Source organism: Dasypus novemcinctus, chromosome 14 (genome assembly GCF_030445035.2).
Source record: "Dasypus novemcinctus isolate mDasNov1 chromosome 14, mDasNov1.1.hap2, whole genome shotgun sequence".
NCBI lineage: Eukaryota > Metazoa > Chordata > Mammalia > Cingulata > Dasypodidae > Dasypus > Dasypus novemcinctus.
The window spans coordinates 57144868-57215904 of NC_080686.1; the positions used below are offsets into that span (position 1 = coordinate 57144868).

At 38.5% G+C, this 71037-nt stretch overlaps 1 protein-coding gene across 5 annotated transcripts; it reads left to right on the forward strand.

The window, feature by feature from the left end:
- Positions 1–4951: 4951 nt before the first annotated feature.
- On the forward strand, positions 4952–60175 carry ESRP1 (epithelial splicing regulatory protein 1). Of its 5 annotated transcripts, none has more exons than XM_004474707.5 (16): positions 4952–5459; positions 5981–6109; positions 7394–7507; positions 10039–10153; positions 19885–19983; positions 20124–20178; positions 21540–21650; positions 21773–21905; positions 22010–22052; positions 24437–24738; positions 27010–27228; positions 29468–29666; positions 32538–32706; positions 52354–52504; positions 55733–55842; positions 59661–60175. In XM_004474707.5, the coding sequence occupies exons 1-15, from the start codon at positions 5328–5330 to the stop codon at positions 55805–55807; spliced, it is 2046 nt and encodes a 681-aa protein (XP_004474764.1). In that variant the 5' UTR covers positions 4952–5327; the 3' UTR covers positions 55808–55842; positions 59661–60175. The 5 variants fall into 5 exon arrangements, with proteins under 5 accessions (XP_004474764.1, XP_004474760.1, XP_004474761.1 ...); XM_004474703.5 differs by having other exon boundaries at positions 5217–5459; positions 29468–29654; positions 59661–59783; XM_004474704.5 differs by lacking the exon at positions 55733–55842 and having other exon boundaries at positions 5217–5459; positions 59661–59799.
- The last annotated feature ends 10862 nt before the right edge of the window (positions 60176–71037 follow it).

Consider the following 71037-nt stretch of genomic DNA (forward strand, 5'->3'; position numbering starts at 1 on the left):
ATTAATATATAGTTTGCTTTGGTTGTATTTTTGCCTGATATTAACACCTTGTACTATTAACATACATTTGTTCAGTTTCAAAGAAAAGTCTTATATATGCAATATTACCCATATTCATATTTCACGAGGTTTCACTATGCTATAGTAAAGTCTTGTTTAAATATTTAAATGTTTAAGCCTGCCCTGATGGTCCAGGTTAAAATCAAAGAGTTAAGGGCCTTTGGGATTGGTGTCTTGGGACCCCTCTCCATTACTTGGATGTTTCTCTCTGTGTAGTAATATTCCTGGTTCTCAAGTTTGTTTTCTTTGTTTTAGGAAGATACTTCTTCACACACTCCCTCTTCCCTTACAAGCTATGAAGTATGCATTATCACTATCTCCATTTTTTTTATAGGTGAGAAACACTGTGAGGTTAAGGAACATGCCCAAGGTTACAGGGAAGCAAATGGCAGGACTATTAAACCCATATTTTTTTTCACAGACAATCTATAATAATTGTTATAATTAGGTTCAGACTGGTAATTTATTTAAATGTGTAATGCACAGAAAAAAATCACAGAAAATTATAATGTATTTAGTTATTTTAACCATCACTTCCCCCTACCTCTTTACTTCAGAGAGGGTGAACCTGTTCAGGGAGTATAAAATGCGGGCTCTTTTACAACTGCATCTAGTAAGAATAAGAAATATCAATGGCTTGTGGTAGCCTCAGACCACAGGCTTTTACTTTGATTTGCATTTTTAAAAAATTAAGATAATTCACATACCATAACATTTACCCTTTTAAAGTATACAATTCAGCAGTTTTTAGTATATTCACCAGGTCGTGCAACCAGCACCATTATCTGATTCCAGAATATTTTCATACTTTGATTCACTTTTGAAGTTTCTTTTCTTATAGATACAAGAGAACTAGGTATGTGCAACTGAGAACTCCAAGAAAGATCTAGAGATCTCAAATGAAAGAGGACTCAGCAAAACTGATGTTGCTACTGTAGCCTCAAAAAGGAAACTGCGTTACAAGTAATAAGGACATGATATGCCATCAGTCAGACCCCAACACTCATTCATATTTTGTCCAGTTCAAGAACTGGTCTCTAGAAATGACAGAGGAAAAGGTTAGAGGAGGGTAATGAAGGGAATTAAAGAACAAGAAAATAAGATTCATCATGATAGCTTTAAAGAGCATGAAAGTTATTTAGTCTAGGAAAGGTTATATAATAACGACCTTAAAGTATATGAAATGATTCCTATACAGAAAATAGTGGCCTTTTCTTTCTTTTCCACTTAAGAAAAGACAAAGGAAGTGGAAGGAAAATTCTACAGCAAGAAGGATTAGGTTAATGTAGAAGAAAGATCAGAGCCTTCTTAAATACCAGAATGGCAAAGGCAACAGAAGTTCTCTGATGTGTTTTCAAAAACTTTTATTTATTTTTTTAATTTTTAAATGTTTAAAAGAAGCTTGATAGCTCACCTAGCCCAAGCTTGCTGTTAGGAGGAGGAGTCTTGGTTGAGCCAGGATGCCTGGTAACTTGTCGAGAGGAGTTTCCCGGTAAAAAATATTCCACAACTCTGTGTCAAAGGGGCCTGCCTCCCCAGGCTGGGGATGCACTCTAGTCTCTTCCATCACAACACTCAAAGAACCTTTAGATTGCATAAATGTTACGTAAAAAAATAGGTGATTCCCATATACCTCACCCCCTCCCCCCCAAAACATTTATTTTTTAAATGTTTGCAAAAGTTGCAAAACTACCAGAAAAAAAATAGTATAAAGTCCCTTACCAGATTCCCCAGTGTTAACATTTTACCACATTTGATTTATCATTTATCATTTTCTATATATTTTCTCTGAATCTTTTGAGCATAAACTACAGCCATAATGCCCCTTTATTACCACTAAATATTTCAGGGTGTATTTCCTATAAACAGAACATTCTCCTAAGAAATGACAGTAAAATTACAAAAATTGGGAAATTAACATATACAATTATTATTTAACCTACAGACCTTCAAATTTTCCCAGATGTTCCTAATTGTCCCTTATATTAAAAACAAATTATATATATAATTTTTTTTCTGATCCAGGACCCATGTTACATTTAGTTGCCATGATCCTTAATCTCCTTTAATCTGGAACAGTTCTTCAGTTTTTCTGTCTTTCAAGACCTTGATATTTTTAAGAGCATAGGACAGTTATTTTGTAGCCTCTCACTCAACTGAGGTCTCTGCTGCTTTTTAAAAAGTCCATTCTTATTTGTTCTGGCAGTTTTAGGTGTAGTCTTGAGGCAAAATCATAGATAGAATGAACTTCCCTCATAAGGGTTCCTCCAGCTGTTTCATACCGATTATTCTTACTATGCTAGAATTTAAAGATGGTGAGATAGACAGTATTCAGAACTGATTCGACTATACCATATACCTTTGTCTTCTCAACATTTCTGCATCCTACAAGTTTAATTTCTTTGGTAAAAGTAAGTTTGCCCAATAATTAGCATCTTTTTTTTTTTTTTTAACACATTGATACAAATGATCTGCATAGTCCCATTTTCAGAATTTCACATTTGCAGCCATGAACTATGCCCTGGATTCAAAAGACAAAGAGCTGGAAAGCTGGATGGGTATTTCTTGTTAAAATCATTCAACAAATATTTGTTGAGTGCCCAGTATATGCCACGTTCAGTTCCAAGCCCTGGGAATACAGTAAAGAACAAAACAAAACAATCTGTCCTTTTAAACCTAAATGGACAAATTAAAACGTAACAATCAGAACCTGGGATCCGACTTCCTTAACAGGAAGAAGGCAAATCTCTAAAAAGGGGCAGCTAAGACTCATAATTCCAATCTGGGTAAGGCGGCTGAACCCCAGGTAAACGAGTTAACAATGTTCTCGGTTTATCCAAACGCGCTGTACAAATGATTAATCCGAACACCAAAAAGTAAGAAAGGACCGGCCGGGCCGGGCTTCCCGGGCTGTTCCACACACTTTCTCACAGTCGCCCGCCTGACGTCGGGCTTCCGGCCGCGGTCACACGCCGGGTCCCGCGCCCTAGCGCGTGTCTTCCCCGGGCTCCCACAGTGCCAAGCCAACACAGCGCACCGAGAAAGCCCTGCGGGAAGGCGGCTCTGGGGAACCGGCTCCTCCCGGAGGCCTCGCCCACTGCAATGCTATCTGGGTGGTTTTTCCAGCTCCCTCCCTGCCTTCTTTTTGCGCCCAGTCCTGGCCCCTGCGGCGCCCGAGGGCGCCGGAAAGGTGGCTCAGAAATATTAAAGGTTGGTCGGGGCGAGGCTGCCTCAGCTAGCCAGCCGGAGGGACGGCGGGGCCTCTTTTCTGACTCCCCACTCTGAAATGCAGGAGGGGGAAGCACGCTCTCCGGGAAGACGAGCCGCAGACGACCGTGCTCCCGCGCCGCCCTCGCGGTCTCTGGGATCCCCGCCCCGGCGACGCCCGGCTTCCGCCCGCTCTCGGGGGACGCAGGCTGCTACCTGCGCCACTGGCGGCCCCGCCTCCGCCCGCGCCCTCTGCTAGCTGGAAGCGCGGCCTATGGTTCCTCTCCCCTCGCGGGAGCTCCAGCCCCCACCCCACTCCGGCCGTCTCCAGCCTCGTCAGAAACGCGCCTGGAAAGGTTACCCGATTTGTACCCAGAGTGGGTTACCGCAGCGATAAGTGTGTGGTTGCCTGACTTCACATCATAAATACGAAGGGCTGGTCACCTGGAGCCGAATTAATAATACTTCAGACGAATTCTGTTCCCTCGAGATAGGATTTTAAGTACTTAAAACCGGGGCATCTTCTCCTTTAGCGTTTTTCTCCTTAAAATGTCAACAGCACTCGGCACAAGGAAGTCAGATTTGGCTGAAGGGTGATGATGGGAGACGATTCTCTGGGGAGACCAAGCTGAGCTAGAACAGGGAGGTTGTTTGGGAACCTGGTGCAATCGACACACTCCAAGTACAAAGGCAAAGGCTTGAGTGGAGAGCGAGGGGCAGAGAAGAAAACGGAAAAGAAATGCTTGCTTTGGCCTAATTTAGGAAAACATTAGGAACGCGGGGTAGACACATTTTATTTGGGACCTGGGGCAAATCAAAGGAAGTGGGTCCGTTCTGGAAGAGTCTCGAACTAGAAGCTACGACTAAATACGGTGGAGCAATTATCCAGGTAGTTTAGAGAAAAGGGAGTGGGGTCCACTGGGCCGGACTTTCCTCACCGGGGTCACGCTCCTGCTTGGAGCACTGTGCGTAGCTGCGTCTTTGGACCCGACTTGGTGACTGGCTCTTTCCGGGAGAGTCTTCTCTGGAAAGTGGGCAACACCCCCGGTTTAGGGGAACGTGCGCCGGGACTCCCGCCCGCAGCGGGGTGGGGGTGGCGTTGCCGGTTTCGCCAGCTGTTTGCACTGGAAGGTGTGTTGGACTCTCGAGCGGCTTTTCCGGTGCGCGGCAATCGTCGCCGCCACCTCCCGGCTGCAGTTGGCGGGTCCCTCCCTCGCGGGTTAGCGCTCCGTGGTTACCCCTCCCGAGTCGCCGCGCGCAGGCCAGCTCCTCGTTCCAGGTCTCACCTTTGGCCTCCCAGCGCCTGGCCTTTTCGCTTGACCCTTCAGAAGCTCGGGCTTCGTTCCCCCCTAGCCGGCCTTCCTCTGAGCTGCCCCTCATTCCAACCACACCTCTCGGTGAGCTCCAAAAACCACCACGCTCCCCTCCGCGCCCCTTCTACCCCTCACTCCTCTACGGTCCGGCCTCCTCACCCCTGTGGGTGGCAACCGCCAATTCCCCGCCCCTCCCGTATCCCCCTGCTCCTCTCTCGCCCTCCCCTCTCCATTCATCCAGCCATTGTCTCCCGCCCCCTCTCCCCGCCGCCCCCACCCCGGGCGGCCTCCTCCCCCACCGCTGCCACGTCGAAGTTTGAAGGAGCCAATGGGCCGGCGCCGCCAGGTGTCGGTCTCTTACCTGCACCACGTGGGAGAGGGGGAGGGGCGGGGGCGGGCAGGTAGAGCCACATCCCAAAACAGAAAAGCTTTCAGCCATTGCGCGCGCCTCTCGGGGTGCAGTCCTGCCTCTGGCTTTTTGCATAGATCGCACGGGCAATAGAACACCAAAAGGGCAGGCCTCCTGCGCACTTCTTCCCACCCCCCCTTCCTGCCCTGGGTGTGGAGCACGGGCCAGGTGTGGGCTTGGGTGGTTGGTTACCGCCTTTTGCACCGGCGGCGGCGAGGAGGGGGGGTGGGCGCTCTTTCTTTTTCTCCTAGAAGAGGTTTCAGCGCAGGTTTTCCGTTCTCACTTGCACCCCACCTCACCGCCTTCCGACTCCCCCCTCCCCCTTCCCACCTATCGTCATGACGGCTTCTCCGGATTACTTGGTGGTGCTTTTTGGGATCACTGCTGGGGCCACCGGGGCCAAGCTAGGCTCGGATGAGAAGGAGCTGATTCTGCTGTTATGGAAAGTGGTGGATCTGGCCAACAAGAAGGTATTTCTCCACGTTTTTATCCAAATGCAAAGAGTAAAAACAATAAGTTCTGTAGAAAAAAAAAAATTGGGGGGTTTGGTAAACAAGTGCTGTTGTTTGTTCTCTTGTGAGACTGGACCCGAGGCCTCGGGAATCCACAGTAAAACAAAACTTGTTGGCCAACCGCCTAGGAGCGGTTTCAGGTCCTCCGAAATCTGGCTCAGGTGGGGAGGCCCGGCGCCGCGGGCCAGCTTCTCTGTGGTTCTCGGGACGCCCCGCGGAGCGGGGACGGGGTCCCTGGGGTCCCTGCACCCACTTCCGGGACCCTTCCGTACTGATCCGGCTGGCGGTGGTGCGGGGGAGCCAAGGACGCTCCGACTCTTGGGCCCCCGGAGCCACTCGCGATAGGTAAGCTTTGATTCTGCGCGCCGACCGGCCGTGGAGGCGCGGGCGGCCCCAGCAGGGGAGCGAGCGAGGAGGGTGAAGAAAGACGCTTGCGAGTTGAGGGAGGGGGAAACTGACCCCTGCTTTTCTCCCCGGAGGTGGGACAGTTGCACGAAGTACTAGTTAGACCCGAGCAGTTGGAACTGACCGAGGACTGCAAAGAAGAAACCAAGATCGACGCCGAAAGCCTGTCCTCGGCCCCGCAGTTGGACCAAGCCCTGCGACAGGTGACAGACCCCGGCCGCGCCGTCCACGCCGCCAGCTGGGCCCCGGGCGTCCCCCCAGCCACGCCGGGCCCGACGCCTTCTCGGGCCCGTCCACGCGCGGATCCCGAGTCCCTCGGTCGCGTGGGTGGGAGCCGGGCCTCGAGGGCCGCCACGGCCAAGCCTGGAGGCCAGGGTCGGCGGTTTGGGCGGGGGTCGCTGCTGCTCCTCGCATCCCAGGCGCCGAGGACTTGGGTCGGAACTCGCTAGGTTTCGAGGCGCTACCTGAGTCATTCCTGGGGCTAAAGAGGGTCTTACCAATCTGCTCTGTAACGAGGGCGACGAGAACGGCCCCTGAATCCTGGTGCCCTCGCCCCCTGACCCAGACCCGGGTCGCGCCAGTCCCCTGCCGAGATTGGGGTCTGCCGCTCGGCTCGGCGCAGGGGGCGCTGTGGCGCAGGGGTGCGCGCGCCCGGCGGCCCAGCGGGGTCGCAGCCTGAAGGTGTCTGCCTGCCCTTGGGATTTCAGGCTTCCGACTCCCTCAACCTCGCTTCCGTCCCTTCTCACTACTCTTAGCTGCCTTGTTCCTAGCGCTGGGGGTGGTTTGCCTGTCCGAACTTGTAGTCTGCTCGTTGGGTCACCGTGGAACTAGTAGAACCCCCTTTTTGCAACTGAGGTGACCTAAAAACTGGCTGCTCCGAGGTGCTGACCGGTACCGGATCGAGGATAGGGCGAGGCTCTGGACACCTGTGCGCGGATGAGTGCTCTGCTCCGCGCTCGCCGCCCCTGCCCTAGCACACGAGTTGCGAATTACAGGAGAAAATTATTTCTGGGATTGTATTTCAGGAAATGAGTTACCAGACTTTATAGACGTTGGTCTCTATACCCACATTTGTTTATCAGGACTGGCATTTTAAGCCTGGTACATCCAAACATAAAGTAACACCGAGGAATGATGTAATCGGAAGGCAATCTGATGATGAAACGAGACCTCTGACTTAAAGTTCTTGATTAGATTTATCGGAAAAATAGAATGGTGGGACGGATATTGAGGATGCGTTTACTAGCTTCTAGGTGTAAACTGCCGATTGTTTGGAAAACTTCCCTGTCTGCCTAAAGAAAGCATTGTCAGATTTGTAGGAATGGAGTCTCTTTTTTCCTAATGTTGCTCCCAGCACCGATGATCCCCTTTGCTTCTGCAGTTAGCACGTTTTTTTCTGGCAATCACCAAGTGGACCACTTTGCAGAGTTTGCAAATCCCTGCATTAATTGCATCCCTTGTGTGTGTATGTTTTGTTTGTTTTCCAGTTTAACCAGTCAGTGAGCAATGAATTGAATATTGGGGTAGGGACTTCCTTCTGTCTCTGTACTGATGGGCAGCTTCACGTCAGGCAAATCCTACATCCCGAGGCTTCAAAGAAGGTAAGATAGTTGGCTTCTGGGGAAAAGGTTGGCACTTTGGGGTAATTGGAGGTATTGTTTACTTGGCTTTTTGTTTTGTTTTCATTCGGTTTATCTAAGTTTCTTTATTTTAAAAATATGTATGGCACTTGCATAGAGTTTTTTTAATTTTTATTTTTTACGTAGAGTGTTTGGAAATTTAGATACCCTTTGGTGTCTTAGTAAAATGGTGTTTCTACCTCTCTTTGTTTTTTAAGACAAGTATTTGAGGTGCTTGACGTTCTCCCTTTTTCAAAGCTAATATGGAATCTGATTTTTGGGCATTTAAAATATCAGGAAGGAAAAGAATGATTTTCATACTTTGTAATATCCCACCACCTGTGTTGAAAATGCTAGAAAGGAAGGAGAAAAATGGTTAAACCATTTAAATTGTAATTCTAATCATTTCATCAAAAAGCTTTGTACTGCTTGAATTAGGACTTAACACGGAACTAGTGAATGTTAATTATAGGACACTGCTCTTTGACTTTAAATGTTCAAAACTGATTTAATCAAAATAATAAAATGTTAGCCCCATCTTTTACCTTTGTTAATTTTTCTGATATGGAAAGATGAAGGAGTGAGAAAATAACAATCTTACTGTAGGTATGATTTCTCTGCCTGGGAAGATTCCCGAGGAGCTGTGGAGAAATAGAGAACAGACCACTCCAGAGCCAGTGTAGCCAATCATTGTTAATAGAGTTGCTCTTATCAACTTAAATTAGTTTGAGCTGTAACTTTTTATTGTGGTAAGCAGGTACTGAGCTAAAAAAAAAAAAAAAAAAAAAAAAGGAAGTGTTTTTATGTAACTCTGAGGCAAGTCTTGAAATAAAAGGCTTAGACTGAGAAACAATTTATGGTATAGAGGAGTGGTGAGTGTAGATTTTCTTTTCTTTTTTTACTCAAGCAGGGGAAAAAGGGGAAATGGGTTAAATGTATATTGAGGGAATATCTCAAATTTCTGTCTTGAGATTTCAGAGAAATCACTCCTTTTATAGGAAGCCTTGTAATTATTTGGGAAAAGAGGGGAGTTGTTATTATTACTAGAATGAGTTCCATATCCATATATATATCCATATATATCCTAATTAACAGTATCTACTTTGTCCTTCCTCAGAATTTTATTGCCTAAATGCTTCTATTCTTGATTCTTGAAAAGAGTTCAAGAAGTATTGCCCTGGTTCACCTGATATCCACGATATCTATATCTATATATTTTTCTGCAAGCTCATCTGAGGAGGAGTAACACTTGATCCTTTCCCTATTAGGCTGGAGAAAAATAGCTGTTTCTGTTATTTGATGGACAGCTTTGGATGTTGGGAAAAGCTTTGGAGAAAAATTAAGACATTTTCCTAAGCCACTTCTATTATGATTTTGATTAAATGCAGGAAACTGAAACAATTGAATATAATGAAAGTAATTCTGCCCCTTAAAGAAAAGTAGGCAAAATGTTAAAATATTAAAAAAAATCCTGCCACACAGAAAGAATAAAGAATTTTTTTCCTCTAAAGAACATTTTCAGATTATTCAAGATTTTTGTCGAAAAGGATGCCTTTTTACAAAGAGGTTTCATACTGCACAAATCTTTGTAGCTTTTAATATAACATCAACATTTAAAAGCATAATTAAAATATGCAGTACTTTAAATGGATACAGCTGTTTAAACCAATCTTGTACGACCAACAAACCAATGTTGTAGGACATTTGAGTTACTGTGTCATTACAAATCACTTTTAAATGAGCATTTTTTGTCGGCAATATACTTGAGGATCAGTGATTTTTTTTTTTTTAATTTAAAATTTTTTTTTGTAATTACCTCTTTTGAAAGTTGTGGTCATGATGCAGTACTAATTTCAGATATACCAAAAGCTGTTTATTATTAGCCCAGACAGTTGAGCTTTGTTTAATAACCAGAGCCAGTGGTGTTAGTAGCTCAGAAAGCAAGTTAACCATTTCTCCTTTGCCCTTGGGTTCAGCAGAAATAATGGTCAGGAAAAGCTAACGTGGGACTATAATTTGGCACCAAAATAACCTTTTCAGGTAATCAGGAGTTTGTCTTAATTTTATTTTAGTACTAAAATTATCCTTTGTCAGTACCTAAGAGAAGTACCAGGTTCAACTTAATCCTACAGTCTAGGTATGCATTGTAAACTTAAGCATCTGTATGAGAACTGAGAGGGCTAATGTTGCTGCCTGAAAATAGAGGGTCTAAAACTAATTATGGCTAGAAAAGGGATGTAGTATTAACACTGAGAAAATAAAGAGCATAACAACCCAAATGTATTACAGCTTCAGAAATGTTTTGAATAGAATAAAAAGGAACACAAACGTAATTCATTGTCTTAATTTTTGGGGGTGGCAGGCAGACTCTTGTCTACAGAATCTAATACTGTAACAAGGATGTGTTGAGCTTTTTAAAATAAAGCCAATCTTCTATTCAAGGTTCTTAAATTATTTGGGAATCACTGAAGCAATTTCACTTAGTTAACAGGAACTACCTTGTCCTTCCTCAGAATGTGTTATTGCCGGAATGCTTCTATTCCTTTTTTGATCTTCGAAAAGAATTCAGGAAGTGTTGCCCTGGTTCACCTGATATTGACAAACTGGATGTTGCTGCAATGACAGAGTGTATCCTTTTAATGATTAGCCAAGACCATTCAAAAACAGCTCCAGAAAAATGGTATTTCAAGAAACTAAAATATTCTTTACTTAGCATGGATGAAATTCAAAATTTATGCTAGGAGGAAATAATGGCACAATTTTAGGCATATTTCAACAGTTAAAATTTAATCAACCTGAATTGTGATCGTTAGATTAAAATTTTGTTTTTGTGAAGAGAGTGCATCTAAAATAAAATAGAATTCTATTTCAGATTAGTATTTTGGGGGCAGTGAGAACAATTTGAAGACTTTACTTTCTGGTGCAGATCCGAAGGCCGCTTAGTTTGATTTTAGGGTTTAGTTTGGCTTCTTTGGAGTGGATGTTTTTTTTGTTGTTTTTTTTTTTAAGAAATAGGTCTATATATTCCTTAAAAAATTCTGTTCACTGACACCTCTTTTACCCAATCCTGGGCCTCAAATCCATATAAGAACACCATTACTCCAAAGCCAGCTTTGGAGATGATAAAATAAGGTTGGGAATTTCCTCCCAAATTCTTCTAATTACTAATAGATTATTTGCATTATATATTGTAAAAATTAAAGTTTATAATAGCAAATCTTGTGATCATGAATGCACATGATCTTCCATCCAGAAAGTCTTCAAAGGGTTAACTTATAACCGGGTATGTGCTAATATATCATACGTGAAATTGAGTAATAGAAGGGCTAGGCAACTTGCCCACAGCCACCATGGAAATCCTCATGAAGTAGAATCTAAGATACTTTCAGAAAGGAACTGTGTGTTATAGATGTTCTTAAATTTTCAAATTCCTTTTCAGAAACTAAAGCCTGATTTTTGTCTTGTTTCCATTGTTCTTTTTCTGATTCTTCAAGGAACTTCTTAAAAGTTGTTTTCCCTAACTATTTGTAAGGAGGTCAGATTCCTTTTTATTTAACTACTGGAAGCAGTTAACTGGAATTTTGATTTAGCATCACCAGTTGTGTTGGAAGGAGGGTGGAATAAACTGATTTTGAGGAAATTTTCACAAGAATTTCATTAAAACATTGCAACAGCAAAAAAAATCCTTTTTAAAAAAATGGTTAAACTTAATTTTCTGGAAGCCAATGTGGCTCAGTGGTTGAGCACTGGCTTCCCATGTATGAAGTCCTGGGTTCAATTCCTTGTACCTCCTTAAAAAAAAAAAGTAAATTTTAATATTAGATGTTTCGATTCACGTTATGTTTGCATGTTTCTTTCCCACTTAAAAGGCCAAACTGGCAGTGGTTTTTATTTTACAGTGTTGCTGTGATGAATTATTTTATGATTCCATTATTTTCCTGACTAGGCCACCAAACTAATTCCTCTGGTCACAAGCAATCATATCAAATTAGAATACCCTTATCTATGCAAATTATTCCTTAATGCCTGCATTTGAACAGCTGTTCTGTTCTTTGGAACCACTAAACATTTTCCTTTCTACTATTGAAATACCACTGTGGGATTTGGAAATTTAAGGATGGTTGTTAAACATCCTTGGTGGCTTTGCCAAGTAAATGGAGGATCATATGCTGCTGAGGATTATTACCTGCCCCACCAGGCAAACCAGGGAGGGGAGGGAAAGACGCTCCTGCCAACTTGAGGAAAGGGACAAGTGAGGGAATATGCAAATTGACTCGCTTGTTTTGTTTTTCTTGCTGTGAAATAAATGAGGTACTGTGAACACAGACACATACTGATTTTGTTTGGTACCTCATTGACCTCACAGAATTTCTTAACTATAGCCAATTAAATTTTATTTCACTACAATTTTGTATGTCTCTTTCCCCTTGTGGTAAGGGAAATTTGTGTCTTTTTTTGTTTGGTTGTTTTTAATTGTAGAACTTGAATAATGTACAGTATGTCAAAGCATTTATCAAAGAAATGCAAATGTTGCTATTTAGTAATGGTAGAGGCTAATGAGTCACAGAACCAGGGCTTACATGGAGCCTGCCATTCGGCAGCTTTTCTTTCCTGGGAAGTCACTTGGCTTCTCCAAGCTGTACTTTTATCTCAGGTATTCCCAAATGAAAGCTTTGTAAACCACCAGGTACTATGTAAATGCAAAGCATGACTGCGTGGATGAAAAGAAAGTGTTTAGGAATTTCTTGAATGCAGTTCTGTTTCTTATTTTAGCACTTAGTTCCCTCTTTTGTTTTTGAATTGGTTTTAAAACCACTTCTGGTAGTGGAATTGGGCCTCTCTGAGTTGCTGCAGTTGCAGTTTTGCCTGCTTTTGAATTATGCAGTCCCATCAGGAGAGAAGACTTTATCTAGCGGGGGAACCATGGGTGGCTTTTTCTTTTTTTCATTAATCAGTTGAGGTGGTGATGAGAAGAATAGTGGCTTCTGTGATTTTCTTTCTTTTTTTTTTTTTTAATGAAGAAATCATCTTAGATCCCTTGGGGGAAATTTATACTAATTTTTTAAAAATTTGAAACCTATACTAATTGTATCCTGCTGAAAGGACATTTTGATTATGGGGGCTGATTATATAAATGAATTTTATCTAGTTTTTAGAAAAAGGCTAAACACTGTGGATCTCCCCTACCCCCAGTATTGGATAGAACTATTCCCTTCTGGTTTCTTAACCTTTTTGTTAGCTTTGTCTTTTCAGGAACTGATTTATTTTCATTATTCTTATTCTCTGCTATTGTGTTTATGTCACTTTGCCAAGCTTTTATTAAGAATGAATTTTTAATAAAATATGGCCTTGTAAGGAGTATAAGCAAAAGAAGAGGGGAACCAAGTGAGTGCTTGTTATATATCCCATCAATAGCCTCACAACAACCCCATGGGGGAAGTATCCACCTTCATCTTAGGGCTGGAGAAACAAGCTTAGAGGTTTTTTTCTGTGTTATCACTTGAGTTAGTTAAATGTTCTACCTTTTGAGCCTGAAAATATCAAGTGCAAAAATCCTGCATAATCTAGAGTATTTTCTAGAATGTATAAAGATTATATGATCTCATATTTAAATAGATTATCTCCTTTTTAATTTATATTATATCCTGTGCTTCTTGAACTACTAATTCAACAGTAAAAGGAGGTCAACTTGAGGTGGTAGAATTTCTTTGCATTTTTATGGTATTGCATCCATAATGTGCTTTGATATGATTAGCAAGTGCCATTTTACTAGGGCAGCCTTCCTTTTATCCAGTTTTTTAAAAAATCACAAAACCACTCTTGGTTGCCCATACATCCACGTACATGTGTGTATTTTGTCAACTCTTGCCTGGGAGTGAAGGACGGGTGTGTGTATGTGATACTAGCAGAGTGAAATAAATGGTTCTCCCATTTATTAAAAATGGTGATAGTTTTAATAGCATAGTAGTTTTTAAAAAAAGCTCTGGAGTTAGATTTATTGGTGTCAGAGCCAATTTACTGTGCTGCTCAGCCTCAGTTTCCCCATCTTAAAATGGGTATGACTGTTGTACGGAATAATACGGTAGTGTATGCAGTCCCTTAGCCAATGCCTGGCCTGCTGCACAACTTCCAATATTAATGTCTACCTCTTAGCTCATAGGGTTGTTGGGTGTCTCAAAAACTGCTGCCAAAGTGTTCTGAAAAGGACTTCCATGTTGGTTTAAGACCTTATTTAAACTGTTTTAAGATTTTTCATCCTCATGGGACTAGATATAGACCTTACAAAGCATCAGCTGCATATTTGTACAGGTCAACTTCAAAGTTAATTCTCCATTTGTTAAATAGTATGTGTGAATGTGGTCTATTCCATATGTGCTTATGATGATTGCCCATAAGCAATTATCATTGCCCTGCTTAAAAAGTAGAGGCCAGCACAAAATCCTCCTCAGTACTTTTCTGTATATGAAAGGGCTTTTAAATTTCACCAAATTTACAGTTAAACTGGGATAGTAGTTTAAATTGTTGGCTGTAGAGGGGAAGGAATTGTCTTTGGCATCTCATCTGCTTGATGGATCCAAATCAGAATATACTTGGGTTTATGGTCTATGATAAGTTAAATGACTAGAAATACTGTATATTCTTTGCCAGCATTCAGTCGAAGTAAGAACTGCTTCATTAATTTTGTGTGGTTTATTTTAATTATAGAATAATTCATTTTACTCTTAAAATGTGAATTTAGGAATTAATTTCAAGATAATTTTCATATCTTTTGCTGCCTTGACCTTTACTTCTTACTTCTTTTAGGGTGAAATTGACTTGTCAATTTAGTTAGAAATTCTTTCAGATGGCCCTTCACTACAGTAATACTTCCTGAGGTAATATAGTTACGGATCTCACTTTTTCCCCTTGGAAACAGTAAGCTGAGGAATAGAGTTAAAACTATGGCTTTTCCTGCCACTTTATTATTGGTATAAAAATGGTTTTGTTGCCTTGGCTCCTAGGTATATTCTTGTCTTTTGCAGTGGTATCCTTGATTTGCTTCTTTCAAAGGTTACTTTAAGATATAACATTGTTTTTTAACTTATTTTTATGCTCATGTAACTCATTTAAGGGTAATTTATTGCTTTTTTTCTCTTTTTTTCCTTCACATAATTGTAGAAAATTCACTTTAATTGGAAACACTAATTCAACCCTTCTCTGTGATGTTTTATCTGTTTGCTTAGCATAGGTGTTTTATGGCAACATGTGTGGTTGTGTTATAGTAGAAATAGGAGTAAACAAGAGTAGAAGAATTAACAAGCTTGTCTTCTGAGGGGTCTATAGCAGGGGAAAAAAAGACTTTAAATTGAAATTTTGAATTGGAATTGTACAGGAAACCTCCATCACCATATTTCTACCCCACAAAGAATTAGAGTAATTTAAATTTACTTATTCCACAGTTAACATTTGTATATTATATGTATAGTTCTTTTTAGACATAAACTAAAAATTTAGTTTAAAATTGATGGCATTTCCAAGTAAAAATTGGGTGTTCTGTAAGCAAAATTGTCACATTTTTAGTTAGGTGGAAAGAGATCAAAGGATGTTAACCTTTTTATTAGATAGATAACCCAATTCTGAATTACTTTGTAAAATGTCTTTGTCTTTGAGTTCCACATTCAGCTTAAGCAAGCGTGGATTAAATCCTCAAACCTGTTTCACTAAAAGGTGTAAAGAAAATGTTCCTCCCGTTAAAATATCAAGCATGTCTTTGGACTTCTCTAAGCTCAATAAATTGTAGCACTTTGCTTGATAGTAACCCGAATGTTAGTTTTGTTCTCACTATGTCTGATTTCACCCTTCCTCATTTCCTCATGGCATTTCTCATTTGTAAAGCTTGCTAAGCCTGTTTGTTCTGTTGTGACTGCCGGAAGGGCAAAATGAGTAAGTTGTATGACTAGCCATAAATGGAGTGGTAGACTCATCTTTGCTTCCCTCAAGATTAGACGTGCAGCAAGTAATTTAATATACAATTGTAAACAGACAGGCAAAAGAATTGGTAATAACACTTTTTTCTTCACTCCCCTTCATTCGTTATTCATGTCATGTTAATTTATTTTTGGTAAGGTTATGGATTGAATGAACCTTCCTAAGAGGGGTGCGTGTGAATAAGGGGGTGGTTTGGGCATGTAGGAGGTTGGGTGACTTTTCAAAGTTGTTAGCAGCTTAGAACTGCTGATCATCTTGTTGTGTGATGGCTTGAAGGGAAACAAGTTTGTACATGTTATATTAGTTATGTGGAACTAAGTAGACAAGTCAAGAACATATTCTTAATTAGAAAAAAGAATTGAGTGAAAAAGCTCTAGCTACAAACGTAATTCTGCGCAAACAGGTTACTTTACATTTTTACTTTAGGGTTTTCATCTCCTGCAATTGACTTTTGAGTGTGTATGTGTGTATTTTTTTCCCCTCTTTTTCTTGAGGTACTAGGGCCAGGGATTGAACCCGGAACCTTGTATGTGGGGAGCCATTGCTCAGTCACTGAGCTACATCATCTCCCCATCATATATATTTTTTAAAGCTTCTTACAAAGTATTGCTCAAAACAAACAAACGAAAAAACCTAAGTAAGGCTTCTTTTCTTGACTCAGGAAATTATGTACGCATAGCCAAATCAGAGCTATATTATATAATTCCAATTCCATTACCTACCAGCTGGGTGACTAAGTTACCGAACTTTCTAAATCCTAGTTTCTTCATCTGTTTGGTTTTACTATTGTCTATCCAGCAGAGTGATTGTGAAATTTCTAAGAGATGAATGGTGATTGTCACCAGATTGTGTTTACTAAATGTCATCACTTATGTCATCAGATTCTTAAAGGCTGTAAGGGACTGTGATAGGTGAAGACTAGAGGAAAGTAGGGGCCTACTCAAAGAAACTTAGAGTTGAAGAGAGAGTAATATATTGTCAGAATAATATCTATTCAGCTCTTTAACTTGACAGTTGTGGCCTATTAGAATTAGGAAAGGCTTTGGGTGCTGGATTATCAAGGTCTAATTTGACTAGGTGAGAAAGCTAGATACCTTTGTCATATATAGAAAAGAAAAAATGATTTGAATGGAATAGACTTCCGTACACTTAATCTTCCAAAGCTCAATTCTACCCTATACTCTGGGAATAGAAAGTTATAGTACAGGAAACATTCAAGTGATTTCTCCCCTATATTTGGCCATCTTTTGGCAAATTTCATTCCTCTTTAAGTCAGGGATCAGCAGTCTCTTCTTATAAAGAGCTAAATAAGTAAATATTTTAGGTTTTTGGGCTATGTACATTTTTTTTTTCTTTTTCACTATGTTTTTAAAATGTGAAAGCCATTCTTTGCTCTAGGTCACACAAAAACAGGCCAAGGGCTGACCCCTGCTCAAAGCAAACAGTTTTCTCTAGCCTTCTCATATATATGTGTGAGTATTACCTCTCCAGTTTGATAGAGCATCAGGTTGATCTTTACACAGTATTTTCTTGGCCAAGTTTCTTCAGAATCTCTGTCCAGTAACAGTCCTACATGTAAGAGCTTTCCCTGAGTGATTGCACATCAGATGGTAAAGGATCACATTGGCTTTGTTGGAACTGTTAGTTTACACCAGTGGGACAGACTGAAAATGTCCCTACTGGGATGGATGGTCAGCAGGAGAGGCTGGGGATGCTGCTAAACATACCAGGGTGCACCAGAATTCCTCCTTCCCCAAAGCATTATGTCAAAAGTGTCAAAGTTTAGACGGCCTGACTTTTATACAATTGGGTTGGATTCCATCCTTGGATACTTTTTGCTCTGTTATTTGTTAGGCACCCTGCAAGATTGAAGGTGTTACTAGAATTGTGGGGTTCTGGATAATCATTTGGTAGCAGAAGTTGCATGATAAACTATGGCTAGTTTTCCTTAGTTCTATAAGGGTCCTGACAGTTCTCCTAAAGTCACTGTCCTGTCACCATATTATTTGCAAATGGCACTGAATTAATAATTTCTAGAGCAGCCTTCTGCACATAATCATTTTAATGACTCCAGTCAGTTGTCATTGGTCTTTTGCTTGACTATCTCCTGGGATGGGTTTTCTAATCCCTCAGTGGGCAACACATTTATTTCATCACTAGATGATTTAAAGTAGAGGTTGTAGAAATTATCTATTTCAGCTTGATGTTTAACCTATGAGAGTATATAAAGAGGCATCTGGTGAGTTCAGATGTTAGCCATAAATGAGGCCCTCAGAAAAGTCTGATCATCGTGGGTTATGAAAGTGGTCACTCAAGGGTTCTAGGAAGAAGGGAGAAGATATCACTTATTAAATGCCTGCTGTGCACTGTGGGCTTGCTTTGTCTCGTTTAATCGTAACAAAAAGCCTTGGAGGTAAAGATTTTCATAGCTTTGGCTTTAAAGGTAAGCTGAAATTCATTGGTGGTAAGTAATTTGCCAAGGAGCATATGGCTATATTTCTGTGTGTAGTATATTCAACTGTGGAGAAATGGAGCTAGTTGAGGACAATAAGAAAATTAGTCTGCTTAGCTTAGTGGAAAAGCAATGTATTTTTACTAGAACAAGAAAGGGAGAAATTGGGGGATGAAATGGGATGGGATTTTGAATTGAGAGTGGAAAGGATATTGCTCATTAACTCTTCAGGTGAATGGTGGTTTTATCTTTGGGAGGGAGCTCTGCATTTTAAAAATGTTGAATCCTCTTAATATGCACTAAAATAGTCCATATGGACTTTTTCTTAATGCTTCAGTTTTTAACCTTATAAAATACCAGTCAGAAAAACATGAAAGAAGACAAATATTCTGGCAATCACCAACCCAACATCCAGATAGCTGTTTTCATTTTAAACCAAGAGAATAGAGTTGTATAGTATAGTATACTGATCTGCATTATCCTACATTACAAAGACTATGCTTTTAAATGTGACTATAATATTGCACTTAAACATAAATGTACCAATGACTTAAATTTCTAAGGTATCTATTACTGAAGGAGATACATGCTTGTTTTAGAGATCATTCTTTTCTTTTTTTCCCCTGTCTGATTGCATCATTTGTCTTTTTTTGGTGTGTTGCTTTGCTGTGTGGAGTCCTACGCCTCCGTACTACACATGTCTGGAACAACTTCTTTCTTTTTTTGACCAGAAGGTCCTGGGATCAAAATGGGAGCTCAGTTGCTTGAGCCACACCTGCTTCCTGAGATCATTAATTCTCTAACCCAATTTGAACCATACATTACCTGGATTACCCAAACAGTGTGAACAGGTATCCCATTAGCCATTGTTGCCTCTGAATGTTTAAATTGTATCTTAAGATTTACCCTCAAAGAAAAAGCATTTGCTACATCAAAGATGGTATAACCTATGGGGCTCTGTGGTGGGCTTGGTGTTATGTACCCCAGAAAAACCTGTTCTTATTCATAATCCATTCTGCTGGGTATGATTCCATTGCAAATAGAAACCTTTGATGAAGTACTTCAGTTAAGGTGTGGCTCAGCTTAATCAGATGGGTCTTAATTCTATTACTAGAGGCCTTACAGGGAAGGCCACAGAGAGAGAAGCCACAGGGAGCAACCAGAAGCTCAAAGTCAATGGAACCCGACCTTGAAAGGAGATGGTGTCACCATCTGTGTGCATTGCCATTTGAAGGAAAAGTCAAGGAACCTGAAAGACTGCAGACTAGCCCGAAGATTCTGACCCCGGGAGGAAGCAAGCTTTCTAGCCTCTAAAATCATGAGCCAATAAATTCCTGTTGATAACCCGACCTACTGTGTGGTACTTGTTGTAGCAGCTAGGAAACCAAATCAGGCTCTGAAAGTATTCTAGAAGGAATATTTTGAGTATAAGTGGCATCATGGAAATAGTGTAATCAGTATTCTGTCTATAAGGCCCCCAATCATCTTTGATGCAGCAAATGTTCTTTCTGTAGCATTAGGGAAAAAAAAGTCATTTTTGCCCTCAGGTCATGACTGACAAGGTTGACATGGTCGTTGCCTTGTGCGTGCTGTAGAGGTACAGTGAAGGAGTCTAACTTTGTTGTGTGCTTTTTGGTTTGATAAGTGAAAGTGCTCTGTATTCATGTATTTGCTGTTAATAAGTTTTATTGCTGATAACACCTCAGGACAGGATTGATCTTGCCATTTTACTCGAGAATAATTGGAGACCTCAGGGAATGAAGGTGAAATCTAGACAATGGGGAAATAGTCATTCTGAGATTAGAAATCTGAGATTTCTAAGGAATCATCTATTATAGATGCATTTTACTTGGCTTCTTTGCTCTGTATGAGTTTAATTTTGATGTAGAAGTAACCTAATTTTGCCTCCCCAAAATATTTCCTTAACTTAATCACACAGGTTTGAATTTTGACGAGAATAGTTCAGACTCCCGATATGGAGCCTCTCAAGTTGAAGATATGGGGAATATAATTTTAGCGATGATTTCAGAACCTTATAGTAAGTATTGCTGTTGAAACAATGGGAACCTAGAATTTCACCTCACCACCTTTCCCTTACCTATCTATGCCTTTGAAGTTCCTTCTACAGCTTTGTCTCCCTAATAGCTAAAATGATGGCTTATATGTTCTCATTTTTAGATCACAGGTTTTCAGATCCAGAGAGAGTAAATTACAAATTTGAAAGTGGCACTTGGTAAGTACTTGAGTTACTATTCCCATTTGAGCCTTTTGTTTTGTTTTTATTCATATCATCATTTAACTTTTTCATTTTAGTAAGTTTACTAAATCTTTTGGTGTTATGGGAGAGAAAAGTGAGTTTTCCAAACAACCACTTCAAATAAGGGGGGAAGTCTCCGTTTCCTACTAATCCATTGTTCCAACATTGCAAATACAATAATTGAAAAGGGTCCTTAGATCCTAGCAAGCCCAAAGCCATCATAAGTGATAAACTCAGGTGGAGACTAGGAACCAAGATCATCTGACTCCATCTGGTGCCTCCCTAATCCCACACTATCATGTTTCCTTTTTAATGGCCAGTGATGTTTCTCATTGTCTTTAACTGAGTTACTGAGGGAACATGCCTTACACATTTGATGCTCGACACCAAAATAATCCCAAGCAGCAGAATGGGGTATGAAGAATACATTTCTATTCTTTGTAGGAATGATGATAGGTTTTATGACAGTTAGAGAAGCAAACCATGTCGTGTTCATACTATATAGCAAGTCTCTAATTCTTGGCAGGTCATTTATAAAAGAAGGTTGTCTTCATTAAAGGAAGCTTGGATGGTATGATTACAATCTTATGAAATCTTTGTATCTTTAGTCACTATGACCTTAGTTTATCCTCCTCTTGTTAGCTCAAAGTAAACCATATGCTCATGTCTATGATTTTTATTTTAGCTTCTTAGACCATCCTTTCACTGGATAACTTCCCAAGGTGGAGAAATCATAGGCTCTATATACAGGGTTTCTACTAATTTTAAGCTAAATACCCTCTCTAATGGTTTCCCCTCTCTAATGGTTTGCATCCTGGCTTGATAAGGGGGATACTTTGATGGCATATTCCTGACATGTGTGCATTCCTGAATTGGGTTACTTGATGGTTCTATGCTGATCCTAAATTTTGCCTGCAAATTGGATTTAAAATACACTCATGTACAGGCTAGATCTGAGTATGAATTCATGGTTCTTGGTTCTAGGAGCATTCAGGCAAGGAGGGTATTGGGAGAACTTTGCTTCTCTTGAGTTGGTCCTAGATGCTTTTTTCCATTTAAGGCAATAAGTAGCTCCTCAGTTGCTCTATGGTTTATCTGGTGAGCTATCTGGACCTGTGTGGGCAGCCATCTTTTTGTAGTGAACTGCCTAAAGATAACTTTGAACTGTGTTCATTAGAGTTTTTGAGGTCATAAAGTAAATCTGTCACTATTGCAAGTGTGTCTAAACCTCAAATATCTAATACCTGGGCATTTAACCAGGCACCTTGCCTTGTAAAGGGTAGTAAGTCACATTTTTAACATTAATCATGCAACCTAAAGTTTTGCTTGATCTACAGCAGCAAGATGGAACTTATTGATGATAACACCGTAGTCAGGGCACGGGGTTTACCGTGGCAGTCTTCGGATCAAGATATTGCAAGATTCTTCAAAGGACTCAATATTGCCAAGTTGGTTTTCTTTAATCTCTACTTTACTTAATAATTCCAAAGGGGTATAGGTTTCTCATTATTACCACCACTCCCCACCTTATTTTCTTTTCTGCCTGCCATCTGTTTTATTATTTTCAAAGGGGAGGTGCTGCACTTTGTCTGAATGCTCAGGGTCGAAGGAATGGAGAAGCTCTGGTTAGGTTTGTAAGTGAGGAGCACAGAGACCTAGCACTACAGAGGCACAAACATCACATGGGGACCCGGTACATTGAGGTATGTCATCACAACCTGAAATCCATGCCATTTTGAATGAGTATTGACTGTGGGACAGAGACGGTTCAGAATGTGTGTATTTAATTTCCCTTTTTCCCCCTTAGGTTTACAAAGCAACAGGTGAAGATTTTCTTAAAATTGCTGGTGGTAAGTGTCTTTTATGTAATGTGGCTATAGTAATAAGAATCCAGAATTTTACATATACACTGAAAGTAGCTAAATAGTATCACAGATAGTTATTTCCCAATAAAATATGGAAATTTATTTATTTTTAATAGGAGGAAGAAAATTCCAATAGTATCTGCAAAGGTAGTAATGTCTAACGCTTGCTTAGGGTTTGGATTAACCTACTATTGTTAAATAGCTATATAAATAGTACTGTGCAAAGGTGAAAGGGTCATATAAAGTAGTATAAAATTGGTAAAAGTAGTTCTTGAACTAAATATAGTCTGAAAACTACTTTCAAACAGTCACACTGGAATACCTGGAAATTTGTTGCATATGTTTCTAATTTTCCTCTAAACTTCCTTAATTCATCAGTGGCCAGGAATGTGGGTGTGCTGTGGTTTCAAATATTTTTGGATGGTGTTTGCAGTTATTAGAAAGAAGCACAAAACAGATTTGGTCTTTATCCAATTCTTGAATGAATGATAATTTTAAACCCAAAAAATGACAGATGCATTAAAAAATATTAGCTGCTTTGACTTTTTTTTTTTTAAGATTTATTTATTTCTCTCCCCTTCCCCCCTCCCCCCACCCTGGTTGTCTGTTTGCTGCGTCATCTTCTTTGTCCGCTTCTGTTGTTGTCAGCAGCACAGGAATCTGTGTTTCTTTTTGTTGTGTCATCTTGTTGTGTCAGCTCTCCCTGTGTGCGGTGCCATTCTTGGGCAGGGTGCACTTTCTTTCGCGCTGGGTGGCTCTCCTTATGGGGCGCACTCCTTGTACATGGGGCTCCCCTACGCGGGGGACACCCCTGTGTGGCACAGCACTCCTTGCACGCATCAGCACTGCGCATGGGCCAGCTGCACAGGGGTCAAGGAGGCCTGGGGTTTGAACCGCGGACCTCCCATGTGGTAGACGGACGCCCTAACCACTGGGCCAAGTCCTCTGCCTTGACATTTTTTAATGCTTATATCTACTTTGTAATTTTGTCTGTTCATACTTTTATAATTTTTATTTCATAGCATGAGTATGTTATGTTACTCAGTTTTCTTAACTATTAATTGCTGTGTAGTATTATGTTCCATAATTTTAAAACCATTCCTGTTGAGCATTTAGAGCTTATTTCCGACTTTTCTTCCTAAATCCACTGCAGTGAATATTTCCATTTATTTATGTGCTGCTTATTAGGATAAATCCTTAGAGGTAGAATAACTGAATGAAAGAATGTAAACCTTTTAAGAGGCTTTTGATACCTATTACCAAACTGTACTTAAAGGGTGACTTTCACTTAAATACAGAGGAAAGTTATATTCTTATATTATATAGCCCTGGTGAAACTCTTCGCAACTGTAGCATTTTAGTAATAGCATCCTGTTGCAAATTGCTGGTCTGGTATTTATTTTCTTTCTCTAAACCCAAGGCTTCAAAATTCAGGACTTTAAGTTTAGTAGTTTTCCAAATTCTGAAATTTTTTATATTGGTTGGTAATAAAATGTTAAGACCGCATTTGGATCCTAGGGATCCATGGCAGATAACTTACAAACTGGGGGTGGCAAAGCTAACTGTTCATGTGGAATGCCTGGGATTTCATGGTGAGCGGGTACTATCATAGAATTTGCTGTTAAGAGAGACTGCTACTACTGTCTGAGCTTGAGGATTTGCATTTGAGTATTTGCTACATGGCAGCTCTGTACAGAATGCTTTATGTTGAACAAAATAATGAAACGTGTTGAAACTGGGTGCAGAGTATACGGGACTTCGTTATACTATTTTCTCTACTTGGGTATGTTTGAACTTTTCTTAGAAAATAATCAAGATTTGCTGAATGTTTGCAATTTCTAAGTAAACCTTTCATCTAAAAAAAAGTAGTCAAGAAAATAAATGTAACAAAAATAACTAAAGTGTTTTTATACATATTTATTACTTAACTAAATTGAGAATTTCCATAATCCAGTTTATGAGGTAGGTAATTTTTCCCTGTTTTACAGACTAGGTAATTAAAGCATAGAGGTAATGTTGAGTATGGTCTAGTAAATGGTAAAATAAGATTGAGGCCTTTTGGATCTGGGACCTGAACTTTTAACCACCGTGATAACTTACTGCCTCTTTAGGAGAAGAATATGGTGTTTGGTCTATGATCTAATTGTCTGACCAGCTTCCCAAATTAAAAAAAAAAAAAAATAGTAGGGGAAAAGTTTCAAATACAGGGGAAGAGAATTCTGATTCCTAGGATGATGTCATTATAAATTGGGTGGGAATGTGGATCTTAATTCTGAATGCAAGGTACTGCTAAGAATTTTACTTTAAATGTGGTGAAGTTGATGTTTTAATTATTTCTCCCCATGCTTCCTGATATTCTTCTTCCCTAGGTACATCCAATGAGGTAGCCCAATTTCTTTCCAAGGAAAATCAAGTCATTGTTCGCATGCGGGGGCTGCCTTTCACAGCCACAGCAGAAGAAGTGGTGGCCTTCTTTGGACAACATTGTCCCATCACTGGGGGGAAGGAAGGCATCCTCTTTGTCACCTACCCAGATGGTAGGCCCACAGGGGATGCTTTTGTCCTATTTGCTTGTGAGGAATATGCACAAAATGCACTGAGGAAGCATAAGGACTTGTTGGGCAAAAGATACATTGAACTCTTCAGGAGCACAGCGGCTGAAGTTCAGCAGGTTGGTTTTAAAGAGCATTTTGGTTGCTTTGCATAAATTTCTATTCTTTAGTTCTGGAAACAGCACTTCAGTATTGTGTTAAAAACTATAAACTTGGAAAATGCAGTACATGGAATGGAAATACTTGAAAAAAATCTGATTCTATAACTAAAACATAGTCTGTGTTATCCCGTATGCACATGGGAATACTGTTGTAGAGACACTTGTTTCCTGTTTTAAAATTACTTTATCTTGAGAGTTCATCTATATCTAAATAATTTTATCTTTAATATTATATCTCATGGATTTATATTATTTATTCAGAAATTCTTTCATTATTGTACATTTGGGGTTTTTCCCCCAGTATTTTCTACCATGAGAAATCCCTATATAACTATGCTTATAAAACTCATCAATTTCTCTGGAATAAGATATAAGATGACCTTTTAAGGTTTTTAATATGTCTTGCCAGCCAAATTCTTTTCCAAAAAGGGTCTCTGTTTAATATAGTGCTGCTGACAGTGTCTTGTCTTTTGTCCTATTTTTATGAACTTTCAGAATTCAGAGTTTTTTCTAAGGCACAAAAATGCACTATGATCCAGGCATGAAACCATCTGTAGGGTCTCAAGCCTTTTGACTATTATTTTAGACACCAGTTGATGTCTAAGTGCCCCTGTTCAATGGTCAGTTTGTATTTCCTTTGTAACTAAGACCCTGTAGATCATAGCTTTTCAATTTATTCTCCTATGTCCCATAGTAAAACAGTCATTTTAATGACTCTTTTGGTCTTTTTACAAGCACTTAGGAACTTTCTTGTTATTTCTGTGAGTTCATAAAATCATTTTGTCTAGTTTCTATAGCATATTGTATATTGTGATTTAAACAGCCTAAAGTTTAAAAGAAGATTTTACCTGCCAAAACTGTTTTTATCAGGTGAAATTTGAATTAGTTCTGTGTTCTATTGTACCTGCTGTGTTTTGGTTTGATAATAGAGTACACTGCATAATCAAGATGTGACTATCATAAGGTAGTTTTGGGTTTGAGTGCGCTCCCTTCATCCCTATTAATTTATTTAACAAGTACTGAAGTAGTCATAGGATCTGTCACTGTCTTCTTTTCATTACTAATAATCATTTTGTTTAATAAATATTGTGCATCTACTCCAATGGCAAGTGCTGTAGGTGCTTGACCATTTCCTATCCTGTGCTTGTTAATAACTACACTGATTTTCTATTCTTCTCTTTGTGTTTGGGTTGTTTGGATACTTTTAAATGTCTTCCTGTCTTCATGAAATTTCTTTGGTTTGTGTTTGTTCTTCAATATTTATCACCTTATTCAGATAGCAATTGCACAGGGTATGAATGAGGAAGTTAGGACAAATTTGGGGGAAAGATTTGTTGATTTTTCTACATTTTCAGTTTATGGAATGGGTATTTTGGATAAAGCCAAAAAATCTATGATGATAATTTGTTTATAATACTTGTCACTGCCACAAGTGGTATGGCTGCACAAGAACCACCTAATACTATGAACTTTTTGCTTTGTGCTAAACTAAGATAAAAATGCACCTGGTCTATCCCCCATTGTCAAGATAGCCGAATCACCCAAATCTAAAAGACAGTCAAGATCCTTTGTCTTGCTATTGTCTCATATTCATATGGAATCTAAATTATTTACCCTTATGGCCACTATTGTTTTTACTCGGTTTTGCATTATTTAGCCAGTCTTGTGCTGTTTTCCATTATATATGTGGTATTTTATTCTACTGTAACCTATGTTCATTGTTTAGCCTGTGGTTCCTTTACTGTGTCCTTATTTATTGGGTTTGGAGGCAAGGTGTGAAGAGAATATTAAGGGGAACACTTATGTACTAAGTGATATGAAATCTAATAGATTTCTGTAAAAGTCTGCATTACGCAATTTATACAGATGTTTTAGACTTCAGGATAGTTGTCCCAAGGTAAGTAGTGGTACACTTACTTGTCCGTATAAAATCCTTAATCTAAGTGCACTGTTTTGGGTGTTCTGTGTCTCATGTATTTGAGAAAAATGGGTATCATGTTTTTTTCCAGCCGAAAGTATGCATTCCTTTCTCCATCAGTACTTCCTGAACTTTTATATACTTATGAATCACCTGGGGATCTTGTTAAAATGCAGATTCACTTTTCCTAAGTCTGCGGTCAGGCTGAGATTCTGCATTTCTAACACCCTCCCCAGTGATGCCAGTGTGGGTCTGTGGACCATATTGAAGTAGCAAGGCTCTAAATCACTTCTGTTTTGCTTCGAGTACAGGTGCTGAATCGATTCTCCTCAGCCCCTCTTATTCCACTTCCAACCCCTCCCATTATTCCAGTACTACCTCAGCAATTTGTGCCCCCTACAAATGTTAGAGACTGTATACGCCTTCGAGGTCTTCCTTATGCAGCCACAATCGAGGACATCCTGGATTTCCTGGGGGAGTTCTCCACAGATATTCGAACTCATGGGGTACACATGGTATTGAATCACCAGGTAAGTCATTACTTATTGGAAAACTTATTCTTACTATCAAAAGCTCTCATCTAATAAAAGGGGAAAAGGACGAATATCTGTCAGTTAGGTAGTGAGTCTTTAAGGAATGATGTACTTGTAAATGCAAAAGGACTATTGCTATTATTGGTATGATAATTCAAACCAGCTCTGATTCCTTCTTTACATATATCCATCAAATTATTGATAAGGTCAGGTAGGAACCAAATATATATCAGTCTATACAGCATTTTCCCATTGCTATTACTCAATTGTCCAATTCTGTCAATGCTACAACTCTGCTCTTGTAGTATGAAGGCAGTTGTAGACAATATGTAAATGAGTGAACATGTCTCTGTTCAAGTATTTTGTATTCATAGACTGTTGAGAAATGGCTTGTTTTATATATTTAACATCAGCTACATTCAACAGAATGTAAACTCAATGAGGGCTTGTATCTCTTTCACCTAAAAGAGTATGTGGAGCCTAATAGGCACTCAGATATATTAATGAGTCAATTGCAAAGGAAGCTTCTATCAATATCTAACCATTCTTTCAGTATGACAATTTATATTATAAGCATATTAAAAGTAGTTCCTAGTTTGGTGTCACTTGATTTTTGGTTAAATCAAACCAAACATATTAGGTGCTTGACAATTTACCAGTATTTTGCACTATCATAAATAGAATTCTAAAACTCCCTATGCCATAGGTAATCAAAACTTTAGAACACTTTATGAAAAGCAAAGTAGCATTAATTTTTAAAAATAAGATGTGTTTTGTGCCTTATGGCTTGAATATACATTTGTATTGGAAATACTAATATTTTTCTTTTTTTTTTTCCCTAGTATTTTTCTAAACTGTTAATTTCCCAGCTTTTGTTTAAATTAGCACTTTGGTCACATTCATAACCATAATCCTAACTAGGAAGCACATACTGCTAGATACAAGAAGTAAGAGAACATCTGAGCCCTTGCTTAGCTTTCCACACCAGTACATGCTCATTCTAACTTTTAGGTCAATATTAAGCTATACAACTTTTCATTTTACTAATTACCCTCTCTCAGTGTGCTTCACTGGTAGGAGTCCTTTTGAATAAAACATACCACAATTCAGCAGCATCAGGTATTTGTTTGGTTCTCTTGTAACTACAATTTGCAATAACCTGGGGTCTATCACTCTTTGACAACAGTAGCCATAGTTGCCTCTTATTTACCCATATGATCTATTGTGATTTCACTTGGGAGAAATTCTTCTTTGATGATGGACTGCCTTAAAGGTCTTAGGTTTTCATCTTGGACTGGGTTTGTTGCTAATTTCCCTGGTATGGTAACTCTTATGGTAACTTGCATGGTAATAATTTGAATAAACTGTCCTTTGGAGGCTTTTAAAGAAAATCATAAAATAAGAAAATTGTCTGATAAGCTGGTTGTCTTTTTCTTCATAAAGTGTTTGTGGTAAATAAAATTGAAGTATTACCTGTGGAGTTCCAGTTCTGTGGAATAGAAATCTATAGGCTTGGTTTTAAATTTAGGATTTTTAGTGAGCTATTAATAATCGGACATGTCTGTAAACACTTGTTTGACCAAGGTTAAGATGGAGGTGTAGAGGAGGTGAGAGGATTACCAAGCACAGTTGATGATAGGGCTTTCACGAGCCCTCGCTGTGCTTTGCTAATCCCAACCCCATATCCCCTTTCCCTACCCCGAATCCCCATTCCAACCTAGTCCTCAATGATGAGGTAAAAAATGAAAGGGGTGTTACAGGTCAGTGATGGACAAGAACTGAGAGCCAAAAGAGAACACTGGGTTGTTCACAGCTTCACATAGGAGGATATATAAAGCTCTAATCCTGGTTCTGTTTCTAACTCTTTTCGGTGGAATGAGATTTAATCAGATTTTTCAAATGGGGAAAAACCCAATATACAATGCTATACTTTGAAACCACAATCACAAGGAGACCCTTTCAGAACCATGTAAATCTGATACTAATTGATAGAAACCAGAAAGGATCACTTTAAGCTGTGAGCTCTCAACACTGTTTCTTAAAGGTTTTGTGGGCCATTCTGGTGATTAGGTGATGAAATGGAAGTCAATTTTCAGTAGATCACATTGTCACCCAGATTTTGTGGCTAAAATGTCTGTACTATGGGTGATTGTCGCTTTGCATGTTTTATAAGCAACCATTTCCTTGTTGAAGGAGACAGTCTCCTTTTGTTTTTATTCTTCCCCTGCAAACTCAGGGCCGCCCATCAGGAGATGCCTTTATCCAGATGAAGTCTGCGGACAGAGCATTTATGGCTGCACAAAAGTGTCATAAAAAAACCATGAAGGACAGATATGTTGAAGTCTTTCAGTGTTCAGCTGAGGAGATGAACTTTGTGTTAATGGGGGGCACTTTAAATCGAAATGGCTTATCCCCACCGCCATGTAAGTTACCATGTAAGTTTTTCTTGGGTCTTGGCGCTATTCTACGCTATATGCTGGTAGGTGCTTAAGCTGCTTTCATAACTTTCTGTGCCCCTGGTTCTTTCTGAGGCAAGTGAGGTGGTTATATAAGGCTTTCCCATCTGAAATCGGTAGTATCTGGTAATCATTTAAGATCTTGGTTGTGGACACCCATAATTAGAGATGCTCCAAATACCTCCTTTCAAATTATAATCTTGCTTTTCCAGTGATAAGCACTTGATTTCTGAAGCTTAGTGTGCTCAAGATAAGCACTGACTCTGAGAGGTAACATGGCTATGTAGATTATTTAATACGCATTTAGAGGTAAATTTATAAGTGTGGCTGGATGCTTTTTTTTTCTTAACACATTATTTTTTTAGAAGGGTAAGTTGATACCCATTTTGCATTTTTAACTTTTTGAAGATCAAACCTTTTTTGAAAAGGATAACCTGGAGAGCATTTCTATTGTTTTCCGGGATATCTGGAATGAGCAAGTTAGTAAAAAATATATATAAATGCGTAAATTAGCCAGCGTTCCCATTGGTTCACAGGATCAGTGCTTAATTTCAAGCCATGCTCTTGCTCATTGGCACCTGGGTGCAAGCCATTTGGAATCCTATTTGAGAGGACTAAGCCCTTTAGTCTAGAAATTAAGTTCTGGTTAGTGACTAAGGAACATGTGGAAACCTAACTTTGATCTTTTATGCAATTTGCACGTTTAAATAAGGCATCCTGTTAGGAGGCATGTTTGGTAGCACTTGGAATACAGTCCAAAAGTAATTGAGAAAGTGAACTGGATTTATTTGCTGATTTCAGTAAAGTGGGAGGTTTTAAGCCATCATGTTCTAGTAAAGAGGTAACCATACCAATAAATCTGTTTCATCAAATATCATTTGTAGAACGTTGGCAGGGCTTAATCCTTTTTTTCCCCCCTTGGAATTCCTAAATGCTAATATTCCATTTACTTGCTGCTTGCTGTTGGTAATCTAAGAGTATCTAAAATTCCATTGCCTATTGGTGAATATTTAAGAATTTGGTCTTCAAGTATCTCCATTTTTGAAAATTTACGATTGGAATTAAGATCTTGAAGTAAGCCTAGTGAGATGTATCCTGTCCACAAACCACTCATAATATTAGTAACCATTATGATTTCCTTTAGTGATAATCTGAGATAAGGGAATTTCTCCATGCCAAATTCTACTGTTGTGATATCATTTTGCTTTATTTCTGTTCCTGGTAAAAAACTGGTTGTTATGGACTTTCTTTATGAAAGAACCCTAAAATAATAGAAAAATACTTTTAAATGTGTTTCACTTAATTATTTCCTTATATTATACTTCTAATATTTTCCAAAAAAAGATAAAATAAATCTTAACTAAAATTTGGCCATTTGTCATTTTACTGGAACGGTTTACTCTGTTTTTGGTCAGAATTCCAACTTATCCTAAAGTTATGCCTGTTCTGTTAGACTTTTTTTTCCTGCCAAAACACATTTTAGGTGATTGTCTCATATTTTTCTACCTTTTCCTGTTTTGAGGCAGGGCAGACTTATATCTATTAGATATGTTTGTCTTATGGAAATGTGGCACTGTGCTATAATGAATTGCTTGATAGTTTTAAAAGCAGGATATGAGCACAGCTTTATAATTTTCTATTCAATGTACATTCCTCAATTTGCCCTGTTTGCCTATCTGTGGGCTCTTTAAGGCCAAACATCATAATTTAAACTTTAAAAATCCAAAAGTATCTAACATCTAGCATAGTTTTTTGGTGTGTGTGAAGTTAAATGTGAGATCAATATTTTGTCCTTAGTCTGTGTACCCATATTAAGCTGTTATATTCCTTTCCATAGAAATAGAGAAATGCATAAAAGACAATTTGAAATTATCTTGGAGATTTTAATGTGAGAGAAATCATGCCTTTGACCCTCTGCTGTTTGCATAATATATTAGGTGGTTCTAGGTGTGAAAACCAAATGTAGGGACCCCAAATTCAGTTGAATTTTTAATTATTTCTTCTATCGAATGCAGATGAACTGAAGAGTTGTATTAATCCCCATGCTAAAGCAGGTGAACTGGTCAAATATTAGTGAATTTCAAGACCTGTAAGACTTTGGATAACCAGAAAGCAGGAGGGATTTGGGTCTTTCTATTCCCTGACTGTTTAATCTCAGTCAGCTTTATATCAGCTGATTCTAAGGAAGATTTGCACATCTACTACTTCAGGACTATTTCCCAGATTGGTTGTTTATGTTTTTGTTTTTGTTTAAACTGGTCTGAAGATCTAGATTAGTTTCAAAGCCAATCTTCTAGTTTACCTTTATGTGGGAATATGCAGATTTAATTTCCTTTTAAGTCAGTTCACTCTTGTATATTCTGTGCTCTGGCATAATACATGTACTGGTGAATAGTGTTTTATCATTATCTTTTCTGTTTCACACTGTACTACATACAGGCCAGATAACAATGGAGTAGCAGCATAGCTCTCAAACAAACAAGCCAACAGAAACAGCTTTTAGTTTGAACTTACATACTAAATATGAGCCCCATGTCTCTTTCCTCTAAGGGTTGGTTTGTGGTAACTGGCACTTGAGAGTGTATATTGGGGAGAAATTATGTGACGTGAAATGGTGGAGAAGACTTGAAAATCCACTTGGCATTTGCTTTTCCATATTTCAGACTAAGAAATGCTCTTTAGATTGATGATGTGGCCTTTAAGATTATGTCTGTATTATTGATATAATCAAAAGGAAGTGGCTTGACGGTCTCTTTAAAATTTATGTATGACTTTAGTGCTAACACAAATGTGTCATTCGTAACAAACATATCTCAAAATCTCTCTTTTTTTTTTTTTTTGCTTATTTAGGCTTGTCTCCTCCCTCCTACACATTTCCAGCTCCTGCAGCAGTTATTCCCACTGAAGCTGCCATTTATCAGCCCTCTGTACTTTTGAATCCACGAACGCTGCAGCCCTCCACAGCATATTATCCAGCTGGCACTCAGCTCTTCATGAACTACACAGCATACTATCCCAGGTAAGGCTCTGAGGGGCAGAAACAAAGGACTCATTTTATAGACAGTGTCCAAGCTCACAAAAGAATATTGTCTGCCCCAGTGAAGGTTACCATGACAGGGAACAGCTTCTGGTCATAGCTCTGACCAAAAAGCTTGATTGAAGACAAACTGCAGTAAGTTTTTTTTAACCATATATTGACACCATGGTCTTTTAGGTTACCTGTGCATACAACTATCCTTTCTTCTTCCTCCTATCAGAGGGTCATAAATGAGTAGCACTGCAATCTTTGCAACAGGGTTGTAATAGAATGTGAATGATACCCAAAACAGGAAACAGTATTCCATATGTTCCATTTCCATAATGGAAACAGTAGTATTTTTATTATAAGTAGATTGGATTAATATGTCAGCCCACAATAAATAAAAGCTGTTGTTCAGCATTTTATATAGGGCTTATTATATTTTCATTCTAAATCTTCAAAGGAATCCAGAATTGGATTGTTCGGTACTTTCTTGGAGTGGATATATTTTAAATCTTTGATTCTTTCTGGTTGTACTCAACTTCTGGGAGGCAGCATGATATAATGGAGAGAATGTTACCAGTCTGGGAGTTGGAAAACCTGAGTTTTAATTTCATCTTTTTTTTCTAACTGGGAGGGCAATTAACCTTTCTGGTTCTTTATGATGGAATTCACCAAGTTTTTGGAGTGCCTTCCAATTCTGTTTGCCTGTGATTCTAACTTGGATATATAATGACCTCATTCCCTCAATTTTCTTTTCAAAAAAATCTTTATTTAGCGAGTAAGCAGTTCACTTTATTAAAATAAAATTTTACTTTGGTATATGCAACATTGCTCAAAAAATTTATACCAGGTTGGGTTGTCTTTTTTTTTTTTTTTTTTTCCTTCCCAAGCGATTTAGACTAAATTTAAGTTGATCAATGAATGTGAGGCTTTTGATGAGTGATCTAGAGCTAAGCTATCTGATCCCTTCTAGTAGGAAGCACTTTGGGGCCTCAGCGGTAAAACTCTTACCCACTGGCAATTACATTTGTGTTTTTTTTTTGGTTTGTTCGTTTGTTTTTTAAATAAAGATTTATTTTTTTATTTCTCTCCCCTTCCTCCCCGCAGCCACCCCGGTTGTCTGTTCTGTGTCCATTCGCTGCGTAATCTTTTGTCCGCTTCTGTTGTTGTCAGCGGCACGTCAGCTCTCCATGTGTGCGGCACCACTCCTGGGCAGGCTGCACTTTCTTTCGCACTGGGTGGCTCTCCTTACGGTGCACACTCCTTGCATGTGGGGCTCCCCTACACAGGGGACACCCCTGCGTGGCACAGCACTCCTTGTGTGCATTAGCACCGTGCATGGGCCAGCTCCACATGGGTCAAGGAGGCCAGGGGTTTGAACCGCGGACCTCCCATGTGGTAGACAGGCACCCGAACCACTGGGCCAACTCCGCCACCTACATTTGTTTTTTAGTAAGCATTTTAAGATTTTAATGTTTTTGAAAATATTCTTTATTCTACTGGGAAAGATTATCAGGGTAACAGTTTTGATAGTTGTCAGCTGGCAATCTTTTGAAGACCTGAAAAGGCTCAGAGCCATGGGTAATTGTTCATAGTTGAACACTGCCAGGCACCTAGCCCCAATTCCAGTCTGTCACCTTTTTAGACCTGTGACAATCACTTTCTGGTACTGTGCCCCAGTTATAAGGGTGGTCTTTGTCTACCTTTCTTACATCATTAGAATGTTAGGAGTGGAATGCAGTATGACTGAATGCCTCGCGCAGCTCTCGTGCCTACATTTGCAGAGTATCCAGTTCCATCATTAATTAGCTTCCTGGGTACTATTAAGAATGAATCTCTTAGAAAAGTTTTCTGTCACAGTAAGATGGGAATGTCAGTGGTGAATTGAATCTCCAAAGGAAGCAGGAACTGTTTTGAATTGTTTTAACTGTTGATTGTTTTTTAAAATTTTTATTGTCTTTTTTTTTTTTTTTAAGATAAATAGATCACACAAAATGTTACATTAAAAAGCATAGGAGGTTCCCATATACCCCACTCCCCACACCATCCCACTCCTACTACATCAACATCCCTTTTCATCAGTAAGGCACATTCATTGCATTTGGTGAATACAACCTGTAGTACTGCCACACCACATGGACCATAGTTTACATTGTAGCTGTTTTTAACTTTCAGTTTAACTGAACAAACTTTTATTGAGCATCTTCTGTGTGTAAAGTATTGGGAATATTATGATCAGTAATGCATGAACAATGTCAGGTATAGTGGAGCTGATGAAATTCTCTCTGGGTAAAGCCAATGATTTTCAGACACTTTGTTAGATGGCGCTTATGTTTGTAGCTCTTCTAACTTGATGTATTAAAACATTTGGATATAAACTCTACAGTAGATGTTAATTCTGATAATACATTCTCTTTCATCATGTGAACTTGGGTTATTTGTAAAATAAGGGGAAAACATGAACCAAGAATTTTTCGTTTTATTGTTAAAATGATTTTTTACTGGTTTAAGTGTATGGTTAGGACAAGAGCATCTTGAAGAACAAGTGAATTAAAAGCACATGTTGGGAAGCAGGCTTGGCCCAGTGGTTAAGGTGCCCATCTACCACATGGGAGGTCCACGACTCAAACCCGGAGCCTCCTTGACCCTGTGGAGCTGGCCCATGTGCAGTGCTGATGCGCTCAAGGAGTGCCGTGCCACGCAGGGGTGTCCCTGCATTGGGGAGCCCCACGCGCAAGGAGTGCGCCCCATAAGGAGAGCCGCCCAGCGCGAAAGAAAGTGCAGCCTGCCTAAGAATGGTGCCACCCACACAGAGAGCTGACACAAGATGACAAAGAAACACAGTTTCCTGTGCCGCCGCCGACAACAGAAGCGGACAAAGAAGATGCAGCACAGAGACACACAGAACAGACAACCGGGTGGGGTGGGGAATGGGAGAGAAATAAATAAATCTTTAAAAAAAAAAAAAAAGCACATGTTCCTCAAGAAGTTTTGTTTGCTTTCTTTCTTTTCATTTTTTTTGCTTTCTATCTTGGAATACAAAAGAATTGTAAGTGCTATATGTTCATGCCCACCCTGCTTATCATTCCAAATTCATTCACAACATTTTTTTTTCATTTATAACATATTAATGCCTTTTTTTCCCGTTAGAAAACGCCCTATCTTTTATTTTGATCTTTTATTTTTCTTAGAAAAGATTATTCTTTGCATCAAAGCTGTAGCACAAGTGAGAGATGTGCTGATTCTTAAATTAAATGTCATCTTTAAGAAAAGATGACTAAACTTAAATGTCTTGAATGTATTGCCTTATCTTTTTTTTCCCCTCTTCTTTTTTTTTTTTTAAGATTTATTTATTTATTTCTCTTCCCTTCCCCCCTTCCCCGGTGGTCTGTTCTCTGTGTCTATTTGCTGCGTCTTTGTCCGCTTCTGTTGTTGCCAGCGGCCCGGGAATCTGTGTCTCTTTTTGTTGCGTCATCTTGTTGTGTCAGCTTTCCGTGTGTGTGGTGCCATTCCTGGGCAGGCTGCACTTTCTTTCGCGCTGGGCGGCTCTCCTTATGGGATGCACTCCTTGCGCGTGGGGCTCCCCTATGCGGGGACACCCCTGCGTGGCACGGCACTCCTTGCGGGCATCAGCACTGCGCATGGGCCAGCTCCACCGGGTCAAGGAGGCCCCGGGTTTGAACCGCGGACCTCCCGTGTGGTAGGCGGATGCCCTAACCACTGGGCCAAGTCCGCATCTCTCCCCTCATCTTTTCTAATATATTATAAATAATAAACACATCTGAGCAAAAATGGAGCAGAGAAACTTGAATATTTTTTCTTGATATAACCTGATTTTACAAGAAATGGTTATTTCTCTCTAAGCAATGATACAGGAATACCATATAACAAACCAAACCTTGTAGAATATATCAATGTTGTTAGATATTCATTGCTTAGTGGAATTCTTTGCTTTCAAACAAAACAAAAAAATAAAAACCAGTCTTCTGGAAGATGCCTGCATTTCCTGATTTGGCCAGTTTGTTTTCTTGTTTTTTTTTTGTTTTTTGTTTTTTTTTAATTGAAATTTTTTATTGTGATAATGGTGACTTCATATGCAGTTTTAAGAAATAGTGTAGAGAGGTTCTACATATATATTCTGCCCCAGTTTGTTGAAGGATTTCTGATAGGACTAAGAAAAAGATCACTCTTGGTTTTTAAAAAGTTATTATGATCTAAATATTTAATCTTACTGGAATTCAGCATCCAATGAAATGTCTCTAGAATATCATAATAACGAAATATCATATGGGTAGAAATAATTGTGATTCTCAGGTTTTTCAGTTTGGATGAGACTTCTAAATGATTCAAGCAAGAAGGATTGGAATGGGCAATTTACTGTCATTTAATTCAAAATTCAGTATAGCTTTCATAGAGGGAACAGTTAAGAGCTTGCTCATATAATGAGCAATTTAGGGAATTAAAATGCAAATATGCTTAACAATTTTAGCATTGCAGAAAAATTATCGAGTGTGATGATGGACCTCAAAAATGATTCATTCAGAAAATATCTGATAAAGTTTGGTTTGTTTGTAAGTTTATTTTTCTATGAATTTATTTTCTTAAAAAATTGGGATCACGTTATACATCTTTTTTGTTTTTTAATATTCATTTCTCCCTGCCCCCTCATTTGTACTTGCTGTATCTGTTGTCTTCTTTGTTTCTTTAGGAGGCACGGGGAACTGAAGCTGGGACCTCTGATGTGGGAGGGAGGTGCCTAATCATTAAGCCACCTCTGTTCCTCTTGTTGTGTATTTCATTATCTTTTTCCTCTTGTGTCCCTTGTTGCATCATCTTGTTGTGTCAGCTTGCCGTGCCTTACTGTCGTGCCAGCTCACTGTCTTCTTTAGGAGGTACCAGGAACGGAGCCACAGACCTCCCATGTGGTAAGCGGGAGCTCAATTACTTGAGCCACATCCGCTTCCCACATTATACCTTTTTAATCTTATTTTTAAGCATAAGTTGAGAGTTAAGAGAATATGTATCTGTTTACAGTTTTCCGGTGCTTCCTGCTGCCCCCTCAACTCCCATATTTAAAGCACGAAATTGGGATATAATTTGAGTTTAAATCAGTCAAACTATCTCTGGAGCAATAGCCAATGATAACCAAGTAACTGGAACAGTGTTGCTTTCTAAAGACAGATTCTGATTGTTGGGGGGGAAAGGATATGATGGAGTCTTTTCCTCTCTTTTTACCTTCTAGTGTACCCTGTTCCTAATCATGCAGGAAGAAATTGCATTTGAAAAATAACCCAAAATACCTCCTAAGAACAGTAACTTTTGTAAATATACATTTCTGGAAATTGTCAACCTGGGTTATTTTGTAAATGTCCATGTATCGTATGCTTGCTTCTTAATGGTATTTTCATAAAAATATTACCTTTTTAAACTGTTTTTTTTCCCTAAACCTGGAAGAGGATCAATTGGGTTGTTGCCATTTTTTTTTAACTTTCAGTTAAGATTACTCTCAAAATAATTACTGATACAGGATATTTAGTTTTCAAGTTAAAAATGGGGTTTTAAGGGAAAATCCATGCTTTTTTATAAGCAGTTTTTCACTTTACTGTGTATTTAGAGCACAGTATTATGATAGCTACAGTATGGGGCTTATATTTTGTAATCTTTGACATAATGAGTAAATTTAAGTTTAGTTACCAAACTTTTTGTACAGTGTATAGATTTACTGTATATTTAGGTGAAATAGAATCCTGGAAGATTTCCTTCTTGTTGTGTTTTTCCTGTTCCAAAGTGGTGGTGTTTTTTTTTTTAAGATTTTTTTTTTTAGTTCTCTCTCTTTCCCTGCCTCCCCCCCCCCCCCCCCCATTGTCTGCTCTCTGTGTCCATTTGCTGTGTGTTCTGTGTCCACCTGTATTATTCTCAGTGGCACTGGGAATCTGTGTCTCTTTTTGTTGTGTCATCTTGTAGGGTCAACTGTCCATGTGTGCAGCACTACTCCTGAGCAGGCTGTGCTTTTTTCACACTGGGTGGCTCTCCTTATGTGGTGCACTCCTTGGCATGGGGCTCCCCTATGCGGGGGACACCCCCACATGGCATGGCACTCCTTGCACATATCAGCACTGCGCATGGGCCAGCTCCACACGGGTCACGAGGCCCTGGGTTTGAACCCTGGACCTCCCATGTGGTAAGCAGACACTCTATCTGTTGAGCCAAATCCGCTTCCCCCAAAGTGTTTTTATATTTGTTGGTTACTCTCTCTGAGTGTTAGTAGCATATGCATATGCATCAAGAAACTTGTGTGTACCATTAAGGAAGGCAAACAGAAATCCGGGATCCCGATGTAGTAACCAGTTCATAGGCAGCTGTGGTATTACAACCAGGAGACTGAAAAGTTAACATTCTTGAGGTAGTTCATTTCAGAGGATGGCTTAAAATTATTTTAATGATTTCTAACTTGAAAATTGACTCCAGTTTTTACTCTGTCAAGGAATGAAATAGTATTTCTCCAGTTGTCCCCCAAGTATATGATCTTTGTAACACTAGGGTTATTAATGAATGTTAATGAAAAGGTTTTGTGCAACCAGTCCTTTCTGTAAGACTTCTCAGAGCATTTAATTTGATAATGTTGTGATTTAACGAGAGAGGAGAATATTACTTAATCCATTTCTCCAACAGGGTAAATCATCCTTTGATCTTCTCTTTAGAGAAATATGGCAAGTCTCACATTATGAATACTGTCATACCATGATTACCTTTATTATGGAAAGAAAGGTATTATGAGGTTTGTTTTCTATAGGATAGATAGTATCTGAGTGTTCTAGCACAGTAAGCATCTTCGACCCCAGTATGTTCATATACTACAAAGAATTTTGTATGACTTACTAGGACATATAGAATATATGTATGTGGGGAAATATAGATTAGGAAGAATTAGTGGGATAGTCTGGTAACAGATTCTTAGGCAGTTAAATTCACGTTGGCATGATAACAATAGGCTCTGAGCAGGTAGTCAAACTTTTAATTGCAAAACTTACAATTTGTAAAGGAAAAGAAGTTATAACATTTCAGGAAAATAGAGTTTTTCCGTACACTGGGTCTGAAAAAATTTATACCTGACTATCTCATAGGGGACATTGAGTACTATAACGGAATAATATATTCACTTGGCTTCTACTCATCAGTTGCTTACCATGATCTTAGTCCCAACTTGCTGAAAAGCGTCTGCTGTGGACTGTGATAAAACTTTGGAAAAACCCCTCATACTATTTTGTATTACTTCATTTCCTCTCGTCTGCTCTCAGTTCTTTATCTCTTTAGGCAAACCCCTATGGGGTTTCTTACCCAGCTTAGAAACAGTCTTCTTATTAGATTATTTATGTGGTACAGTCTGTCCTATACTGTAGGAACTTTGAATTCCAGTGTTACATTAACTTGCTCATTTGGCTCTTGCTCTTTTTTTTTTTTTAAAGATTTATTTATTTAATTTCCCCCCCTCCCCTGGTTGTCTGTTCTTGGTGTCTATTCCCTGCGTCTTGTTTCTTTGTCCGCTTCTGTTGTCGTCAGCGGCACGGAAAGTGTGGGCGGCGCCATTCCTGGGCAGGCTGCTCTTTCTTTTCACGCTGGGCGGCTTTCCTCACGGGCGCACTCCTTGCGCGTGGGGCTCCCCCACGCGGGGGACGCCCTTGTGTGGCACGGCACTCCTTGCGCGCATCAGCACTGCGCATGGGCTAGCTCCACACGGGTCAAGGAGGCCCGGGGTTTGAACCGCGGACCGCCCATATGGTAGACGGACGCCCTAACCACTGGGCCAAAGTCCGTTTCCCGGCTCTTGCTCTTAATACTCTTTATTAATCATGTCAATTTTTGAATCTTCGTGGCTTTTGGGTAGAAATTATATTATTGATACCATGTACATGTGAGAAGTTAATAGGTCCTGTCTCTTGAGAATATGAACTAAAGGGGTAATGGAAATAACCAAAAACAGTGATGATTAACAACTAAACAAAAAGATTGGGATGAGTTACTGATATCTAATCATTTGGTGGCAGCTCCCCTTTATTCTCTTCTTTTGCATTTTGTGTTTGAATTCTGTACCTTTCTCTAAAGAACTGCCATAAAGCAGAATGCAACATAATTTTTATGTTATCCTTAGTTCTATGATGGCAGGAAAATCCATACACACTTTGAAAACTATTCCTGGGTTTGAAGTCCCTAATATTCTTTCAATTATATAGGGTTTTTAAAACCAAGATCTCCTAATAACTGAGTAGTTTATGTTCCACAAAGAGCATTAAACATTCAGATATTGACTGTAATTTGGTATTCGTTGATGTTTATGCTGTGATTTCTGGTATCCCTCTATTTTTTTAAACAAATCGATTTTATTGGCACATATAATAAAGCATATGATTCATCCAAAGTATACAATCAATGGTATTTGGTATAATCACATAATTTTGCATTTATCACTTCAGTCATTATTAGAGTATTTTCATTATTTCAATAATAAACACACAAAATTCTTCACCTCTTAATCTCTATATTTCCCCTGTTGTACATAGCTGCTATTTCTGGCTATTCTTGTACAATTATTTATTAAGCAGTTTCATTGAGGTGTATTCACATACCATATGATCTATCCAAAGTCTATAATCATTCGCTTTTAATAATCACAATGTTGTGCATTCGTCACCAAAAAAATTTTGGAAGCACTTCATTACTTCAAAAAGAAAAACTCCACACACCTTAGCATGCTTTCCCCAGCCCTACATAACAACTAATTTCATCTTTATAAATTGATTTATATTTGCATTTTATATAAATGGAGTCATACAATATGTTATACAGTATATTTAGTTCATAATAGCTCAGTCACACAGTATTTTGTCCTTTTGTGTCTGACTTGCTTTACTCAACATATTGTCCACGTTCATTCATGTTGTGATATGCTTTACGACTTCATTTCTTCTTCTTTTTTTTTAAAGATTTATTTATTTATTTATTTCTCTCCCCTTCTCCCCACCCCACACTCCGCCCCGGTTGTCTGTTCTCTGTGTCCATTTGCTGCATCTTCTTTGTCCATTTCTGTTGTCAGCGGCACCGGGAAGCTGTGTTTCTTTTTGTTGAGTCATCTTGTTGTGTCAGCTCTCTGCATGGGCAGTACCACTCTTAGACGGGCTGCAGTTTCTTTCGCGCTGAGCGGCTCTCCTTACAGGGCGCACTCCTTGCACGTGGGGCTCCCCTATGCGGGGGACACCTCTGTGTGGCACGGCACTCCTTGCACGCATCAGCACTGCACATGGGCCAGCTGCACAGGGGTCAAGGAGGCCCGGGGTTTGAACCGCGGACCTCCCATGTGGTAGACGGGCGCCTTAACCACTGGGCCAAGTCCGTTTCCCTCATTTCTTCTTAAAGCTGCATAATATTCCATTATGTGTTTACACCACAGTTTATCCATTCATCAGTTGATGGACACCTGGCTTGTTTCCAAATTTTGGCAATATGTGAACGCCACTGTAAACATTGGTGTGCAGATGTCTGTTGTGTCACTACTCTCAGTTCTTCTGGTATATACCCAGTAGTGGTATTGTAGTTTTGATTTGCCTTTTCCTAATCATTAGCGATGAACTTTTTTTTCATGTTTTTTTACCATTGTATTTCTTTGGACAAAGTGTCTATTCAAGTCTTTTCCCCATTTTTTAATCAGGTTGTTTTTTGTTTTTTTTTTTTTTGAATTGTAACATCTCTTTATGTATCATGAATACTAAACCCTTTTAGGACGTGATTTCTAAATATTTTCCCCCATCAAGTCTGCCTTTTTACCCTTTTGACAAAGTCCTATGAAATGCAAAAGTGTTTAATTCTGAGGAGGTCCTGTTTATCTATTTTTGTGCATTGGGTGTGAGGTCCAAGAATCCACTGCCTACCACAGGGTCTTTAAGATGTTTTCCTACATTTTCTAGTAGTTTTATGGTCGTGGCTTTTTTATTTAGGCCTTTGATCCATTCTGAGTTGTTTTTCTTTTTTAAGATTTATTTAGCCGCCCCCCCCTCCATTGTCTGTTCTCTGTGTCCATTCGCTGTGTGTTCTTCTCTGTCTGCTTATATTCTCATCATGTGGCGCTGGGGACCTGTGTCTCTTTTTGTTGCATCATCTTGCTGCATCAGCTCTCCATGTGCGTGGCATGACTCCTGGGCAGGCTGCAGTTTTGTGCGGGGTGGCTCTCCTTGTGCAGGTGGTACCCTTACGCAGGGGCTTCCCCGTGCAGGCCAGCACTCCTTGCACGCAGCAGCACTGCGCGTGGGCCAGCTCACCACACAAGCCAGGAGGCCCTGGGTATCAAATCCTTGGACCTCCTTTATGGTAGGTGGACACTCTATCTGTTGAGCCACACCCACTTCCCTTGAGTTGGTTCCTGTACAGGGAGTGAGCTAGGGGTCCTCTTTCAGTCTTTTGCTTATAGATATCTAATTCTCCTAGCACCATCTGTTTAAGAGACTGTTTTATCTTGGTAGGGTTGTCAAAATGAAGTTGGCCATAGAGGTGAGGGTTTATTTCAAGACACTCAGTTCTATTCCACTGATGGATGTATCTGTCTTTATGCCAGTACCATGCTGTTTTGACCACTGTAGCTTTGTAATGTTTCAAGGTCAGGCAGTGAAATTACTCCTATGTTGCTCTACATTTTTATTTTTATTTTTTTTCAATTTTTTTGTCTTTTTTTTTTTTAATATGACATTCAAAAAGATGAGGTCCCCATATACCCCCCAACCCCCTCGCCCCACTCCTCCCCCATAGCAACAATCTCCTCCATCATCATGAGACATTCCTTGCATTTGGTGAATACGTCTCTGAGCACTGCTGCACATCGCGGTCAATGGTCCACATCATAGCCCACACTCTCCCATGTTCCACCCAGTGGGCCATGGGAGGACATACATTGTCCGGTAACTGTCCCTGCAGCATCACCCAGGACAACTCCAAGTCCCGAAAACGCTTCCACATCTCATCTCTTCCTCCCATTCCCCACCCCCAGCAGCCACCATGGCCACATTTCTCCACACCAATGCCACATTTTCTTCGATTACTAATCACAATAGTTAATGAATAGATCATCAGTAAGTCCACTCTAATCCATATTCTATTCCTCCATCCTGTGGACCTTAGAATGGTTGTGTCCACTCCACATCTATGTCAAGAGGGGGCTTAGATTCCACATGTATGCTGGATACAATCCTCCTGCTTTCAGTTGTAGGCACTCTTGGCTCCGTGGTGTGGTGGTTGACCTTCACCTCCATGTTAGCTGAGTGGGGTAAGTCCAATAAACCAGAGTGTAGGAGCTGAAGTCTGTTGAGGCTTAGGGCCTGGCTATCATATGGTCAGTCCAGAGATTCAGGTCCCCTGGGTATATATAAAACGCCAGCACCAGCTACAGTTATGGTAAAAGTAACAGGAGAGGCTTGTGAAAAAAGATCACATCTAAGTCCAGCTCCATCACACAGAAACACAAACTCCAAAGAAGGGCCAACTGACATGGCAGTGAACTCCACCTGCCATGTCCATAGAACCTGTGGGTCTCTGTAGCCCTCAGAAGAACCAACACCTGGGGTTGTATCTACTTTATCTGTCTCTGGGACTCTGCTGAGGTGTGCATAAGGGCGACCCCTCTGATAACCTCCCAGCTCTTTTTGGAGACTCATAGCCATATAAACTCATTTGTCCTTTCCATTTCCCCTTTGATTCAGGTCAAAAAGCATTTTTAACTCCTAGGTATTATATGTAGACTGAGATATTCTGCTGGTCCGAGCTGACCCTTTTATTCAAGGTCATTTTCTAGTTACATCATCAGCTGGTACTTGGTAGTAATCCCTCAGTGCCAGGGAGGCTCATCCCCGGGAGTAATGTCCCACACTGGGGGAAGGCAATACATTTATATGCTGAGTTTGGCTTCAAGACTGGCCACATTTGAGCAACACGGAGGCTCTCATGAGGTAACTCTTAGGCACCCTGCAAACTCTAGGCCTTGTTCTTATTTCAGGTGCATAGGCTCACAAGTATAGTCATTAGTCTACATTTTCAGAATACTTTTGTCTATTCAGGTGCACTTTCCCTTCCAAATGAATTTGATAAGTGCCTTTTCTATTTCTGTAAAGTAGGCTGTTAGAATTTTGATTGGTATTGCATTGAATCTATAAATCAGTTTGGATAGGATTGACATCTTCAAGATATTTAATCTTGTAATCCAAGAACATGGAATATCTTTCCATTTGTTTAGGTCTTCATTAATTTCGTTTAGCATTGTTTTGTATTAATAGTTTTCTGCATATAGGTCTTATACTTCTTTGGTTAAATCGATTTCCTGGGTATTTGAATCTTTTTTGTTGCTATTGTTAATGTATTTTTTGCCCTGATTTCCTCCTAAGATTGTTCAATATTAGTGTACATAAACGTTACTGATTTTATGCGTGTTGATTTTGTATTGTGCCACTTTGCTAAACTCATTTACTAGCTCAAGTAACTTTGTTGTAGACACTTCAGAATTTTCTAAATATAGGATCATGCCTTCTGCAAATAGAGTTTTACTTCCTCTTTTTCTTTTTCAATGCTTCTTATTTATTTTTCTTGTCTAATTGCTCTAGGTAGAACTTCTAGCACAATGTTGTCTAACAGTGGTATTCGTGGGCATCCTTTTCTTGTTCCCAGTCTTAGAGGGAAAGCTTTCAACCTTTCCCCATTGCATACAATGTTAGCTGTGGGTTTTTCGTATGTGCTTTTTATCATATTGAGGAATTTTCCCTCTTTTTATCTTTTTTTCCCCCTCTTTTTATCTTTTGAAGTGTTTTTATCAAGAAAAGATGCTGGATTTTGTTGAATACCTTTTCTGCAGCAATTGAGATGATCACATTTTTTTATTCCTTCAATTTGTTAATGTAGTGGATTACATGGATTAATTTTCTTATGTTGACCCAGCCTTGCAAACCAGGATAAATCCCAGTAGGTCGTGATGTGTATAAGTTTTTTGATATGCTGTTGGGTTCTATTTGCAAGTATTTCATTGAGAATGTTTGCATCTAGGTTCATTAGAGAGATTTATCTGTAGTTTTCTTTTCTTGAAGTATCTTTATTTGGCTTTATTATTAGGGTGATGCTGGCTTTATAAATGTGTTGGGTAATTTTCCCTCCTCTTCAACTTTTTGGAAGAGTTTAAACTAGATTGGTGTTAATCCTTTTCGAAATGGTTGGTAGAATTCACCTGTGAAGCCACCTGGTCTTGGATTTTTCTTTGTTGGTAGTGTTTTTTTTTTTTTGATGACGGATTCAATCTCTTTAAACGTGATTGATTTATTAAGTTCTCGTATTTCTCGTAGCATCTGCATAGCTTCTGCCTTTCTAGGAATTTGTCTATTTCTTCTAGGTTATCTTTTTTTGGCATACAATTTCTCATAATATCCTCTTCTGATGCTTTTTATTTCTGTGAAGTCAGTCATCACATACCCCCTTTCATTCCTGATTTTATTTATTTTCATCTTCTCTCTTTCTTTCTTGGTTAGCCTAGCCAGGGGGTTGTCATTTTATCAATCTTCTCAAGAACCAACTTTTCGTTTTCTTGATTTTTCTCTGTTTTGTTCCAAATTTCATTTATTTCTGCTGTAATCTTGTTTTAAATATTTATTCCCCCCTTAGCCCCCCATTGATTGTGCTTACTATCTACTATCTGTCTGTTGTGTGCTTTCTTTGTCCGCTCCTCTTTTTAGGAGGCAATGGGGACCAAACCTGGATCTCCCATGTGGGAGGGAGGTGCCCAATTGCTTGAGCCACCTCTGCTCCCTGCTTGTTGCATCAGCCCTTTGCACCCACTTGCTGTCTTGCTCATCTTCTTTAGGACGCACTGGGAACTGAACCTGGGACCTCCCGTGTGGTAGGCAGGCACCCAACTGCTTGAGCCACATCCATTTCCCATCTAATCTTTATGATTTCTTTCCTTTTGCCTACTTGGGAATTGGTTTACTGTTCTTTTTCTAGTTTCTCCAGTTCTGTTAGATCTTTGGTTTTAGCATCTCTCTTTTAATATAGGAGTTTATGGCTATAAATTTACATCTCAAGAATGCCTTGACTGTATTCCATCAGTTTTGTTTTGTTTTTAAGATTTATTTATTCCCCCCATCCCTTGTTGTTTTGCATTAAACATCTGCTTTCTGTGTCCATTCACTCTGTGTTCTTCTGTGTGTGCTTGTCTTCTCTTTAGGTTGCACCGGGAGCTGATCCTGGGATGTTCCAGAGTAGGAGAGAGGTGCTCAATCTCTTGTACCACCCCAGCTCCCTGGTCTGCTGCTTCTCTAATTGTCTCTCCTCTGTCTCTCTTTTTGTTGTATCATCTTGCTGTACCAGCACTTCTGGGCAGGTCAGCTCTCCACTCAGGCCAGCTTGCCTTCACCAGGATGCCCTGTGAATCGAACTGTGGACCTCCTATATGGTAGACAGAAGCCCAAACACTTAAGCCACATCCACTTCCTCCTTTTAAGTTTTGATGACTTTTGTTCTTCTTTACATTTGTCTCAGTATATTTACTGATTTCACTTGTAATTTCTTCTTTGATCCACTGATTATTTAGGAGTGTATTGTTTAGCCTCCACACATTTGTGAATTTACCTCTTTCCTATCTTTTATTGATTTCCAGTTTCATTCCATTATGATCTGAGAAGGTGTTGTATATAATTTCAGTCTTTTTTTTTTTTTTTTTTTACATATTGAGTGCTGCATTATGACTAAATTGTGGTCTATCCTGAAGAAAGACCCATTGGCACTTGAGAAGAATGTTTAACCTGTTGAGTTTGGGTAGAACATTCTGTATATATCTATTAGGTCTAACTCGTTTATCATATTGTTCAAGTTGTGTGTGTCCTTGTTGATCTTCTGTCTAATTGTTTTATCTAATGATGTGAGTGGGGTGTTGAAGAAGTCTCCAGTACTATTTTAGAGATGTCTATTTCTCCCTTCAGTTATGCCAGAGTTTGCCTCATGTATTTTGGGGCACCCTAGTTAGATGCATAGATATTTCCATCTATTATATCTTCCTGGTAGATTGTCCATTTTGTTATGTAATATCCTTCTGTACCTCTTATAACTTTTTTGCATTCTAAGTCTGTTTTGTCTGATATTAGTATAGCTAACCCTGCTCTTTTAGAGATATTTGTGTGTAATATCTTTTTTCAGCCTTTTACTTTTAACCATTTGTATCTCTGGTTAAGTCCATTGGTATCTCTGGGTCTAAGGTGAGGTCTTGTAAGCAGCATATGGATTTCTCATATTTCTTATCCATTCTGTCAGTCTGTATCTTTTGATTGGGAAGTTTAATCAATTCACAATCAACAGTATGTATTATTTACTTCCACCATTTTACTCTTTGGTTTTCCTATGTGTCCTATATTATTATTATTATTTTAAAGATTTATTTTATTTATTTCACTCTCCTTCGCCCCCTCCCCAGCCCTGCCCTAGTTATCTGTTCTCTGTGTCCATTTGCTGGGTGTTCTTCTTTGTCCGCTTCTGTTGTTGTGAGCGGCACGGGAATCTGTGTTTCTTTTTGTTGCATCATCTTGCTGCGTCAGTTCTCCGTGTGTTCGGTGCCATTCTTAAGCAGGCTGCAGTTTCTTTCGTGCTGGGCGACTTTCCTTATGGGGCGCACTCCTTGTGCGTGGGCTCCCCTACGCCGGGGACACCCCTGCGTGGCACAGCACTCCTTGCGTGCATCAGCGCTGCATGTGGGCCAGCTCCACACGGGTCAAGGAGGCCCAGGGTTTAAACCGCGGACCTCCCATGTGGTAGGCAGATGCCCTATCCATTGGACCAAGTCTGCTTCCCCCTATATTATTTTTGTCTATCTTTTTATTCTTTTGGTTATCCTTTGTGCTATTCTTTCTTCTGTACTCTCCTCCAGACTCTCTCTCCTGTCTTTCATGTTTTAAGGCTTCCTTTAATAATTCCTGCAAAGTTGGATTCTTTTTTACAAACTCTCTTAATTTCTGTTTGTTTGTGAATATTGTATACTCACCTTCATATTTGAAGGACAGTTTTGCTGCATGAAGAATTCTCATCTGGCGATTTTTCTCTTTCAGTATCCTAATTGTATTATACCACTGTCTTCTCCCCTCCATGGTTTCTGATGAGAAATTTGCCCTTAGTCTTACTGGGCATTCCTTGTATGTGAGGGTTTGCTTTTCCCTTACTGTTCTCAGAATTTTTTGTTTGTCTTTGACATTTGACGTTCTGATTAGTAATGTGTCTTGGAGTAGGTGTATTCGGATTCCTTCTGATTGGAGTGTGGTATGCTTCTTGGACATGTAAGCTCATTTCTTTCATGAGAGTTGGGAAGTTTTCAGCCATTATTTCTTCATATACTCTTTCTGCATCTTTTTCCTTCCCTTCTATTTCTGGAACTCTCATGACACGTATGATGTTGCATTTTATGTTTTTCAACTCCCTGTGCCCCTGCTAAATAGAATAATACATTTAGTTGAACCATCACTTGATGTTTTGGCCAGGAGCTATCTGGTTGTGTGACCATAGGGAAATAATTCACATCCCTTCTTTCTGCTTCACTGCACTATTCCATCCCTAGGCAAAACCACCAATCACTTTTCTGCTTCTACGATATTGCCTATTCTGGACATTCCAGATATATGGACTCATGTCATGTATCGTCTTTTATGACTGACTTCTTTCACTTAGCATAATGTTTCTGAGTTCATGTTGTATAACATTTATCATTATATCATTCTTTTTTATGACAATATTTCAGTATGGAGCTATAATACATTTAGTTGAACTATCAGTTGATGGACATATGGTGTTGTTTATAGTTTTTTGGCCATTACAAATAATTCTGTTGTGAACATTTGCATGCAAATTTTTGTCTGGACCTTGTTTTCCATTTTCTTGGGTATGTAGCTAGGTGTGGAATTACTGAGTCACATGGTAACTCTGTTTAACTCATGAAAAATGGCCAAGCTGTTTTCCAAAGTGGCATCACCATTTTAACATTCCCACCAGCAATGTATGAGAGTACCAATTTCTCCACACACCTTCCAACTGTTGTCATTTTCTGTCTTTTCTATTTGATCCATTCTATTAGGTACAGATTTGTGTATTGTCATGGTTTTGATTTGTATTTCCTTGGAATAATGACTTTGGACATCTTTTTTTGTACTTACTAGGCTGTTGTATATCTTTGAAGAAAGGCTCATTTAACTTCTTTATACATCTTAAAATTGGATTTTTTTTTCTAAGAATTTTGTAATATTAGCTCTTATTTAGGTATATGATCCAGTTTTTGTTATATTTTATGTATGGTATGATGTAGGAATCTAAATTCTTCCTTTTGCTTGTGCATATCCATTTCTTAAAAAGATTATTCTTTCCCCAGTGAATTGTTTTGGCACTTTTGTTGAAAATCATTTGATCAGAAATAGAAGAGTTTATTTGTGGACTCTCAGTTTAATTCCATTGATTTATATGCATTTCCCTGTGCTAGTACTACACTGTCTTGATTACTGTAGCTATGTAGTTTTGAATTTATGGCCACCCTGCCATACCCAGTCTTCTTTTTCAAGAGCATTTTGGGTATTTTGGTCCTTTGTATTCCCATATAAGTTACGCTCAATGCTACCATGTGTTGAAAGTGTTTCTCCAGTTACTTTGCAAAAATAGGGGTGTTTATGAATATTAATAAAAAGGTTCTGGCAAGTGGATGTAGCTCAAGTGGTTGAGTACCTGCTTCCCATGTACGAGGTCCTGGGTTCAATCCCCAGTACAGCCTTTAAAAAAAAAAAAAAGTTCCTATTTTCATAGCCAGTGTGGAAATTCTAGTAGCTTGTAAGGAAGTATGTAAGGAGGCGATCCTTGATGGTCTTTGACTATTAAGCTCAGTTTCAGGCACATGACATAGGTAAATATGGTCTCTAAATGAATGGTAGTTGTAAAAGAAAAGGCATTGAACTAGAGGTTGGGAAATCTGGGTGGTTCTTCTGGTTTGGCCAAGAGCTTTTTAGCTGTGTGACTTTTGGGAAATTAATCATTTCCCATTATGGGTCAACTTTTTGTTCTTACCTCTGTAAAAATGATGAGTTATGGCTAGCTGATGGCTAAATTCTACTCAGACCTGAAGTTCCCAAAGTTGTATATTACTTTTGTTCCCAAAGTTGTACATTACTGTGAGTCAATAAACTATGGTTTTCAATCTTGGCTCTCATTGGACTCACTTGGAGACTTTTAAAATATATTGATATACTAATATCAGGGTTCTGCTCTCTTGAATTTTAGTTTTGAATTTGTGGGGTAGGCTCTGGGTGTAGAGAGTTGGGAAATAGTTCCAAGTGGTTTTAATATGCAAACCAAGTTGAGGACCACTGTTTGACTTAAAAGTTTATCAGCTTTTTGCCAAGTTTTTAAGCCTCCAGATTTTAGAAATGGTGAAATCAGATGATGGTTATGGAAATGAAAAATAAGATATTTTATGGTTTATGGAATAATATGATATGTTAAATCTTTTAATTTGAACAACAATTCTGTAAATCAAATTAAGGAGGTGCTGTTATCCCCATTTAACAAGTGAAGAAATTGAAGTTCAAAGAATTTAAGTGACTTGCTCAAAATTACTGTACTAATTAGTGGCATATCTGGTACCTTTTCTATTAACCCATCAGTTAGAATTATGTAGAATAATCTCAGTTTTTTTAGTCTCTTTTAGTATTTGTTTACTTTTCTTAGAAATGGTACAATTATCTACTTAGAAAGATGAATAAGGATATATAGTTTAAAGCTTTGGATATATACTGACCTTAGGCTAGTGACTTGGTTTACAAAAATTCCCCCCATGCAAATACCCTTTTTCTGTTCTCTAATTATGAGTGTCCGGCCACCAATTGTGGTAGAAAACACATCTGGGGGGTGGGGGAACATGGGTAAAACGGAGTAGCCATATAAAGACTAGTTAGTTCTCCTTAGATATTGACTTTGCAGATACACGAGGAGGGCCCACTTACCAATTTTTCCTTCATGTTATGGTGATCAATTTATTTTGTTATGCATCCCTTCCAACCCTCCCCCATCTTTTAGTCAGGTTGGGAAAAATGACTCTTCTGGTCTACTCTAATACTTTGCCTTTGCTGCAAAGTGGCTTTATTGTTGTGCTATACATTGACTTACATATATGGTAGAAAGTTTTCCTTTGGGAGTAACCACTGGGCAAACTTTGGGTCTTTGTGGCTATGGTTTATTAGTCCTTTATATTCATTCTGTTTTATGCTTTAGTATTCCTGATAGCCAATTAATTATCAATGTGCTAGGCATTGGAAGTGGTGCTTTGTGGTTGAGACGGCTTGATTCTCTTCTCCCTTTACTAACCTCAGCCATAACTAGATCTCTAAGGAAGGCCCTATATTTAACTCTGCATTAACCCCTACCTTTCAGCTTTTGGCTTTTGTGAAAACATAAGACAGAATCGCTATGGTGTTCTTACCTGTTTGGGGAAAGATAGCAACGAGATCTGGGAAGAGTATGTGAAAGATCACTTTGAGAAACTAATGTTTTTAGAGTAAATATTCAACGTTGTCTATTTCTATTGGTTCACTGTGCTTTCTCTCCCTTTAGCCCCCCAGGTTCGCCTAATAGTCTTGGCTACTTCCCTACAGCTGCTAATCTTAGCGGTGTCCCTCCACAACCTGGCACGGTGGTCAGAATGCAGGGCCTGGCCTACAATACTGGAGTTAAGGAAATTCTTAACTTCTTCCAAGGTTACCAGGTCAGTAGCTTGAAGAAGAAAAATCCTCAGTGCCCTTGTTACTTAAATTGATTTGCCTAAAGAATGTGGCCAGAAAGAACAGGTTCTCTGAAAGTAGTGTGTACGTATGCTGTTGGATTTGCTTATGGAGGCCAAAGAACAGGAGTCGAAACCAAGGGAGACTAGTTACGTGAGTGCTAATTTCAAACTCATCACCTTACAAGGTGAAGGCTCTTCCTTGCTGTTCTAATTCTTTCAACTTAATCTGCTGGTGCTTTTTCGAAAACGGAGCTACTTTGGGAAAATTCTTTAGGATCCACTACAGTATGGGTCTTTTCATCTAGAAGAGGATTGGCTAAGGAGTTTTTGTCAAAGTTGTTGTCAAATCTTTGAAGAAAAAGTACTTACACATGGACTTTTTGTTTCCTAACATTTAGGAAACTCAATGAGTCTTCAAGGGACTAGCACGTTAAAATTAACTCTTAAGGTATCCAGTGAAGCACTTATTTCTTCTTGGCAGGTTTTTCCTACCAATGCTGTGCCCATCAGCTGTTTTTTCTCATAAGCTAAAGAGTAAGATGTTTCTTGGTAAGAGTTCTTTAATACTGAGCAAAATTTCTTCATTGCTATCTCATCTGAGCGGCACCTACCTTCCTCAAATCATATAATTACCTAGATCCTGAATTCCCTCTTTCTGCAACATCTCAAAATAAGTAACTTGCAATATTTTATTACATAAAAAAAGATTGCTCTCTTTCTTGGTTTTGAACTCTGCTTGAGTGTTTAAGACAGAGAAGCTGTAATAAGCATAATAGTCAAATCCTAAAATAGCCTTTGCATTTGCAGTATAACATTGTAATGGTTGTATCTATAGAGACAGTTTCGCTATTAGAATGGGTTTACAGGCTTGGATCCATGAGTCACAGATTGTACTCTAAGATTATCTCAGTGGTGATGCTATGTGCTTGAAACCTACAAAATTACCATAACTAAAACAATTATGAAGTACTTGTAACATATAAAGAATGTTTTCTAACAAATGAAGAAAATCTCTGGTTGATAGTGAAAACCTGAATGAAGGTAGACAAAAGTTATCTTTTGTTATTACCTGGCTTGACACATTCTTACCAGAAGTAAGATTTCTTTTCAGAATCAGTAGGTGCTTGGCTCTTCCCTAACAGTCAGAAGTCCTTGAAGGAGTAAAAAAGTTTCTTTGCATGATTCATGCCTGATTCATTAGACATGAGAGAAGTAGAGAATTTTTCTGAAAACTAATGAAATGGTTGTTTAATTTCAAGGAGGAAACATATTGATATTTGTATTTTATTTTTTCCCCACTCTTGCAATTTTAGATAGTCCAAAGAATATTTCAGGTTTTAGTGGTTAGCACAATTCATTTTCTTCTTAGTTTGACTAACAACTTTTAAGTTTACATTGAATTGAATGAAGAGGTTTTACAAATAAATTAGTAATGGGATTAAACCAAATTGCTCCTATTGTGAAAATGAGTATCATGCCTGGTTTTTATGGGTATTTATTTTATCACAAGCAAGTTATAGGGTTCATTCTGTATCTACCACTAAAAGGTTATCATGCTTCAAAATTGAGATAAAATAACTTTAATCTATAGCAGTTTATCTTTTTAGTTATCTTTTTAGTAACTTCTGGAGGGTCATTCAAAGTTGGAGTAGAGTTATTGGTATAACTATTAGCATTTAGGTTAAGATTATTTCCTCTCAAGGCTTTCATTTCTGAAGTACTTGAAATGCATTCACTGGATCAACAAATTAGTATTATGGAGTAATTTTATTTACCTAATCAGTATATCAGACTATTCTAGTATTTTTCTTAAGTAAATCGAACTATGAGGTGGCTGAAATATATGCACTCAATCTTTAGTATTTAATGTAATTTCATATCATTCTTACATAAAAGCTTGTTTTCTACTGTCCATGCTTTCTTGTTGTCTCCCATTCTCAGTTATCCAGGTAACAGCCAGTTGGTAGGGGGTTCCAGATTCTTTAGATGTGGCTTTGTTACAAGATGATAAAACCCATGGATGATTTTTTTTTTTTCTTTTTGAGTCTTAAGTGCATATCTTTGTTTCTTTACCTACAATTTATATGACTAAGCAAACATCCAGGCAATAATTGGTTGAGGGAATGAAATCTCTTGACTGTCTCTAATTCTAAAAAGCTGCAATGTCTACTTTTAAAATTTATCCTTTAATAAAAGTGATATATTTAAATATAATTTTTGGATGTATTGTTCCCCCTACCCTCAGCGAAATTCCTTCAGTTAAACTACTCCAATTTTGTATTTTTCATACATTTTTATGTAAAGCCAGAAAGAGCAACACTTTACAAAAAAAGAATTCTGATGGTTAAAGTAAGATGCTATCAACTCTGCAGAGTTGTAAAGTTAAACTGACTGAATTACACCTATTTTAATAAATGAGATTAGTAGAATGAGCACTGAATTTATGAAGAAAGACTATATGAAAATACTTGGTAATAAGGATGTCTGTCATTCTGGCCTCTAAAATAAACATGTATGATTGTTTTGATGGCTGCCTTCTTATTCTGAAATAGATTTTCAGATGTCTTTGTCCTTTAATTTTTTCATTTCCTCCTTTCATTATCCTTTGCTGTTGATGACTTTGTGTTTTTATTAAGTGTTAGTAGTTTTTGCTTCTTAAAATGTACTGACTTTAGTCATTGTTTCTTTGAGTCTCCTAAAGCTGAGATCCTTACTTGCCTGCTTAGGGAATCAGATCGATATACGATTTGATGTGTCTACAATATATGTAACCATTCATTGAGTTTGAGATAGGTTTTGGGCTTATTGTACAATGCCTTGCAACAGTTGGTACTCAAATATTTATTTGATATCCATTCATACATAAGGTATGCATACTATACTAGTAGCAAGATCTGAAGACTTTGGTCTCTTGAAGTATATTATGGTGTTTTGTTTTTATCCAAATATTAGAATTTAGAATGTTTAGAACATTTAGAATGTTAGATTTAACTTCCCTGCTAGAAGGGGTTTTCACAGTATTTAGACATTAAGGCACGCCAAGTTAAGACTTGGGGTTAGCCGTTACTTATACATGGCTTGTACCAGTGTTTGTTTCCTGTGGACTAAATGTCCTGTGATAATATTAGATCTATTCAGTTGAAAAACTAACCATCCATAGTGACATATTGTCCGTCTTTTTGATCTTGTTTGTTTTAACTTGCATTTTAGTATGCAACCGAGGATGGACTTGTACACACAAATGACCAGGCCAGGACTCTACCCAAAGAATGGGTTTGTATTTAAGGGCCCCAGCAATTAGACCACCCTCAGGAAAGAAGGTAAGGTTATTTAATGTGAGTGTTAAATTATAAGAGGGCCAAATAAATAGAGGTCAAGAATCTGTAAATGTGTCAGGAATCAGGTGACAGATTCCCGTTTTCTTTAGTGTGCTATAACAGTGTCAGAAATCCTGGAAAGAATGGAGACTGGAATTTAGGAGGTCACCTAAGTAGATAGTGTCCAGTCAATACTTCAAGATGAGAGTTGTATTATTCTGAGTTAAGGGGAAAATTTTCCATTTGGAAATCATTTGCTTTGTTTCATGTGAGAATATATAGTTGTGTATAGTTTTAAGTGTATTTTATCCTAAAATGATTGCAAGGCTTTTGTTAGATTTCTTTTTTCTCTTCTAAAACTAAATCTAGAGGAGAAGCTATTTCGATAACAGTTCTTTGAAAATAGCTTTTGTTTTTGTTTATCCTTTATTGGCATTATATGTGAGGCACCTTAAGAGATGGAGTTGAAGGAACTCTTCGGGATTTGGTGTGGCTGATTTCTTCTTTTTTGATTGTTGGTTTGGTGGTGTGTCGTTTTCAAATTTTGTTTCCATTATGACTGAAGACCCTGTGGAATTCAACTGTATGAATTCTAAACTGGGAATGGGGTTGCCAATACTCTGTCATCTTTGAGAAGTAAAAATTGATTGAAGTCTTAGCCCCTCATCCTTAAGTTGTGGAATCTTTTTTTCTGAGTTGGACAGTCTCCTTAGATAGGAAGTGAAGGTTGTGTCAGTTCAGTGAGGTTTCAAGGTGTCTGATAACTGCCAGGGAGCAGTGGGAATCGGGTGTTCTCCAGCCTGGGTCACAGTGGTGAGAGCACATTATTCAAGCCTATTCATCTCTTTTGGTCATACTTTGTGTTTCTAAGTGTTCATTTTTCAACCCCCTTAATGCTTCTATGAATTTGAAAGCACACCAAATCTGTTTTTAAATGACTACCTGGGATCTTCTGGTGAAAAAAGAGGAAAGAACATGCCTGTGTGGTGAGCCGATGCTTGCTTGGTGAGCCAGTGCCTGTGCCAGTGAGTCACGCAACAAAAAATAGAGATGAAGGGGAGACTCAAAGTAAAGCGCAGCAGAGACCAGGAACCAAGGTGGCACAATTGACAGGGACTTCTCTCCACATCAGAGGTCCCCAGGATCAAATCCCTCTGAATCCTAGAGGAGAAAGATGAGAAGACAAAAAGAGAAATAGATTTGGAAGATCACACAGTGAATGGACACAGACAGCAAAAACAGCAGAGTGGGGGTGGGGGAAATCTTTAAAAAAACAAAAACGAAAAACCCTTTGATACCATACTATAAATGTCTTCAGTGAGTAATAAGCCATTACTCAGCACCCCTAATTCTATGTTTATATATTTCCGTCGTAATAAAATAACAAACTTTTATCAGATACTTTGTTAAAATCCAGATGACTGCGTTTTCGTATTTTAGTAAAGTTAGATTAATTTGTCTTTATATTGAGAATTAAAAATTCACATAAAGCACTATATGAAATATTCTAAATTATCTGATTTAATCATCTTTTTAAAATTTCATTTCTCTCTCCCCTTCCTGCCACCCTGCACCCCTCCCCCCCTCAGTTGTCTGCTCTCTGTGTCCATTCGCTGTGTGTTCTTCTGTGACTGCTTCTATCCTTATCAGCTGGACCCGGAATCTCTTTTTGTTGTGTCTCTTTTTGTTGTGTCAGCTCTCCGTGTGTGTGGCGCCATTCCTGGGCAGGCTGCACTTTCTTTCGCACTGGGCAGCTCTCCTTACGGGGCGCACTCCTTGTGCGTGGGGCTCCCCTACGCAGGGGACACCCCTGCATGGCAGGGCACTCCTTGCGCCCATCAGCACTGTGCATGGGCCAGCTCCACACAGGTCAAGGAGGCCCAGGCTTTGAAACGCGCACTTCCTATGTGGTAGACGGATGCCCTATCCATTGGGCTGAGTCCACTTCCCTGATTTAATCACCTTGATTTGATAATACTGAGAAGTAAGAATCATTTAAGTGTTGTGCATTTATTGTAAAGAATTCAGAATATGTAGAGCAGTACAAAGATACTGGGTGGTAATCCCACCACCCAGGAATGACCATGAGTAATATTTCCTTTTAGTTTCTTTCCTCTATGATTTGTGTAATTTTGGACCTGCTTCAATAAATGTGAACCTAGGTGTTGGAGAAGGGGGCATGAAAACCAGTCAAATAGCTCTCCTCTTGTCTGCATCTCCCTTACCTACCATGCCTCATTTCACAATCATTTTGCTTTCTCTGTGGAGTTTCTGGAACTTAAAAATATTCTGTAAGAAAGATTATCCCTATTCCCTTGTTCTTTACTTATTCAGTAATTTATACCACTGTGGACTTATTTATTTTATACTTTGGGTTATAATTCAATACTATATTTATTGTATTGCTCAAATAGTTTGAGCTTTGGCTGTTGGAAGCTCTTTCAGGTTGTTCTTGTGCCTGCTTTGACATGACCCCATCCTTTTTTTAAAGCTTCTACTTTCAGTGCCTTTTGAATGTAATTGATTTAAGACTGAAGGTTTCTTTCTTGATATCTTTACTTACCTTGGGCTTTATCCTAGTTTCAGCAGTATTTTACCTCCCCTTTCTTCACTGAGCAATCAACCTCAAGCAACAGGTCTTTGCTTTTTAGGATAATAGTTTTCTATTCCCTTTGTAGAAGCTATTCTGAAGGGATTCCTACTTAAGTATTTCATACAAAAATAAGTGTTATCGCTGTCTTGACAGTAAACAGTTAATTGCCACAAGAAAATATTGTAAAATTCTGTTTCTGCACTGGCCCAGTGGTAAAATTGGTTACTTAAGATTGGTAAATGAAGAGTAACTTGAGTTCGGGTGCCATTGCCAAAAGAATAGTAATAGGTATGAAGCAGCCAGTAGTGTTGATGGTTCATTAATAGAGATTTCCTTATGCACATTTAGTATGCTAAATTTTGGTTGCTTTGTAAACATTTCCAAAATGAATTCTGATCAATAAAATCCACTTTAATGTTTTTAAAATACCCGATTTAAATTTATCCCAATTTTGAAATTTATCAATAAAGCAGTTTTATCTTACATACTACTGGCCATTTGAAACAGTACTGAAACTTAAAGAGCATTTTCCACTTTTGTCTTCATTTCTGTTTTTCATTTAGCATAGTCGAACCAACCTACCTTAGTCCATATTCTGGACCTGCCAATAATTAGCTTAATTTGCTCAATGTCTCAGTTTTCTGTAAAATGGGATAACATGATAATCTAATAGGAAGTTATGAGGACAACATTATCTAATCCAGATAAGGTGCTTAGAACCAGTTACTGGCAGGTAGGGCTTAAATGTTTACGATTATTTCATGCCTGAGTGTTTCTTATTTGAATGTTTTGTTTTTGTTTTTTGGGTTTTTTTTTTTTTTATAAAATACTTGAAATTTCTCATACTAGAATTTAATTTTTAAAAATTTGTATTAATGGTTTTACTTTAATAATGGTTTTGAAACTTTAATATCAGAAGAATGCCGTAATAACTTGAGGACCCAGACTAAGCAATGAATAAAATAGTCTGTCTGCAAAGGAGCTGAGTCAAGTGGGGATGTGAAAACATACATATTATTACATACACAATAATATACTATCATATAAATGTCCTTTGCCAGCACTGTACTCCCTAACAATTTGCTGTGTAAATGTCAACTATCTGTGTGAAATACAAATTTGTAATAACTGGTGGAGTTTATACCTTTATGAATTCTAAATCATGTTTGTATCTGCTAAAAATCCAAAAATTTAGACTATAATATTTCCTTTTATTTTTTTTCCCCAGTGTTTGAAAGAAACATAATGATCCTGAAACCATCAGACACAAGAAAACTTCTAGCAACTTCAGGGGAAGTTTGTCTTTACTCAGGCTGCAGTATTTACAGCAAACATGATTGGACAGGGGGCCTGTGCCTTATCCTTTGGTGGAGTGAAAAATTTGAGCCAATGAAGCCAAATCCTAGCAAGCAACATGCAGCTTACATACCTGGCTCCTTGCTTGCTGATTGCAAGTAGGCATTTAAAATGTGAATTTGAAATCAGATGTCTTCATTACTTCTAGTTTAAGTGGCACCATAAGTGGCACAATAGGTGCCTTATTTAAGTCTTGGGAAGAAAATATTCCACTAGAGTTGACTATCTCCACCATGAACTCTATTATGGAAGCTTTATTTTTGTGTATTCCCACTCTTCATCTCTCCCTGTCTTCTACACAATTATGCCCTTTTGCTAAGTAAGTAATTAAAGAATAAGGTCTTGGAATACTTAAATCACAAACTTAAGAAAAAGAAGGAAATAAAACTTCAGTACTCCCAGTCTCTTGGCCATCATGATGTCTTATAGTTATAAATCAATTAAAATTATTTTTAGAACACCTTAGGATAAATTAGAAGAAATGGTGCACACTCCACAAAGCATTTATAGTTAAATAATTGAAACTCTTTTTCAGCAGGTACCAGTTGTAAATAAGAATGAAATAGGGGCCAAAATGCAAAACCAAAAATGAAGCAGCTACATATAGTTAGTAATTTCTAGTTTGAACTGTAACTGTAATGTCATATGTATTATTTTATATTGTACTGTTTTCATTATTGATGGTTTGGACTTTAAGAGAAATTTCCATAGTTTTTAATGTCACAGAAACGAGAATATTTGAACATTGTATTCTAGAAAGCAATATACTAACTGAACTGAAGTGAATGCTTGTATATATTAAGATAGCCTTAAATCTTTTCCTCTAATGCCTTAACTGTCAACTAATACTTTTAAAACCATAGGACTATGTAGTCAGCATGCTAGACTGAGAGGTAAACACTGAGCAGGTACTGATGCTGTCAGTGTTTAGCACTATGGGTTTAGCTGTGTGTCTGCTACAAAAGTGCAATATTAGACACTAGCTAAGTACTGCTGCCTCATGTAACTCCAAAACGGAAAATAGGAATTGATTAACTAAATGCATGTATTTCTTTAAGTTACTCTATTGTCCTTTGCTTGGATGCAGTACCATGAAGATTTATGTGGCTGCTATTTTTATTTACTTTGCATTATTTTCGTTAACACCTTACCTTGAATAGAAAGCCAAATATTTCCCTCTTCATCTGCCAGTAATGGCCCTTTAACTGTAGTAGAAAAAAATTTTTGTGTGGAAATTGGTGATAACTGGCACTTAAGATCAGAAAAATTTAAAAAATTCTTGACTCCATAAGATGCTGTCTGCCCAAAGCTTTGAAAGCCTTTAAAATAGACAGTAATACTCTCTACAATACTATTGTTTTTGTAGAATTGTTACATTTGATAATAAAACTTGCCTGTTTAATCTCTATGTCTTTGTTCTTATTTTTTATTAGGAGAATTGTTGTAATGGGGGAAGGGTGTGGATAAGCCATTTTTTCCTAAAGTAGTGTATTTTTCCCTGAGCCTGTAAGCCTTAGTAAAAAGCTGCCAAAGGTAAAGTACACTCAAGATCCTACTCTTATAGCATAAACCACTGAAACTTTTATTTTGAATTCTTAACAGTTAAAGTAACCACAGATATTGATATTTGGTCCTTGCATCTTATTATTGGAGCTCTAATTGCTTAACAATTTAAAGACCTATCAAAGCCACTTAAAATTAATAAAACCTAGAATTTTTGTGCTTCTAAATTCCACATACTCCATTTGTTCCTATTACTCTCAGCTGATGCTGAGTTCTCTAATGTTCTCTAATTCTAATTCAAATTCTGTCTTCTTTATAACCCAGGTTAAATCTTGCCTGAACCATTTTGAAGCTCTACATATTGTCTCAATCACTTGCATGACAGACAAACTCTTGTTTTAGAGCTCAAGTGTATTGATTCTGAAGTTAGATTGTAATCTAAGGGCAGGAAATAGATCTGTATTTTCCTCAATGTCTTGAACATCTCTGTTCCCTAAATATGTCCTTGTTAAATATTTATTGAATAAAGTTTAGTTCACTGAGAAAGTTTTTCAGTACCAGTCCTTGCAAATATAACTTTTTAAAAATGAAGTCATATGGTTTCATTATATTTAAGCTTTGAGTCTTTTTCACATGACAATGCAAAGGAGGCTGTGGACTTGTCTAGGCAAGCTGCAGTTCTGACCCAAGTTCCTCCTTGCTTTGATGTCTTTTTTTGGAGGGGTGTGGGGAGGAGTAGGCATGTAATGTTGCCTAGTCTATTCCCTGCCTTGAGGAGTAACAAAGTTGCCTTGGCTAAGGGTTTTCCTGTTATCTCCCTTGGGGTAGGACAACCTGGTTTGTGTAGCTGCTCTCATAATAACAGAAAAGAAACAAGCAGTAAGAAGGATCCAGAAATGACTGAGGGTGATGGGGAAGGGAGAATGAGAGTAAAGAGGTCTGAAATACACAAAATATATTACAGATTCATCTCTTGGGTTTTTAGTTGATGATGCAATTTCTCTTTCCATGCTTTTCCAAGTGATTTGAGGGGAATTTTTTTTTAGCATACAAAAGTCAAGAGAAATATAACAAACACCTATGTATTCTCTTTAAAAAATTTTTTACTTCTCCCCATTCCCTCATTGTTTGCACTTGTGTCTGTTCTTTGTCTTTGTTTTTTTAGGAAGCATCAGGAACCAAACCTGGGACCTCTGATGTGGGAGAGAGGTGTGTAATCGCTTAAGCCACCTCCGTTCACTGCTTTCTTGGGTCTTTCATTATGTTTTTCCTCTTGTGTCTCTTGTTGCACCATCTTGTGTCAGCTTGCCACACCTGCCCATCACGCTAGCTCCCTGTCTTTAGGAGGCAGCAAGGAACCAAACCATGGACTTTTCTTGCGGTAGGAGAGAGCCCAATTACTTGAGCCACATCCACTTCCCTATGTACTCTACCTAGATTGGCTAGCCCAATCTTGTATCTGTACACCTTCCCACTTACCACACTTGAATTTTTTGTTTCCTTAATTTTTTTTTATTACAGCAATTATAGGTTTATAGAAACATGCAAAAAATATAGGGTTCCCATATACCTTCTTGTCATATACCGTTATCCCTAGTAACATTTCATTAGAGTGGTAGCTGTCTTAAAATTTATGAAATAGGACGGCGGACTTGGCCCAGTGGTTAGGGCATCCATCTACCACATGGGAGGTCCGCGGTTCAAACCCTGGGCTTCCTTGACCCGTGTGGAGCTGGCCCATGCGCAGTGCTGATGCATGCAAGGAGTGTCCTGCCACGCAGGGGTGTCCCCGCGTAAGGGAGCCCCATGCACAAGGAGTGCCCCCTGTAAGAAGAGCTGCTCAGAGCGAAAGAAAGTGCAGCCTGCCCAGGAATGGTGCCGCACACACGGAGAGCTGACACAACAAGATGACGCAACAAAAAGAAACAGATCCCTGTGCCGCTGACAACAGAAGCCGACAAAGAAAAAGACGCAGCAAATAGACACAGAAAACAGACAGCCAGGTTGGGGGGGAAGAGGAGAGAAATAAATCTTTTTTTAAAATTTATGAAATAATATAATGCTAATAACTTTAGTGCATTGTTTACATTAAGGTTTATTCACTGAGTTTTACAGTTCTATGTGGGGGTGTTATGTGTATGGTAACATGTACTACCTAAAATTTCCTTTTTCCCTTTTTGAATATAAAATTGAGGGGTATTAATTACATATATAAAATTGCACCTCCATCCCCATCTATTGCCATAACTTTTCTTTCACCCCCAAACAAATTCCTTAACTATGAAACAATGCCCCACTCCTTTCTCCCACTTCCCCATTTGGCGCCTGGTAAACTATATTCTAGTTTCTGACTTTTATGAGTGTGCATAACTGCTTATTTCTTATAAGATCATGTGATATTTGTCCTTTTGGGTCTGCCTTATTTCACTCAACGTGAAACTTTCGAGGTTCTTGTAGCATGCATCAGAAAGTCACTGCTTTTTACAGCTGATTAATATTCCATTGTATGTATATAGCATATTTTGTTTAACACTCATCTGTTGATGGACACTTGGGTTGCTTCCACCTTTTGGCAGTTATGAATAATGCTACTATGAACATCGGTATTCAAATGTCTGTTCAAGTCTTTGGTTTCAATTCTTGTGGGTATATACCTAGAAGTGGGATTGCTGGGTCATATGGTAATACTGTACTTAATTTTGAGGAATTGCCGTATAATTTTTTCACACTGGCTCCACCATTTTCCATTCCCATCAACAATGTATGAATATTCTTAATTCTCCACACCCCTTCCACCACTTTTTTTTTTTTTTCAATAGTAGCCATTCTAATGGACACACTCATACTAATTTGAAGCATTCTTTGGGTTAAGTTTAAAATGGAGCACCTGAGGATGCAATAGGACCACTGTAGAAAGTGGTGCTCTTAATTTCAGATGTAAGGTGTAAAAGGATACTAAATGGACTGAATTGGCAGAAATATTCTTTCTGGATCTCTTCTGTTTGAGTTGAATCTCTACAATTGTACACTGTAAACCATTGTTTCTCTTGTACATGAGGACTAGACTAGCTGATCTTAGTTTTGAGGATCTGAAGGCCATCAGGATGAAACAGATGTAAGAGAGCACTGAGTGGGTGCCATAGGGAGAAAATTGTTTTTCTTGAATATTTGCTGCCTTTGTGGTAAGTGAGAGGTTGGAGGTGAAGATCCTAGATCCTTAGGTTCCTTAGGTCCCTAAGATCCTTGGGGAAAATGACTTAGAAACAAGCTACTTGACCTGCCCATAGCTTGGAACTAAGTTAAAGAGCAAATGTCCTTGAAGTGTTTCTATAGTTCATCACAGTTAACTTTACATGGGAGCTGGAGGAATATTTGGGGCCAAAATCGAAGCTGGTATTCATTACCTTGAGAGAGTATAGTACAAGCTACGACAAAATTACCGCTGAGAGTTAAGTATGTGCCACAATAAGAAGCACTGTGATGTGTAAATGAATTTTTACAAACAACCCATTATGGTAGGTACTAGTGTTATTACTTTATTGACTAGGAAATTGAAACTTGGTTAAGTAAAACCTGCTCAAAGTTGCAAAGAAAGAAAGAAAGGATCTGGAAGATAAAGTAAGACTTGGAGACTGTTGATGTGCTTTCTCCTCTCATAGTTGCTCCTTTATCTGTTCTAGCTCTTTTGCTAGCTTTGCACAAATATATCTCATTGTTTACAATGTCACAAAGTAGGGTTTCATGGTATTTCTCTGATCTGTCTTTTTATTTTATAGCCAGCTTGCCATTAATTCAGCAGCTGCTTTATTGTTGGTGTTCTAAAAGTGAATGTTGATATATAGGTAATAAATGTACTAGTTACACACTTGAATTTGAGATTTTATTTTATAACTGAACCCTGTATGATAGTAAAGTTACAAATAGGGAAGTGGACTTGGCCCAGTGGTTAGGGTGTCCGTCTACCACATGGGAGGTCTGTGGTTCAAACCCCGGGCTTCCTTGACCCGTGTGGAGCTGGCCCATGTGCAGTGCTGATGCACGCAAGGAGTGCTGTGCTATGCAGGGGTGTCCCCCGCATAGGGGAGGCCCACACGCAAGGAGTGCGCCCCATAAGGAGAGCTGCCCAGCGCGAAAGAAAGTGCAGCCTGCCTAAGAATCGTGCCGCCCACACGGAGAGCTGACACAACTAGAATACGCAACAAAAAGAAACACAGATTCCCATGCCACTGACAACAACAAAAGCGGACAAAGAAGAAGACACAGCAAATAGACACAGAGAACAGACAATCGGGCTTGGGGAGGGGGAGAAGGGGAGAGAAATAAATAAATCTTTAAAAAAAAAAGTTACAAATATGCCTTAAAAACTTAATACAAAATACTCAGCTTGTTCTAGTTCTCAGCATCCTTTTTGATTCATCCTTCACTACCTGATTGGTGTTCCTATGGTTCCATCCTCAGCACTCTTCATCTATCTATTCTCTCTGGGTAAACTCATTCATTTACTTCCACAATTCTATTTGGAGCTACAGATTCCTTTACCCAACAATGTAATGGACATTTTTATTTGGACATCTCCCAGCATTTCAAACTCAACATGCTTAAAATAGAACTTATCTTTTCTCCAAAAGCCTGCTGCTGGGTTAGCTTTACTTCAGTAACCAACACGATATACCACTGGTTGTTAAAGTTAAGGACGTCATTCTTAACTTCCTTTCCCTTTCCATCCTAGAACCAGTATTTCACCTGTTTTTTGCCTCATTGGACTCTTTGCATCCAATTTTGCTCCCTTCTATTGCCAGAATGATTTCTTTAAGGGCAGTTTTTTAGGAGCCAGTGTAGCTCAGGGGTTGAGCACCTGCTTCCCATGTATGAGGTCCCAGTTTCAATTCCCCTACCTCCCAAAATAATAAGAACAATCTTTTAAAAACAAACCTCTTTTTTTTTAGGTACTGGGGCCAGGGATTGAACCTGGAACTTTGTATGTGGGAAGCTGGCATTTTATCACTTGAACCACATCTGCTCCCCAAATCACATGTTCTTAAAACCTTCAGATAGTTTCCAATTGGCTGTAGGATAAAATCCATATTAACATGTAAGATCTGAATATTGTATGGGCTGATTCCTGCCTACCTAAGCCTTTTTTGCAAGGTACCCTCCCCTTACTCTTCAGGCTGCTGTACTTTTTCCAAGTTATTGCAGGAGCACTGTGCTTTAGTCTTTGGTTCCTCTTCCTGGAACACTTATTGTTGTTGCTACCTCTCTCTTCACTGACCAACCCCTACTCAGAAATCTTAACTTTCTGAGGAAGGCCTTTCCTGATACACTAGACTTGTTAAGATCTCCCTGTAATCAATTCCCCATACTGTGAACTCCATCAGGGCAGTAATTATGTGTATTTTGTTCCCCACTGTATTCTTAGTGACTAGCCAGTACTTGGGATATATTAAAAAATATTATTTTTTTTTGTTTTTGTTTTTTTGTTTTTTTTTTCATTTTTCCCACATTTTTATTATGTAGTTTTTTTAAAATTTATTTTTAAAAATTACATTCAAAAAATATGAGGTCCCATTCAACCCCACCGCCCCCACCCCCCAAAAAATATTTGTTGAACAAATGTATATTTGTTGAATAAATACAAATTCATTCCTGCAGGTGAAAACTGATGTGGTACTAAAACATTGTCTTTTAAAGATTTTAATCTAAAACTATTTAGCAACAATTATTTTTTAAGCACCATTTTCTCATTTTAAAAAACATTATTATCACTCTAGTTATTAATGGTATGATTTTTATACTGAAGCACAAATTCAATGAGTCACAGGTATGAAATGTACCTAAACACGATGATTTGGGGAAGCTTCTGCCATCTACTGGACAAAAGTGCTTACTGGCTTTTCAGATTGCTTATCTAGGATTATAACAGGATTTTTAAAAAGTATTTATTTTTAAATCATGTCATAATGTATTTTATTTTTTTAAATTTTTTTAAAATAGAAAAATGTCATGGTAGTTTCCCTGTTACATATAAATTGTCATGGTGAAACGTCAAAATTTTTGTGGAAACATTTTAACTCCAACATCGTGCTCTTTGGTTTTAAAATACCTCCAATTTGGAGGTGTGATTAGTACTTAACATGGCATTGCTGGATACGCCAGATAAATGATCTATAGCACTGGTTGATTGAGAAGCAGTTCAGTGGCAATGCCAGAAATGTACTAGGCTGATCCAGGTCTAGTGTAAACCTTTTGGAGGGTGGAGAACAACTTCTTATAGGACTTTAGGAAAAACAGATTTTTTTTTTCTGAACTAGTTGAACAGAGGTACTCAATCCACCTGCTATCTGCCTTTCCTCTATCAAAATAAAGAATTTTAAAAGTTATTTACATATGCTGAGAAGGCCTAAGAACTTCTAACACAAGGTGGCTTCTAATGGGGCAAACTCAATCCATATAAATAGGGTGGTCAGATTTAGTGAAAATTAACAAAACATTAAATGTGTATTTCAGATTAAACAAGAAATAACTTTTAGTAAAAGTATGTCCTAAATATTGCATAGGACATATGTTCTGTATTTTATCTGGCAACCCTAATATAATTCAATTCAATTCAATTTTGGCTTCACAGATGCTCAGGGAGGAGGAAGATTGGTACAAAGTTGGCAACCTAAGTTTACCAAACAGAGGCTTTGTCTGGGAAAATCTTGATAATAAACCACTTTTGATACTGCTTTGGTGATGTATGAGTATTGTTTCATATAGCCACTTTGTTCCCAAAACTTCCTAGAAGAAAAGTACTTAGTGTATTGTCTTAGTGAGTACTTACTTAGTAATTAGTGTAGTGTAATCACACTTAAAAATTGGAAATATCTTAAAACCAAAAAAGCATAATGTTGTGGGGGGGTGTTTCCCACCAAAATGATGACTTATCTCCATAACAATTTATGTGTAACAGGAAAACAGTTGAAGAAAGAAAAAACTCCTAGAGGAGATTTAACTCAAGGAAATACTATATTTTACAAATTGTTCTAAGAAGTACATATGTTCAATTAAAAAAACATGTTTTTATAATGTATCTCCATTTAGGATGATTATATAGTCTCTATTTGGAGTTTGTTGGGTTGTATACTTGTTGAAGTCAGTGGAAAAGTAAGACAGTTCCTTATCAGAAGTGGTAATAGGGCAAAATGTATTCACGGAGTTTGAAAGGACAGCTTTGCTAAAATTACTTATATCAACAATTTTTAAAAGTCAGTTTTCACAATATTAATCTATAATGTGTTTTCAAAGAGGATGGGGATGAAAGATGGCCAAATTACATGCCAGGACATAATGGCAATAAAGGTGTTATGTGTATGCAAAAAAGGAATTGATCACATCTGATTCAGACTTTGCACAGGAGATGGTGTTTAAGATTAATATAAAGATGTTGTTAATCATTGCTTAGTAATGGTCTTTACATAATAAAGATTAAACAAATGTTCCTATCTTTAGTAAAAGAAAAACCAGACCGATGCAAGGATTTCACACTATTCTGTTACTATTACTAAGATGAAGCATTATTTGTGAGAAGAATGTTGTTGCAATAGCCTTTGCCTATATTTTTCAGTTTCAAATAGGTAAGTCCTTAGGGGCTTTTGTTTTATAACTTTTTCAAGGCATTGTGTTTGGCACATAGAAAGCACATTTAATTTCAAGCTGGAAAATTCAGGAGTCATCATCAACTCATTTAACATACCCAATTTGTTACCAGACCCTGTAGATTTTACCTCCAACATCTTTTGAACCCATCTTCTTAGCAACATTTTTATTTTCACTACCTTACTCCAAGCTTTAGGGAATTCTGGAATAACCTACTGAAAACTCAGCTATAATGTCTGCTGCAAGGCAACAGCTTGAGCAGTTAGGGTTTTATCTTTTGGGATGAAGTATATATTCTCTCATAGCAAAATCGCACTGGTTTGGGGGTAGTATGCTCCACTCTCATTATTCCTAGTTGGAGGTTTTAAAATTCAAGGGAAGAATGCTTCTACTAGGTAATAAAATCATGGTTCCACTGATTTCTATTTAAAGACTGAATAATTATCTCTATCCATATTTTCATTTCTTATTTACAAAATTATCTTTCCCTCTATCCTCTTTCTTTCCTCAACTACATTATGGAACAGACAATATAATCTTGTTCTGTACAGATTGTATGGCCTGCCCCTTTATGCAAAGTATGATTAGTCCATTAGACAAAGGGTCAACCTTTGAGGTGATCAGAAGGAACTACAGGAGGAATGGACATCATCAACTCAAGACTCTAGTCTTGGAAAATACGGACTTCAGTTGTCACTGTGTTGGTCTCCCATGAGGTGTAGCTCTTCCAGAACAGCTCATCTGATGAGCATGGCACTCTGGCATCTGCTGCCCATGTCTTGTGGTTTTCAAGGTCCAATGCTTTTACTCTAGGCCTTTTCTGGTCTACTGGTACCCTCAATGATGTTTCTAATTCTTGGTCCTATGTTGTCTGAAGTCAAAAGATGTATTTACAGGAAACCAAAGATATAAAAAGAATTCCTGGAATTGTTTTTATATGGAATGGAAATTTGATAGCTTCTTCCCAAAAATCTAAACTTGATAAAGGTGCTATTAAGTGAATCTCACTGCCTACAAAGAATGGGAAATCCATAAGTAATCCATGGCTTCAGTGAATTGTGCTTTTTTCTCCCTCTCTAAAATGGAAATTGTGCCAGTTCCTAAATTTTATCTCCCTAAAATGGGTATTGTGTCATTCCCTAAATTTACTTCTGAGTACTGTTAGAGAAAAGGTCCTGAAGTTTGTTGGAGAATGCCAGATATAAAGTAGAGGCATAAATGGCATGACAATTTTAAACTATGTCCTCTTGCTGTGGTATATCTAAATGCTCCCCGCCCCCCATCAACCTTAATATTGTTATTTTTTTCATAGTGTTATGAATGCAAATATATTTGCTTAGCCAGTAATTAGTGTTTAAAAGTATTAAGTTCCAACCACAGAGCTCAATTCTTCTGGGTATATACCTAGCAGCGAAATTCCTGGATCATATGGCAGTTCTATAGTTAGTTTTTTGAGGAACCCCTAAACTGTCCTCCACAATTGCTGGACCATTCTACATTCTCACCAGCAGTGGATGAGGGTTTCCATTCCTCCACATCCTCTCCAATACTTACAGTCCTCTGTTTTTTAATAGCTGCCAATCTAATGGGTGGAAGATGGTATCTTATTGTAGTTTTGATATGCATTTCCCTAATAGCTAGTGACATTGAGCATCTTTTCATGTACTTTAAAAAATATATATATTTTTTCATTATATAGCACATTTTTTTCATGTGCTTTTTAGACATTTGTATTTCTTCCTTGGAGAAGTTTCTTGCCCATTTTTTAAATGGGTTGTTTTTTTTATTTTTGAGGTATAGGATTTCTTTATATATGCTGGATATCAGGCTCCTATCAAGTATAACCTATACTTGGTGCTGGAGTTTGTAGGTGTATGTCCAGGAAACTGGAGTCTTTGGGCTGTCCAGTGCCAGCTAGGCCCTAAGCCTCAGTGTTGTTGCAACACCTACTCTCCAGTTCGTTGGACTGTCTGGGACAGCTGACAGGGAGATGAGGATTGAAGACCACCATGCCACAGAAATGAGAGAGGCTGCAACTGCAAGCAAGAGAGTCCTGTCCATTGGCTGTATGGAATTGAGGCCCCCTCTCACAGGTGGAGTGGACATCA

What these genes read in the sequence shown, in the direction of transcription:
- ESRP1 (XM_004474707.5), top strand. Translation starts at nt 5,328, where the DNA reads ATGACGGCTTCTCCGGATTACTTGGTGGTGCTTTTTGGGATCACTGCT. An exon ending in ATCCCGAGGCTTCAAAGAAG is followed by an intron (nt 7,508 to 10,038) that starts GTAAGATAGTTG and finishes GTCCTTCCTCAG; the next exon opens with AATGTGTTATTGCCGGAATG. An exon ending in GATGATTTCAGAACCTTATA is followed by an intron (nt 19,984 to 20,123) that starts GTAAGTATTGCT and finishes TCTCATTTTTAG; the next exon opens with ATCACAGGTTTTCAGATCCA.